The 72,089-nt window shown below is 39.4% G+C and overlaps 3 protein-coding genes across 7 annotated transcripts; all 3 read right to left on the minus strand.

Annotated features, from left to right (window-relative positions):
* Window positions 1-13,840: 13,840 nt before the first annotated feature.
* On the minus strand, window positions 13,841-30,761 carry LOC133555150 (zinc finger protein OZF-like). Of its 5 annotated transcripts, XM_061904694.1 has the most exons (9): window positions 30,598-30,761; window positions 24,591-25,076; window positions 21,602-21,772; window positions 19,191-19,241; window positions 19,037-19,102; window positions 18,814-18,885; window positions 18,705-18,755; window positions 18,455-18,625; window positions 13,841-18,213 (listed from the first exon to the last, which is right to left on the minus strand). In XM_061904694.1, exons 1-9 carry the CDS (start codon window positions 30,659-30,661, stop codon window positions 18,086-18,088), a joined length of 1,260 nt encoding a protein of 419 aa, XP_061760678.1. In that variant the 5' UTR covers window positions 30,662-30,761; the 3' UTR covers window positions 13,841-18,085. The 5 variants fall into 5 exon arrangements, with proteins under 5 accessions (XP_061760678.1, XP_061760686.1, XP_061760696.1 ...); XM_061904702.1 differs by lacking the exon at window positions 19,191-19,241 and having other exon boundaries at window positions 30,598-30,755; XM_061904712.1 differs by lacking the exons at window positions 19,037-19,102; window positions 19,191-19,241 and having other exon boundaries at window positions 30,598-30,750.
* Window positions 30,762-32,166: 1,405 nt separating this feature from the next.
* zgc:112294 (transmembrane protein 17A) lies at window positions 32,167-40,800 on the minus strand. The gene is made up of 4 exons (XM_061904724.1): window positions 36,574-40,800; window positions 34,789-34,895; window positions 34,616-34,729; window positions 32,167-34,559 (listed from the first exon to the last, which is right to left on the minus strand). Exons 1-4 carry the CDS (start codon window positions 36,695-36,697, stop codon window positions 34,242-34,244), a joined length of 663 nt encoding a protein of 220 aa, XP_061760708.1. The 5' UTR covers window positions 36,698-40,800; the 3' UTR covers window positions 32,167-34,241.
* Window positions 40,801-41,141: 341 nt separating this feature from the next.
* selenoe (selenoprotein e) lies at window positions 41,142-54,063 on the minus strand. The gene is made up of 5 exons (XM_061904770.1): window positions 54,021-54,063; window positions 46,429-46,676; window positions 46,271-46,347; window positions 42,401-42,479; window positions 41,142-41,448 (listed from the first exon to the last, which is right to left on the minus strand). The coding sequence occupies exons 1-5, from the start codon at window positions 54,046-54,048 to the stop codon at window positions 41,305-41,307; spliced, it is 576 nt and encodes a 191-aa protein (XP_061760754.1). The 5' UTR covers window positions 54,049-54,063; the 3' UTR covers window positions 41,142-41,304.
* Between the last annotated feature and the right edge of the window lie 18,026 nt (window positions 54,064-72,089).

Here is a 72,089-nt window from a genome sequence, read left to right on the forward strand (position 1 = left end):
TGACAGTTGACAGGTAAAAAACAAAGATGGTGTTCAGCGTTTTCCTGCTCAAATGAGCGGACTGTTGAAAAAAGGATTCGGGGGATTACCTTTCACAAGTAAGATTTAACATTACCGTATTATTTGTTGTATTTGTGAAAAGAATATTACCATATTGTATATAGTTCTCTGCAAACCTATGAAAGGTTCTATTTTGTCTTCATTATTTTGTCAGTGTAGTTGCTGACAGAAGCACATTGTATAAATGTTATATAATTTCATATTTGGTTATAATAAATAAATACAATGTATAAATATTCAGTTAATATTTAAATATAATGTGATTAAAAATATATTTTATTTGGTAATTTCATGCAAGTATATGTTAACTTTATTTTTGTTACAAAACCCATGTAAATTGGAGAGGAACATACTTATGTTTCCGGTTTTGTCACATTGTTGGGGGGACAATAAATATGTGACGGAATAAGGGAAGCATCATGAGACAGCAAACATTTGATGGAAGATCTTCATGGAGTCTCGGCTGGAAAAGAAACTTTATTCCCTTGGAGTTTGTGAGGCCAATGAGGTATGATTCTTTGTCATAATGCATGTGAAATCTATGTGTTTTTCTTTTATTGGATGTCGGACTAATTGTAAGTTCTGTTTTTCTTATTTATTAGTTCTGAAGGCATTATTTTGGCATTATTTTGGTGGAGAAGAAGGCGTGGCTGAAATAAATGTCTGTTTGAGAAAAACGAACAACTTGAGCCTTGATTAAGACCTCGGAGGGAGTAACAGTCAGAATGCACCAGAATGCTTCATTTGTATGTGAAAGTCAAAAGAAATCTTCTGGGGGAGGATAACCCCCCTACAGGGGTTTAGTTTACAAAATTTCAGCCCAACCAAAAACAAAATTCACCAGCCGCCCCTGATTGTGATGTGTTCTCATTTTAGGCAAAGTATAAGACAATACTTTCTCAACAGTACAATTGTCACTAGGAATAACTCTTCAAGTAACAATATTCAAATACTAACATTGTTGGGTAAGACAGACTTTGGTTTTATTCTGAATGCAGTGAAACAGATTGGTGGTTTTAGCTGATGTAAAGACTTCCAGCTGATTATATATGTTTATGTTGAAGTATTTGGCAGACGCTTTTATCCAAAGCGACACACATAAATAATACATTTGAAACAATCACTGTAAACATGATCATTCAAAGGCCTACTGAAACCCACTACTACCCACCTATCAATGATGAAATATTAACATTGCAACACATGCCAATATGGCCTTTTTAGTTTACTAAATTGCAATTTTAAATTTCCCGGGAGTTTTTTTTTTAAAACGTCGCGTAATGATGACGTGTACGCTTGACATTACGGGCTGTTATGAATATGAGCGCTGCGCACACACACAGCTAAAAGTTGTCTGCTTTAACGGCATAATTACACAGTATTTTGGACATCTGTGCTGCTGAATCTTTTGCAATTTGTTCAATTAATATTGGAGAAGTCAATCAATCAATCAATCAATCAATATTCGTTTATATAGCCCTAAATCACTAGTGTCTCAAAGGGCTGCATAAACCACAACACAAACCACTACGACATCCTCGGTAGGCCCACATAAGGGCAAGGAAAACTCACACCCAGTGGGACATCGGTGACAATAATGACCCAGTGGGACGTCGGTGACAATGAGGATTATGAGAACCTTGGAGAGGACCACATATGTGGGCAATCCCCCCCCCCCTCTAGGGGACTGAAAGCAATGGATGTCGAGCGTGTCTAACATGATACTGTGAAATGTTCAGTCCATAGTGGATCCAACACAGCCGCGAGAGTCCAGTCCAAAGCGGATCCAACACAGCAGCGTCAAAGTAGAAAGACGGAGTTGGGAAGCTTTAGCCTTTAGCCACACAAACACACTGTGATTCCTTGTTTAAAATTCACGGAGGTGAAACTTTACTATGGATCAGAGCGGACATGGATCCCAACTGAATGTCAACCAGCAGATTTCGGTGAGAAAATTGTGGTTAAAAAGTCGCTTCTTACTGGATATCAGCTGAGCTTGTGCTACCCATACAGCTACCGTCAACTTCCCTGAGACACTGCGCGTCAACACGCGGCCGTGGACGTACACTTCCGACTATCAGGTACTGTTAAACTCACTAAAACACTAGCAACACAATAGAAAGATAAGGGATTTCCCAGAATTATCCTAGTAAAAGGTCTCTAAAAACATATGAATCCGTCTCAATGCAATCGTGTTTTTTTTTCTAGTCCGTCGCTATCAATATCCTCAAACACGAATCTTTCATCCTCGCTCAAATTAATGGGGAAATTGTCGTTTTCTCGGTCCAAATAGCTGTTTTTGTTGGAGGCTCCCATTAAAATCAATGTGAATATGTGAGGAGCTATCAAAATGTGACCTCATCGTCTGCGACTTCCGGTAGAGGCAGGGCTTTTCTCCAGTTGCGAACTTTATCGTGAATGTTCTCTACTAAATCTTTTCAGCAAAAATATGGCAATATCGCGAAATGATCAAGTATGACACATAGAATGGACCTGCTATCCCCGTTTGAATAAGAAAATCTCATTTCAGTAGGCCTTTAAATGGTAAACGGGTTGTACTTGTATAGCGCTTTTTTACCCCTTTTTAAGGAGCCCAAAGCGCTTTGACAGTATTTCCACATTCACCCATTCACACACATATTCACACACTGACAGCGGGAGCTGCCATGCAAGGCGCTCACCAGGACCCATCAGGAGCAAGGGTGAAGTGTCTTGCCGAAGGACACAACGGACGTGACTAGGATGGTAGAAGGTGGGGATTGAACAAGTAACCCTAAGATTGCTGGCACAGCCACTCTACCAACTTCGCCATGCAATCCTCATTTAAGGTAAGAATGTAATACAAAATATCAATACAAAGTGTCAACACAGAATTTACTCAGCAACAGAGATACGATCTGTAAGATATATACTTATCTAATGTATTCATACATTGTTTATGTAGGATATACGCATGTATTTATAACCTAATCATATTCTTTCTTCAATTTAAAAATAGCTGACCGTTTTTTCCCCCCTTCGCTGGGATTATATTCCCAGTTTTTATCTCGGATGTCTGGTCACTTATGGTCAACCTTTTTTCAGTGATGTACCCCCTGTGAACATTTTTTTAATTCAAGTACCCCCTAATCAGAGCAAAGCATTTTTGGTTGAAAAAACAGATAAAGAAGTAAAATACAGCACTATGTCATCAGTTTCTGGTTTATTAAATTGTATAACAGTGCAAAATACTGCTAATTTGTAGTGGTATTTCTTGAACTATTTGGGAAAAAAAAGATATAAAAATAACAAAAAACCTGTTGAAAAATAAACAAGTGTGTGGCGAGGCGGAGCCGAAGGTCCGACAGAGCGGCTGGGCACGCTGGAGCCCGGCCCAAGATGGCGGCAAGGAGGTGGAGAATGCGGCCGAGCGGAGAGGCGGGGTGTGCCGGGAGCAACGCCGCAATCATGTGCAGGTGTGTGGATCGCGCACCACTACACAATTAACTTATCTCCTCACGATGTAAAAAAGGGGAGGAGGAGAGATCGGGCAGAAGGAGGAGGAGAGCCCGCAGCAGCGACCGAGGAACGGAAACAAACAGCAGACGAGGATGGCGGCTGTAAAGCGGACCGTGAGCGAGAAGAAGGAGAGGAGCAGCTGAAAACCTAAAGAGAAAGCTTTATTTGAAAAAATAAAAGTCAAACCTGCTCAAAAGCAATGTCCTTCCTGAGTGGTCCATGGAACCCGCACGACGACAGTGTGAGACGTTCACAAAGTGATTCAATTATAAATAAAGATTTCTACACATATAAGTAATCATCAACTTAAAGTGCCCTCTTTGGGGATTGTGATAGAGATCCATCTGGATTCATTAACTTAATTCCAAACATTTCTTCACAAAAAAAATAAATCTTTAACATCAATATTTATGGAACGTGTCCACAAAAAATCTAGCTGTCAACACTGAATATTGCATTGTTGTATTTTTTTTTCACAGTTTATGAACTTAAATTCATATTTTGTTGAAGTAATATTCAATAAATATATTTATAAAGGATTTTTGAATTGCTGCTATTTTTAGAATATTTAAAAAAATCTCATGTACCCCTTGGCATACCCTCAAGTACCCCAAGGGGTACGCTTACCCCCATTTGAGAACCACTGACTTATAGCATATAAGAATATCATATTACTGTTAAGCAAACTATGAATAATAAAACATGTATCCTTTATCATAGCTACATGTATGACGAAAAAGCGCGTGAAAATGAGTGGTACTCAGTGAGAAAAGATCATTGCTGACTAATGAATATCACTGAGTGGAGCAGATTACCACTGCAAGATGGCGGCCCGAGTCTCGTCAGCGCCAGTAGGCAGTAGCGCTCCATGCTGCCAACCCTTACAACATGTCTATGGATATTTTAATGTTTTATATAAAAAAAAACGCTTACTTAGGAATAAAAGTGAACAAGAATAAAAACATGAACATGGGGTGGATTTGAAAAAGAAAAATCTGAATTTTATCATCACATTTTTATCGTCATCCGTACAGAAAGACACGATCTTTCCACGCATGCGCGAAGGGAAACGTGACTTCCTGGATTTACAATTTTCACGACGGAGCCTTGTGACGTCATGTTCCGCTGATATTTGTATGTTTAGTATTTTAAAATATCGCTTACTTAGAAGGAAAAGGGAGCAAGAATATAAACATAAATATGGGGTGGATTAAAAAAAAAAATCAGAGTATTATCGCCACATTTTCTACCACTTGCACCGTTCTGTCATTGCAATAAAATAGGCACTGACACCCATAACTTCTTTTTTAAATATGTATTTTTTTCAAATGAGACACTTATCTTAAATCTGTTCATGCAGTCTAACAAAAATATACTGAGAGAAAAAAATATATATGATGTAGCTTTAGTCATTGTGGTCTAAACAATACACAAATATAATCACGGCTGAGGTGCGATGACAGAGAATTTAAGTCCCTACCTTTAGTCAAAAGTGATTTATGACCCCTCATAAATCAATGATTTATGACCCCTCAAGGTCAAAGGTCAATGATTTATGAGGGGTCAAGTTCAAAAGTTAATGATTTATGAGGGGTCAAGGTTAAAGGTCAAAGTCAAAGGTCAAAGTCAAAGGTCAGGTTCAAATGTCAAGGTCAAGTGGGTGTGGCTTACCCGGAAGAGGGTGGAGTTAAGACCTGCGGTGGGAGTGGTTAAACCAGGAAGAGGGTGGAGTTTTAAACAGAAAGAGGGCAGAGTTAAGACCTGCGGTGGGAGTGGTTAAACCAGGAAGAGGGTGGAGTTAAGACCTGACAGGGAACAAAGGAGGGTTCAGTTTTTTTAAGAAAGCAATGTCATCTGAGCAGCATGTGACCATATATTTGATAGTTTAAATGTTTACGATCGTTTGAAACAACTTCCAGATTTCGATGTATTGATGGCTGGGAATGTTACGTGTGGAGATGTGGACACGCACGCACTTCACACACACACACACACACACACACACACACACACACACACACACACACACACACACACACACACCACACACACACACACACACACGCAGAGGAGGGGTACAAAAGGCGGTGTAAGGCTTAGTCATTATTTGGAGCTTTATACGTTAGCGTAAAGACTTTGTTGGATTCGGTCATGATTAGTGAAACGCCTGTGTCGATTTATAAAAATAATAAAACTTACATTGACGCTCCGCAAAAAAGTCGAGTGTTTCTAAATCGTATTCAGATGCCGCCGACCGAATCTTTGCGTGAGAAATGGGACTTGGAAGCGTACGGGATGGAGGGATCTTTTGGATTTGTATTCAGATACGAAATGGGTGATATCTGCTTATTTCAGCTAAAAGAAAGAAGAGACGGAAGCCCTTTCTCGATATTTTCATCGTTATCTACCGTGGATTGGGAAGTTTTAAGACTGGCAATGCCCGATTTCCTGTGGCGTGATCCTTCACCGGTGGATAAACGCGTAAAAGGAAGCTTGTTTACTTACCCGACGATGGATGAGTTGAATGAGAGAAGAATTCTGTTCAGCGCTACCTGGGAGACGAAATCTTCAGCCTCGGGTCGTTGGTTTTTACGTGCCAGTCTCCGTGCTCCAAAAATCACCGGTACCTATCCGGCTCAGTGGACCGAGCCCGATGTCTTTTCCCTGGAGTCTTTCAACGATGAATGCGGGGTGTTTACACCGTTGGTGGTCGTACCCATCGTGGCATGGCGAGAGCGAATGGCGTCGATGAAGGAGAAAATAAACGACTTGTTCCGAAGCAGTCGACAATGGAAAAGCATGCTGACGACGAGAAGAAAGTTGTCCTTTGAGACCACACCCCCGACGGAGGACAAAAGGACCTCCCCCGCTTCAGTTTCAACCAATAACCTTCAAGGAAACACCCCCTCCTCCGACTCGTCCAATACCCTTTGAAAATCATAGCGTTAGTTTGATTGGTCGAGACTTTTTTTTCCGACCCTCCCTATAAAAACAACACCACCCTGCAATTTTTTTTTTCGACCAGACCATATTGGCTCCCTTTTTTGAACGCACGGATCTCAAACAAGAAAATGGCAAACAAGACCATCAGACGCGTAAAGACCCGTCTTATACCACAGGACGATTTCAAACCATCCGTAAACACGACTGATGAAGCAAACATGGCCGAGATCTTTAACCCTCCTGAAACGACGGCTGGATCGGAGGTGGTGAGCGACGATGAGACGTGTCGCTTCGGCAGATGTTTCTGCAGATGGGGGGTGAAAACCGACAACGCTACGCAGTCTTTGCCAGATGACGATAGGAAGGAGGAGGAAAAGGAGAATGACCTGATCATCATAACACCTCCGCCGTCCCCGCCACCACCCCCGTCACCATCCCTGTCACTCTTGGACCCCCCGTTGCACATCGATGATGAAACCGATGGGGGGAAGTGGTTGCTTTTCACCAGCACGGTGAAAACGGCCGTGTTTCATCTCCTCAACGAGGCCATCCGCCAGTTCAGGCAGAGCGAATGTTACGGTTGTCGGGTGAACCATCCGAGCCAGAGAAACCACCCGTGCCTGGAACCCTATGAAGAGGACTTTCTCCTGTACAACTACGACGGACTCATCAAGACTCTGCGTACGTCTAAATTCATTCAAGCCATTCAACGCTTGCTGATGCTTCGTCGCATCGAGGCTGAGGATTCAAGGGTTGAATCCTACGCCGACTCTCTGCTGTCTCAACTGAAATCTGAGAGAAATGTCTGGTGGGCCATAGATGACGTGTACAACGAGTTGGTACGGGGTGATGAAACGATTTTGAGACATCTGGATATGGTGACAGAGTGTTGGAATAATTACAAAAAAGATGGGTAATTATTGGAGAAAACTTGTAAACTCTATCGAGAACCACGCTGTTATTTACCCGTTGATTGACGCGATGGAAGCGTATGTTCTAAAACGAGACAAACCTCAAAAACTACAAATTATTCTTGATTATGCCCGCTCTAAGCCTACCTGGGAAGCTACCTGGAAATCCGTTGTCTCTCATGCTTTTGACTTTGACATTTTTGAAACAATTTTGAAGGAATGGTCTAAAGAAAAGTCTTTTCAACCTTCTCCTTATCACGTGTTCATTTTATATGCTCTGTTTGTTGATATGTCGATGTATCGTCTACGATGCGACATCCCCGTCAACGTTTTGTTTGAACTACAAAAACTGCACGAAGCGATTAAATTCACCTACGGTATACCTGTTTTACATCAAACCTTGATTATAGTTTATAGTTTATAGAAAAATTGTTTTAGATTCGCTGTGTGGTGTCCATGAATGAATAAAAACAAACTGTTTTAGATTCATTGTGTTGTTTCCATGAATGAATAAAAGAAATGTGTACCAAGCAACACGAGTTCATTTCTCTTTGTCTTTCCACAATGGAGAAAGCTATGGAAAAAGCATACTATACACCCGCACACCCGGGTAGTTTTGGAGGGGTAGATCGACTCCGTCGAGCTGTGCAGGATGAAACGGGGCAACGTGTCACAAAAGAAAAAGTTCAAGAATATTTAACGGGACAGGACGCCTATACACTCCATAAACCGGTTCGCATTCATTTTCCAAGAAACAGAGTCTTTGTCCCGCGACCTTTAACCCAGTTTCAAGCCGACCTCTGTGACATGCAAGCCTTGGCTGAATATAACGACGGTTATAATTATTTATTAACGGTCATAGATGTATTTTCCAAGAAGGCCTATGTGAGGGTTTTGAGGAGAAAGACGTCCGTGGAGGTGGTTGAATCGTTTCAATCGGTGTTGGGGGAAAGTCAGATTCCTCGCAAACTCCAAACCGACGCGGGAAAAGAATTTTTTAACAAGAGTTTTCAAGCTCTGATGAAGAAACACAATATTGTACATTTTTCTACGGCCAGCGATCTCAAAGCTTCGGTGGTTGAAAGATTTAATCGTACTCTGAAAGGGAGAATGTGGAGATATTTTACAGCCAACAACACCAGGCGCTACCTAGACGTCTTACAAGACTTGGTAAAAAGCTACAATCACGGATATCACAGCAGTATTAAAATGAAACCGGTGGATGTGACTTTGGAAAATACCCCTCAAGTGTTTGAGAATCTCTACGGCTCATTCACAGCATTCAAACGCAAATACAAATTTGCCACGGGAGATATGGTGAGAATATCCAAAGTGAGAGGAGTGTTTGATAAAAAATATGAACAGAGTTTTACAGACGAGGTGTTTACAATAACACGACGTCTCCCTCGATCTCCACCGGCATACAGACTGAAAGATTTTGACGGTGAAATAATAGAGGGTTCTTTTTACGAAGCCGAGTTGCAGAAAGTAAAAGAGAGCGAGGACAAGCGCTATCATGTGGAGGAAATTCTAAAACGACGTACGGTCGGTGGCAAAAAACAAGTTCTAGTGCACTGGAAAAACTGGCCCGAAAAATTCAACAGTTGGGTGGACGCTGACCTCCTTACAAATGTATAAAACAATCTGATGCCTTTGATGAGCCTCACAGTCTAAAGATCATCGAGCATTATGGATCATTCCTGCAACGAGGGTTTTTACCTCACCTTACCCTCCAACGCCAGCCTCAACGTATTTAAAGAAAACAAAAGTTCCCATTACCAGATAGATTTAAGTCAACATATAGATTTAGCAGGCTCATGGGAGGTGGCCTTAACAGAGATTTCATACCCTCGCTCATGGTATAATGTTTCTAACGGAGCATTTTATGAATGGCTAAAGAGACCTCCACCGGTGGGACCTGAAAGCAATCCTGGAATGGGGATAGTTTACCGTCAAGAATTGAGAGGGGGATGTTATGAGAACATTACACGATTCATAAATGAACTGAATGAATCTTTACAAAAAATTGACAACGATGTGAGGATAGCCTTTGACGATGTTAAAAAGCGAATCTCCTATCAATCAGGGGGTCAAACTCATTTTCGTTTTTCCCCTTCCCTGGCTTACATCATGGGAGTGAAACCTGGAAAGTGGATCAACTTTGACCGTGGGTCGGCCCCCTATCCCGCGGATATAAACGCCGGTTTCTACCATCTCTACTGTTACAGTGACGTGGTGCGACCTCAGATAGTAGGCGACGCTTATGCTCCTCTTTTGAGAATCGTGAGTGTAGAGGGAGCTTACGGTGAGATTGTCACCAAGTGTTTTAACCCCGCCTACTATTTACCCGTCTCGAAAAATCACATTGAAAACATCAGGGTGGAGATTAAATCTGATCAGAACAAACACGTCGACTTCACCTTTGGAAAGACCATCGCGAAGCTCCACTTTAGACCCGTTAGAAAGTAAAACCAACAACAATGAGAATGAGTCAACCCATGCACGACCCTCTACGTTTAGTGGGTTATTACGAAAGCCAAGTGGGGGGTTCCCTCCCCGGTTTCACAGGTTCACCTGTGATGTACGGGCGTGGGATAGGCTCCGTGTTTTCCAGGTTGTTTCGTTTTGTATCACCTCTGGTGAAAAGAGGTTTTGCCCTAGTCAAACCTCATCTTAAAACAGCGGCAAAAAATATCGCTTCCGACGTATTCAGTCATGCCGTTGGAAAAATGGGTAGTGGGGTACAAGACGGATCAGGAGGAATAATGGTCCTGGCTAGACAACCCCGAAAGAGACCCCCGGGACGACGTCTCTCAACGAGTGGTAAAAAACGCCGTCATCTGGGGAGAAGAAAATCAGTCGGTAAAAGGTTTTCAAAGAGAAGGACCGTCGTTCCCTCACACGATATATTTTTAAAAAAAAAGAAAAAAGATGGCTCTTTTACATCAAAATTCGGCCGAATGCACGATGGCCGAGCTGGATTTATTTTCAGCTCCTATGACTCAGATGTCTATCGATGATAAATCCTACACAGAAGTCCTACCGCTATCCGCCATCACTGACGGGGGTCCTATTGAATTTTTCATCCCGGGAGAAGGTGAAAAGTACTTGGATCTGAATGACACATTACTTTACCTGCGGGTTAAAATTACCCGCGCCGATGGATCAAATATCCCAAACGACGCCAATGTGGGTCTCATCAATTATCCTCTAAACACCATCTTCAGCCAATGCGACATTATGCTCGGGGAAAGACTGATTTCTCAATCCAGCGCCACACACCCATACAGGGCGATAATTGAAACGCTACTAAACTATTCTGAAGCCACACTCAGAAGTCAATTCTCAGCCGGGTTATTCCACAAAGACACCGGCGGCTCAATAGACTCTATAGAAACAGCGAACGGACCAAACAAAGGACTCAACATCAGAGCCGGTTACACGGCTGAATCTAAAGAGGTTCAGCTACTAGGACCCCTCCACGCAGACATTCTTTTCAGCGAGAGACTCCTTCTCAACTCGGTGGATCTGAGGATCAAACTCACGCGTGCCAGCGACGCCTTTTGTCTCACAGGGGCTGCGGACGGTACTTTCCGTCTGAAAGTGCTGGGTGCCTCTCTCTTCACAAAAAAGGTCACCGTTTCGCCGGCCGTACGATTGGGGCACGCCTCGGCCTTACTCAAAGGAAACGCACTCTACCCTTTGTCACGGGTCAGCGTGAAAACCTACTCTATCCCTGAAAATTCCAGAGTATGCACCCAAGAAAATTTGTTTTTGGGCACGATGCCTAAATACATTGTTTTGGGTATGGTAAATCATGAAGCTTTCACAGGAAGAAGAGATCTCTCACCCTTTAATTTCCAGCATTTTAACGCAGAATACATCACCCTCTGTCACGCGGGAAAACAAATTCCCTCCAAAGCTTTCCAACCACAATTTAACCAGGGGGCTTCGGTCAGAGAGTTTTACAACATGTTTACCGCTACAGGGAGGCATATGAAAGATTTACCTCTGTGCATCAACAGACAAGATTTTGAACGGGGTTATTCGCTGTTTGTGTTCAATCTCAATCCGGGAGAGGACAGCGACGCATTATCTCGGGTTTCTAATGGCACTTTGAGGTTGGAAATGAGATTCAGAGTACCCTTACCCAACACGGTCACTCTTGTGGTTTACGCATGTTACGATTCTATTTTGGAAATTGATTCCAAACGACAAGTGCTGGTGGATTATTATTGACGACGGAGATGAATAACCATCAACTGGAGAAGCTTCTGCGACGAGTGTTGGGGAATGTTTTCTGTGGTGTATGGGCCTCCGACCAACTCCCCTCACTGACTCGCTCCTTTACCCCACCCTCCTACTTTATCGTCAACACCCACGAAGGACATCGACCGGGGGAGCACTGGTTATCGATGACTCTGGAGGAAGATGGGACCGCCACTTTTTTTGATTCTTATGGATTTTCTCCCGATTTTGATTACTACCCTCGGAGCATCTTGAACTTTTTGGAAAATCGTTCTGACCGTATATTGTACCACAACCTACAGCTTCAACACCCTTTGTCCACAGTGTGCGGTCAACACTGCGTTTATTATCTGCACCATCGATTTTGCGGACTGTCTTTTGAACAAGTTTTGTCTTTATACACAGATGATGTAGTAAAAAATGATCTTGAAGCATATACCCTGGTTAAAAAAATTCAATGTTGTACTAGCACGAATAAGAATAATAGTAGTCGTTGTGGCGTACAAGACGTCTGTTGTTTAGAAACTTTTTTGAACCGTTGAAATGAAAATGCTGTACACACTGCGTTTGATGAATAAAAAAACATTTTATTGAAACAAGAGTTTTGTCATCATTCATTCAAGGTTTAACCAATGTGGGGACAATGTCACTTTTCTACCTCTTCTTTTCCTCTCGGGGGATAGAAATGTTTCTTTTTCCACCCATTCTGATTCAAACTCTCCATCCGCTTTCAGACGTCTGTATTGATCTCGTGCTCTGGGGTTATGAATGGTCGATGTGGGGACATTTAGCTCCGTCAACGCTGTTAAAAATTTTCTCCAACCCTCAGGCGTGCGGGTCTGTGGATTTTTGGACCGTTGCATCAGGTGTTTCAGTAAATCGATCATATGAGATCCCTGCACCGGTGTACCGTTTTGAACAAACTCTCCTTTAGAGGTCCACCCCTTATCATTCTCGGATAATTTTTCCATAATGTACTCGGCGTTGTTACGGTCGCGTCGGGGGAGGATTTTCAGAACTTCGATCATCGTGACATCCTTTGACCCCCCGCCAGTATTCCGAGGTTTATCCTCCGGTTTATCCATCGGTTTATCCTCTGGTTTATCCTCAGAGTCATTCCATGGTTCACCCCGCAAATCCTTGTGTAAAGTCAGAGTCATCCTTTTCTCCTCCCGTTGCCCCTGCTTCAACAGGCCGAGATATCTCTGCAGCAGGGTATCGTATATTTTTATTCTTTCATGAGGATTCATTCCGGGTTCGTTTAAGACGGCTCTCATTTTAACATCTAGATCATCCTCCGCCGAGTCTCTGATGGTCGGCTCCGGGCGAGTCAGACGATTTAATTGTTGGGGGGATAGGAGAAACATTTTTTGAGCCTTTTTCATCTTCAACCTTTTCCGCTCAATCCACCGATAAGATTCCCTATAAACGGTACGACGGTGGCCAGTAAGGGTAGAAGAAAACCGCCCGACTGTTTCATCAGAGTCTGGCGTTTGCGTTTCAGTCCAGTCCTTTTATCAGCCAGCAGTCGGATGATTTTCTTTTGTTTTTTAAGATAAGCAAATTGAGACGGTGATAAGGGCACATTACCCTTCAGAATGTTTAAAGCAATTTCACACAGCGTCTGGATAAAGTCTGGTGAGCCGTGACTCAGAATATCTCGACGTTTTTGTGGTGTGGCATGGTACAGAGCTTTTAACATGGGACCGTTCCTCTTTACACGCTTTGACATTATGTTTTTGGCACGTAGACAACGGGCCACTGGTGCGGAAGCACGCCCGACCTCACTCTGTATTGTTCTGGACAGAAAGGTGTCAGGTCGACCAATAAATAGCCATGAGCATCCAAAGTAGCATCCGCAAAACTTTCCAAGAAAAAACTTTTTTGTGCGGGGAACATTTGCTGTGCCAACACGTTAATCTGCAATCTGTCCCGCGGATTCTTAAACAGTATCATATAATTACAGTTTAAGCTAATGGTGCGTGAAAATTTTCCCTGATGAAAAACATTCTGGGTCAGCATCATAACGCTCATATTTCTATGATGTCTATACTGCGTGAAAATTTTAACCACTTCGGGGTGATTTGAGGCTTGAAAAATAACATCGTCCAAAATCACCAAATGGGTCTGATCGTCCGGAAACAAGTTTTCATCTTCAAAGGAATCAGGCAGTCCTTCAACAAATTTTATTTTTTTATTCATCTTTTTTAATTCAGCATACATGGGTTGGAAAGATGTATAAATCCACACAATGTTGTCGGGTACAGAATTCATGACGTGTTCACAATTTTCCAATACACATTTTACAAAAAAAGTCTTTCCGCAACCACTAGGTCCTACAACCAGGCATGAAAAAGGTGTATGAAATCTGGGATCAAAGTCTACTCGTTCCATTTTTTCCATTTCCTCTCTAATACCCGAAAGGTAAAGTTTTCCCGTCGGGAAAGAGACGTCTTTTGTCATACACCACTCGAAACTTTTTTTCGAAAGACGAGTTATTTAAAAGGAACCCCCTTTTATCACGAACAATTTGGTGATGAGGGGTGTAGATCGCACCTGTTTTGTCTTCCTCCAGATAGCCCTCCACCAAATCTTTAACGCTGTCAAAGTTGACCCTCTCACAACACTCGCGGGTTTGAGTGATTCCTTTGGCACGCAGCACAGTTTTTTTACCCTGCAGGGTTTGGTAGGCATAACTCTTTGGACCGGCGGAGACGAATTCGTGAATGCTGTCTCCTCCCAACTCATCCGTCAAATCGCCTAGATAGGACCCCGTCTCCAGAGAAACTTCCCCCTCGTTTACCGTGTAGATTAAACTATCGGTGTCTGTGTAAAGAACTCTCTCTTGCAACCCCTCTAGGTAACCGTACATTTTCAAACGTGCGTAAGCGGTGGTAAAAGCAGCGACAAATACATTATTTGTGTTACCGGGAAGCACCACGCTGTTTTTACTGTATTGCCATTGCACCATAGCAATTTGCTCGTTGAGAAAGGAAAAATATTCAACCTGATATTTTCCTGAAAATACAAAGTCGAAAAATACTTCACTTTTTCTCACCAAGGTGGTCTGAGTTCTATTGCACCTCTCCGCAAACTTTCCCCAAAGGCTGTTTAAACAGAGTTTTGACATTTGTCTCTTGGCAGGGTTGGGTTCGATTTTTTCAGCATCCAGCTGTATTCCCTGATTTTCACGATATTCACGAATGTACTTTTCCCTGCTTTCTGCATCGACGGCTTCTTTGGGATACCCTGAAGCTTCTTGCTTACCCTTTAGGAAAGTTTGAACATAACCCGTAAAAACGGTTTCGCTCCGTTCTTCAAAGTGCCACACCTCCGTAATCTTACCGACTCTGTATCCCAACTGTAAAGCTTTGTTGAATTCGAGCGTGACCCAGACTCCCGTCAATGCCCTTCCTTCCTCATCATGTTCGCAGGGTTCCTGCTGGTTATTGTTTTCTGCGCATGTGCGGCAAAGTGTAAACACTAGTTTACCCTTGACCGTTCTGTAGGGTAGCACAGGGAAATAGAGACCTCGAGGAGGGTGAACAACGGCTCTGACCAGACCGAAATAGTTTCCAACATCGTCAAAATCCGTGTGGATGATGACAGGATGACCCAGGGGGTAAGGAAATGCGCTGTTGACGTACGGGTAGAGAGAGGTGACATCCTCATACAATACACGCTGGTTCTCACCCGCCGTGTGCCTCAAGCAAAAGGCGCTTGTCCTACCTCCATAAAGAGCGTCTCGAGGCATGAGAGGTGCGGGGTAATTGCGTGTTTTGAGAAAGTCTATTACCCTAGGGTTTGATTTTTTCATTTCATTCCACTCGTGCTCTCTGATGACGATGATGTTGACCTTGTGGTCACGCTTTAACGCTTTCATTTTTTTCTCGGTAGCCTTGTGCAACTCCTCGAACGGTGTGTTTGTCAAAGGGCATACAGCACCGGGTTCGAAACACGTCGGGCATCCGTGATAAAAACACCCCTGAAATTCCCAGACGAATGGTTTGCCACCGATTATAGCAAACCCATCCACAAAGTATGCCCCCATCTGTTTTTCGCCTTTGTTTAAAGCATGCTGAATGAAAATACCACGACGATGCGACTCCCATTCTAACCATTGGATGCTGGTGTGTGAGTATTTTTTACACAACCCTCGGTAGTTATCCGGGGAAGGTATGGCTAGAGAACGCGGCTCGAGGAAATTAGTCACAAACACCTTCATGCAGGCCGAGGCTATGGTGATACGGGAGAAGGGGTCAACACCCGTCTCGCTCGTAAACTCGGCTCTAAATTTGATGCAACCCTCACGAAGAACATTGACGTCGTTTTTACAGTAGTGTACCGCTTGTTTTTGAAAATCAAAGACCTCGCTTTTCTCATTTTGATACCACGTCTCAAACTTGGTGCGTTCAACAGGTGTCATGCGTTCTACACCGTAATTGCTGATTGCGGGGTATTTTCCGACATAATTTAAATGTTCCTCCGAACTAAATTTGTGAGGAAAATACCCCTTGGACCAGCAATCACCGAGTCCTAACGCTTTTGGCATAGCGCTAAGCGGCATGGTAAGGAAGGAAAGCGAGTCAATGTATTTTTGCAAAAAATCAGGGTCTTTAAAACAGAGAACTTTACTCCCCTGCATGATAATTAAGGGTGCTATACCCAGCCGTACCATGCCTCTCAGAATCAAGTAACCGTCAAATCCTCTCGAATTGTGGGCTATAAATGTAGATTTAAGATAACGAGGTTTCCTGAAATGATTGAGGAAAACTGTAACACAATCCAGTCCAAAAGCACACCACTCTTCTCCTTGCAGCGTCTTGGTACAGACTAGAAAGGGAATGTGAGTGTGATTGTCATCGACAAACGTCTCAAAATCATAGAATATGATATTATCATTGTGGTTTACTTCACGTGGTTGGGGTTGTATATAGCAAAGATGTCGTGTTTCAGGTGTCTCTGAGTCACTGCGAGGTAGCTCTTCTTTACATATTTGACATTTTAACTTAGGGCACTTGTGTTTAGCGATACCTGTAGCCACAGGTACATCGTAAAATAGGTTGCATTTAAGGCATTTCTTTCGCCGATCGCAGTTGCTGACGAGTTTTTCCATAACCCGGTGTTTTACCCTGTGTCTGAGGAGACATGCAGGAGAACGACACCACATGTTGCAATCCCTGCAAAGCACAGTTTTCCCCTCTATTTTTACACACCCGTTTTGTGTACAGACCAAGCAATAGCCGTCGCATTTGTGTCTGTCGGGTTTGTCGTACCCTTGGTAACAGTAGTGACAAACGTGCGGTTTTGACAAAAAACCTTTAATGTTAATGATACCGCTGTAATGATTCTGAGATAAATACAGATACAACGGATTTTCTGATTTGGGGTAATCCGTCTCGAACCGTGAGAGGGGTCGTTGGCCCTCTTCTCTGTACAGTATGACAATTTTACGACGTACCACTTTTTCAAATTCACGAATATGACTGAAAGTGACGGAAGTCTGTTCGTCTAAGCCCGCTTTTCTCTGTATTTTTTCAGCCTCCGCCACAGCCTGGCTATCTGTAAATTCAGGATGTAATAGACTTGCTAGGCTAATGGCAAAACATAGTTGATTATTCGAGTTTAATGGATTGTAAAGATAACGAGCTTTTTTTCTGCGGATTTCATGTTCCAAAAGGGTTTCGATTTTTCTTCTTACACCACCTCGAGGGTTATGTATCACCTGGACCATCACCTGTATTTCTTCATCGTTCAATATTTCAACGTTTGATTGTACCAACAGATCTAACACATCTTGAAAAGCATTCATCACAGCCCCGGCATCGTTTCGAAATGTAAATGAAGTGTGTTGATTTGCACTTTCACCGGATAACTCCAATTGAATGATATCGTCGGGTCTAGCTTCCTTAGTTACCATCTGTGTCAGCTTTTTAAGGCTCCCCAAGACTCCGCGGTAAAATGTGGCGTAATCTGTTACATCGTTGTTTTGAGGAAAAGTTAAAACGCTGGATGGTTGTATATTGTTGAATGTTTCCCTCCTCAAGACATTTACCCCATCACCCCTCTGGGTCTCATTTGAAATTGATTGGTCAGCCGTTGACGGTTGGTTCTGCATGACCCCCACCACCTCCGAAAAATCCAAACATTCCCCCGAGGGTGTCGCCCCTCCCAACACCTCGTGATGCTGTGTAGAGGCTTGTGTGTTTGTGTTTGAATTTAACACATTAATATCATCTTGCAAAGACGGATCATCGTTTGGTTCCCATTCTATCTGGTTGTTTGGATCTAAATGATGATTACAAACGTCTTCATCTTCTACAATAACTACATCTAATTCAGATGGAACTACACCCATTATATTTCTCTAAAGAAAAAAAAGAAAAAATAATTCGAATGGAACAGATATAACAAACCAGTATGTATCAAATCATGTCTGCCATCTTCATGAGAGTGCGAGCCAGTATACGATAGTACTGTTTCAGCCTTCTTCTGTTTCTATCATGTTTGTCGAGCTGGCGGGCGCATCTACGCTTCCTCCTGCGTTTGTTGCCTGTGGAAAAAAAAAAAAAAAAAAAAAAAAAAAAATTAATATATACCGGCTTTAACCACATGTGGCGCTGTCATCTCCACTCATGCAAGCATAGCCGGAAACAACCGCCCACCTCCGGAATCAGTCCCCGCCCATTCCCCTTAGGCGCGAAATTCATTTGAGCGAAAGACATTGGAATGAGAGGAGCTCTTTAAAGCTCCTGAGAATCTTAAAAAGCTTACAGAAAACGAGAAAAACTTACAGCGGGTGCCTGTTGGACATTCACCGTCGTTTTCGATGATTTCCCCACGGAGCAAGGATTCGATGTCTGGAGTCTTTGGCGCAATCAAGCCTTCTCCTCTGCCTGGAATGGCCGTTGACGGACCCTCCAGCGTTAAGGGAGACCAGTGAGCAAGAGATGTAAACGGAAAATCTGTAAGTAAATATATGTATATATGTATCGTATACCGCATGTTTTTTTTTCTTGTAAAAATGAGAATTATTTGACTCACCAGACTGCGATTGGGTTAAAGGGATCGCGTTGGTCTCTTCCGGCGAATCCTCTATAAAACAAAATAATGAATACACACAATATTAAATAATTCGAAGGTTTAAACACACCTCGATAATCATCTTCCAACTTTGTAAGATCGATCAAACAAAGTTCTTCGTCTTTCACTTCGTCGTCATCGGCTGTTAAAAAAAAAAAGGTATTACATCGTCGTACACGTGCAATGCTTTTAACGTTTAAATGCTTAAACGGAGTTAAACCATTGTCTAATAATGTGGTAAAAACGGAGGTAATGAAATGAATACAGTAAAAAAAAAAAAAATCGGTACTTACACAAAAGGATTGGAGACTCTGTTAGGAGATCCCTTGGTGGTGGGTGAATTTCAACTCGATGTTCGACTGTTTTTAGTTCGAATAAATACTTATTATAGTAACATTAAACAGACGTGTTACAAGGAATGAAAAAAAAAAAAAAAAAAGAAATTACCTTTCATTTTGCAAATCGCGGTTACACTGTGTTCTGCTCTAGTTTCTCCATCTGTTTAAATATGTTTTCGTGAGGTATGGAAGTTGTTTCAGACGATCGTAAACATTTAAACTGTCAAATGGGTGGCCAGTTGCTATTCATACGACATTCTCAAGCTTCCATAAAAACTGAACCCTCCTTTGTACCCCAAACTGACCTGTTGTTTCAGACGATCATAAACATTTAAACTGTCAGATGGGAAGTCAGTAAAAACTGAACCCTGCTTTGTCCCCCAAACTGACCTGTTGTTTCAAACGACCGTAAAGACCAGTTGCTACGTGACACTGTGTTCTGCGATAGTTTTTTCCATCTGTTTAAATATGTTTTCGTGAGGTATGGAAGTTGTTTCAGACGATCGTAAACATTTAAACTGTCAGATGGGTGGTCACATGCTGCTCAGATGACATTGCTTTCTTAAAAAACTGAACCCTGCTTTGTTCCCTCGTCAGGTCTTAACGATGTGTGCGTACGAATGTGTGTGTGTGTGTGTGTGTGTGTGTGTGTGTGTGTGTGTGTGTGTGCGTGTGTGTGCGTGTGTGTGTGTGTGTGTGCGTGTGTGCGTGTGTGTGCGTGTGTGTGTGTGTGTGTGCGTGTCCACCAATAACTTCCCAATCCACGGTAGATAACGATGAAAATATCGAGAAAGGGCTTCCGTCTCTTCTTTCTTTTAGCTGAAATAAGCAGATATCCCCCATTTCGTATCTGAATACAAATCCAAAAGATCCCTCCATCCCTAACCCTTCCAAGTCCCATTTCTCACGCAAAGACTCGGTCGGCGGCATCTGAATACGATTTAGAAACACTCGACTTTTTTGCGGAGCGTCAATGTAAGTTTTATTATTTTTATAAATCGACACAGGCGTTTCACTAATCATGACCGAATCGAACAAAGTCTTTACGCTAACGTATAAAGCTCCAAATAATGACTAAGCCTTACACCGCCCTTTTGTACCCCTCCTCTACGTGTGCGTGTGTGTGTGTGTGTGTGTGCGTGTGTGTGTGTGTGCGTGCGTGTGTGCGTGTGTGTGCGTGTCCACCAAAAACTTCCCAATCCACGGTAGATAACGATGAAAATATCGAGAAAGGGCTTCCGTCTCTTCTTTCTTTTAGCTGAAATAAGCAGATATCACCCATTTCGTATCTGAATACAAATCCAAAAGATCCCTCCATCCCGTACGCTTCCAAGTCCCATTTCTCACGCAAAGATTCGGTCGGCGGCATCTGAATACGATTTAGAAACACTCGACTTTTTTGCAGAGCGTCAATGTAAGTTTTATTATTTTTATAAATCGACACAGGCGTTTCACTAATCATGACCGAATCGAACAAAGTCTTTACGCTAACGTATAAAGCTCCAAATAATGACTAAGCCTTACACCGCCCTTTTGTACCCCTCCTCTGCGTGTGTGTGTGTGTGTGTGTGTGTGTGTGTGTGTGTGTGTGTGTGTGTGAAGTGCGTGCGTGTCCACATCTCCACACGTAACATTCCCAGCCATCAATACATCGAAATCTGGAAGTTGTTTCAAACGATCGTAAACATTTAAACTATCAAATATATGGTCACATGCTGCTCAGATGACATTGCTTTCTTAAAAAAACTGAACCCTCCTTTGTTCCCTGTCAGGTCTTAACTCCACCCTCTTCCTGGTTTAACCACTCCCACCGCAGGTCTTAACTCTGCCCTCTTTCTGTTTAAAACTCCACCCTCTCCCTGGTTTAACCACTCCCACCGCAGGTCTTAACTCCACCCTCTTCCGGGTAAGCCACACCCACTTGACCTTGACATTTGAACCTGACCTTTGACTTTGACCTTTAACCTTGACCCCTCATAAATCATTAACCTTTGAACTTGACCCCTCATAAATCATTGACCTTTGACCTTGAGGGGTCATAAATCATTGATTTATGAGGGGTCATAAATCACTTTTGACTAAAGGTAGGGACTTAAATTCTCTGATGACATCATTCATGAAGTAAACAATGTTAGATTTGGACAAGAGATTAAAAATGTTCTCAGGTACACAAGATGCATTAAAAGCATGTGATTAAACTTAAATATTCCAATTATGTACATGGTTAGAAAATATTACATTTTCATTTTGACAATTTTTATGTTAAATATCAGTAATATACAATATAATGTACGTGTACATTATTGTAACAACTCTGCTAACCCAATCCATAGTTTATTCTGAATAGTTCTGCTTAGTGATTACTAAAACATTCATGTTTTTTTCATGTTACCTTTTAAATCGATTTTTGTCCTCAAAATTCTACATACAATACCCCCTGATGATAATGTGACAATTTTTAGATATTTGTTTTTCAAATATATTATAACTAAAATTGAGTCAGAAATGACATGCACGTACATGTTTTCATCCAGCATGCCTCATTCATCTTTCTCTCCATCCAGGCGAATCTCCCGGTTCCTGCCGCTGATAACCATCCCCACAGCATGATGCTGCCACCACCATGCTTCCCTGTAGGGATGGTATTGGCCCGGTGATGAGTGGTTCCTGGCTTCCCTCCAAACATGACACCTGGCATTCAAAAAGTTTGATCTTTTATCTCATCACACCAGAGAATTTGGTTTTTCATGTTCTGAGAGTCTTTCAGGTGCATTTGGCGACATTTTTTTTAACTAAGAAATGGCTTCAGTCTGGCCACTCTACCATACAGGCCTGATTGGTGCATTGTCCTTCTGGAAGATTCTCCTCTCTCCACAGAAGAACGTTATAGTGACCATGAGGGTTTCCTGGCATTCAACATTTACTTTCAGATTTAAAATTTAGATTTAGATGTGACAAATGCCGCTGACATTTAGATTGAAGATTCACACTCAACATTTAGATTTGCATTTAAGATTTAGACAATTACCTTTACATCTGACAGAGTTGGCATTTAATTTAACTGAAATGTGAGAATTATATCTGCTAGAAAAGTGTGACTGACCTGATCAAGACCACATCGTCTTTGAAGAGCTGCACAAGTTCTACCTGACATTTATCACTTTTTTTGTACTTATCCACAATTGAGGACACACTTGTGTTTAAACAGCGATATTGTGTCTAACTAATTGTAATATTTTAGAGACTTTCGTAGAGTCAGCACTTTTAAAGACAGTAAATGATCTCAGGTTGGTTCTCAAACATGTGTCAGTCTAGATTCTACCAGATCTTAGTCCTGCCTTTGATCCAGTAGATCATTCTTTGAAATACCGTATTTCCTTGAATTGTCGCCGGGGCGCTAATTAATTTAAAACCTCTTCTCACTCCGGCGTTTACCAAAGGCATGCGGTAAAGGCAAGCATGCGCTAATTATTTTAAAACCTCTTCTCACTCCGTCGCTTACCAAAGGCATGCGGTAAATTTAGGCCTGCGCTTATAAATTTGAGTGTGATGTAAGGCTACCATCATGAAAAGCACATTTAATAAAATAAACGTTATTATGGTCTTACCTTTACTTATAAATTAAGTCCATGCGCAGCTCCTTCTGATCAAAAGCATCGATAACTTGTTTATAGAAGTCGTCCTTATCGTTCTTCAGTTTTAAAAGTCTCTCTGTCTCGATGGAGAGCTTCCTCTATTACCTCCTGCTTCGATTGAAAGTCCAGTTTAGAAAACTGTTTTATTTTAGATATGTAATGCCCCCATGTTAAAAGTGCAAGCGAGAGGAAAAAATAAACGATCGCTGCTCACTCTTACTGCTTGTTGTCACTTCTTCTGCAGCCGAGTAGTCGCAAGAAGGATCACTAATGCCCTCTACCACCAGGAGGCGGGAGTCATTTAATGACTCATATTTGACACACGCAGGTACGGTATATTAATAAAACATAGCTGCTTACTGTTCTTTTTAGCATATTCAAAAGCTTGGACCTTAAATCCTACTGAATAGCTCTTAATCTTCTTTCCTTTATGCGATTTCAAATGATTGAAATCAGCCTCCTCCATTTTTAAAATGATGACAGGTGAAGTGTCACTCGTGACGTGACGAGTTTGACCCGGCGGAAATTCTAGGCATATGCTAATTATTTGGCGAAACGAGTTCGACCCGGCGGAAATTGCAGACATGCGCTAATAAAAATATTTTGCGAAACAAGTTTGATCCGGCGGTAATGCTTAGCATGCGCTAATTATTTTGCGAAACGAGTTTGACCCGGCAGTAATTCTAGGCAGGCGCATACTATATACCTGGCGGCAATTCAAGGAAATACGGTAGCCACAAACACCTGCTGGTACTGTTCACAAGTGGTGCACTTCCTATCACTCAGACACAAAATTCAAAGTATGGATACAAGCAAATCACAAATAGTACCTCAAGGAACTATTTTAGTTCCACTTATTCTTTATATACTCATGCTTCCACTTGGTAGTGTCATCAAGAGACATATTAACTTAGTTAAGCTTTTCAAAGACAAATTTTTAATGACATTTGGACACAATGTTGTATATTAATGCACATGCTTGCCTGAAATAAAACCACTAGTCTTGATGTTAGCAAGTCAAAGTTTTGCCCATGCATTTGGACTCCTGCTGTTGCCACCATCACACCTGTGTTTCTTAAACTGGTACTTACTGGCGAACCTTTCGTCACACCCGCTGCAACTCAGCACTTTCTCACCAGTGTGTATTCTCGTGTGCACTTTCAAATCACAGTTTTGTGCAAAACCTTTGCCGCAGAATGAGCATGTAAATGGTTTCTCCCCGGTGTGCATTCTGGCGTGCGCCATCAAATTTCCTTTCTGGGAGAACCTTTTACCGCAAATGGAGCAGGCGAAAGGTTTGTCTCCAGTGTGCGTCCTCATGTGTAATTTCAGATCGCCTTTTTGTACAAAACCTTTAGCACAGACGAGACATTTGAAAGGTTTGTCCCCGGTGTGTGTTTTCATGTGCTTTTTCAAGTCACACTTTTGGACGTAGCCCTTACCACAGAGCGAACATGTAAACGTTTTTTCCCCACTGTGAATACTGGAGTGTTTGACCAAACCTGCTTTCTGTGAGAAATTTTTACTACAAACAGAGCACGTGAATGGTTGGTCTCTGGTGTGTATTTTCATGTGCGCTTTCAAAACGCCACTTTGTACGAAACCTTTGCCACAGACTGAACAGATATAGGGTTTTTCACCGGTGTGTATTTTGGTGTGGGTCATCAAATTTGCTTTTTGGGAGAAGCCTTTACTGCAAATTGGGCACACAAAGGGTTTCTCTCCCGTGTGCGTTCTCAGGTGTATTTTGAGATGACTGGGCTTATTGAAAGGTTTGTGACAGTAAGAACATGTCAAGCATGTGTGACATGACTTATCTTTAGAGTCTTCATCATCATCAGTGTCAGGAGAGTGTGAGGTAGTGTCCTCACTACCTGAGAGTGGAGCTAAGAGCTTGTGGTCTCCATCAGCTTCTGTTGTCATGTGTGGAGTTGGAGGCTCCGCCTCTCCCTTCTCCTCACTTCCGCCTTTGTGGCTCTTCCTCTTTAATGTGCAGGGGCTGTGGCTCATCCTCTTCTTTGTTAACTCTTTCTCTTTAAAGCTAGGGGGCTCTGCTTTCTCCTCTTCTACTTTGATCTGAGGGGCCTGTGAGCCCTCCTCTTCTTTAATTTGGTGGGAACGGTGCTTCTCGTCGTCCCTTTTAAATTCTGGGGTGAGTTCCTCGTCTTTTTCCTTTTTAAAGTGAGAGAATTGTGGCCCGTACTCTCTATTGATATGGCAGTGCTGTGGCTCCTCTTCTGCTTTAATTTGAGGGGTCTGTAGCTCCTCCTCTTCCTTTTTAATGTGGGGTGGGTGTGGCTCTTGCTCCATCCTGGAGTACCACTCCTGCTGCTCAGGGAGAAAATGTTTTTCACAAACGTCTGCAGGACACAAGAAAACAAACAAATGCTTTAGAAAAGTCGGCAGTGGTTCTTAACCTTTTTTCAGTGATGTACCCCCTGTGAACATTTTTTGAATTCAAGTACCCCCTAATGAGAGCAAAGCATTTTTGGTTGAAAAAAGGAGATAAAGAAGTAAAATACAGCACTGTGTCATCAGTTTCTGGCTTATTCAATTGTATAACAGTGCAAAATATTGCTCATTTGTAGTGGTCTTTCTTGAACCATTTTGGAAAAAAAAGATATAAAAATAACTCAAAACTTGTTGAAAAATAAACAAGTCATTCAATTATAAATAAAGATTTCTACACAGAGAAGTGATCATCAACTTAGAGTGGTAATAGAGATCCATCTGGATTCATGAACTTAATTCTAAACATTTCTTCACAAAAAAAAGACATCTTTAACATCAATATGGAACATGTTCACAAAAAATCTAGCTGTCAACACTGAATATTGCATTGTTGTATTTCTTTTCACAGTTTATGAACTTACATTCATATTTTGTTGAAGTATTATTCAATAAATATATTTATAAAGGATTTTAGAATTGTTGATATTTTTCAAATATTTAAAAAAAATCTCACATACCCCTTGGCATACCGTCAAGTACCCCCAGGGGTACGCGTACCCCCATTTGAGAACCACTGAAATACGGTATACAGTACTAGTATAATATCGCGGTACTAATGAATCAAAAACGGTATTATACTCTGTTTGAAAAGTCACATAACGACATTGCTGGTTTTACTAGCAGAGGAGCATATTCGGCAGCGCGCACACACACAGTGTACTCGCAAGCAGACACAATGCGTGGATAGAAAAGGGAGAACGGACGCCTTTGGGCCGAAAAACTGACACTAAAGGTGAAGTTATAACACTGAAAAGCCCTCAGGAAGAGGTGATTTAAGACATGGCTAGCTAACTAGCAGCTAACGTCCATCCGCAGTCGACAGTGTTCTAGCTACTGAGATCGATAGGTTGTGAGTTCAAACCCCGACCGAGTCATACCAAAGACTATAAAAATTTGGAGCCATGACCTCCCTGCTTGGCACGAAGCATCAAGGGTTGGAATTGGGGTTAAATCACCAACATGATTCCTGAGCGCAGCCGCCGCTGCTGCTCACTGCTCCCTTCACCTCCCAGGGGGCGAACAAGGGGATGAGTCAAATGCAGAGGACACATTTCACCACACCCCTTGTGTGTTTGTGACTATCATTGGTACTTTAACTTTAAAGGCCTACTGAAATGAGATTTTCTTATTTAAACAGGGATAGCAGGTCCATTCTATGTGTCATACTTGATCATTTCGCGATATTGCCATATTTTTGCTGAAACGATTTAGTAGAGAACATCCACGATAAAGTTCGCAACTTTTGGTCGCTAATAAAAAAGCCTTGCCTGTACCGGAAGTAGCAGACGATGTGCGCGTGACGTCACTGGTTGTGGAGCTCCTCACATCTGAACATTGTTTACAATCATGGCCACCAGCAGCGAGAGCGATTCGGACCGAGAAAGCGGCGATTTCCCCATTAATTTGAGCGAGGATGAAAGATTCGTGGATGAGGATAGTGAGAGTGAAGGACTAGAAAAAAAAGAAAAAAGGCGAGGGCAGTGGGAGCGATTCATGTTATTAGACACATTTACTAGGATTATTCTGGAAAATCCCTTATCCGCTTATTGTGTTACTAGTGTTTTAGTGAGATTATATAGTCGTACCTGAAAGTTGGAGGGGTGTGGCCACGGGTGTGTTGACCACCAGTGTCTCTGAGGGAAGCCCGGTTTCTCGACGAGGCGAAGCGAAGGCAGCCGGTCGGGCCGGGCTGAGCTTTTTTCCCCCTCCTCGACGGTGGAAGCATCCCACGTTCGGGGGCGGCCGGCCGGAGGAGGCAAGAGAGTCGCAGCTGCCTCTTTGACAGCTGCACGAGGAACGACGCAAGCTCCGCTCATGTCTATGGAAAGAGCCGACTTATTACCACAATTTTCTTACCGAAACCTGCCGGTTGACATGTGGCAGAGAACCATGTTCGCTTGACCGCTCTGTTCCATTGTAAAGGTTCACCTTCGGGAATGTAAACAAAGAAACACCGGGTGTGTTTGTGTTGCTACGGCCGGCGACAATACACCGCTTTACACCAACCGCTTTCTTCTTTATAGTCTCCATTATTAATAGAACAAATTGCAAAAGATTCAGCAACACAGATGTCCGGAAATCTGTGTAATTATGCGATTAAAGCAGACTACTTATAGCTTGAATCGGGCTGGAAGAACATGTCCGCTACAACCGGTGACGTCACGTGCACGCGTCATCATACCGCAGCGTTTTCAACAGGATACTTTGCGGGAAATTTAAAATTGCAATTTAGTAAACTAAACCGGCCGTATCGGCATGTGTTGCAATGTTAAGATTTCATCATTGATTTATAAACTATCAGACTTCGTGGTCGGTAGTAGTGGGTTTCAGTAGGCCTTTAAATCACTAATCCTGGCCTGCATGGTGACAAATAAAGTGAGTTTCTTACATGTGTCTTTATCACTGGAGGACGAGGAATGGTAAAATGGGTTATACTTGTATAGGGCTTTTCTACCTTTTTAAGGAACTCAAAGCGCTTTGACACTATTTCCACGTTCACCCATTCACACACACATTCACACACAGATTGCGGGAGCTGCCATGCAAGGTGCTAACCAGAACCCATCAGGAGCCAGGGTGAAGTGTCTTCTTCAAGGACACAACGGACATGACTAGGATGGTAGAAGGTGGGGATTGAACCAGTAACCCTCAGATTGCTGGCACGGCCACTCTCCCAACTTCGCCACGCCGTCCCCGTAGAATAGCTAAACATGCTTCACTACACACCGTAGGATACAATAGCTCACCGGCGTCCCCACTAACAAAATCTAGCGCGCATTAATGTAAACGAATGCCATGGGTGGATCTACACTTGACATCCACTGCAATGATACCAAGTACTATAGTGTATCAAGTCCATATAACTATGATTACTTTGTTATTTTTTTTATCGAATTGCACTGAGTGGAGCGGATCACCACTCCAAAATGGCGGCTCCGCGTCTCGTCAGCGCCAGTGGGCAGTAGCCTCCATGCTGCATACCCTAATAAGATGTCCATGCTTGCATGTATGGAGGAACCGGAAGTGAAATATATTTGAAGTGTGCAAATAAAAATATTGTTAAAATCCATAGTCAGCTATCTTACTTTCACTTCTTGACAATTTTAGTCCACTCGCTAAAGTTATTCCATGAGATCTTATACGTTAAAGGCCTACTGAAACCCACTACTACCGACCACGCAGTCTGATAGTTTATATATCAATGATGAAATATTAACATTGCAACACATGCCAATACGGCCGGGTTAGTCTACTAAATTTCAATTGTTAATTTTGCGCGAAAACGTCGCGGTATGATGACGTGTGCGCGTGACGTCACAAATGTAGTGGACATTTTGATCCAGCATCGATCCCATCTATAAGGCGTCTGCTTTAATCGCATAATTCCACAGTATTCTGGACGTCTGTGTTGCTGAATCTTTTGCAATTTGTCCAATTAATAACGGAGATGTCAAAGAAGAAAGATGTAGGTGGGAAGCGGTGTATTGTGGCCGCCTTTAGCAACACAAACACAGCCAGTGTTTCATTGTTACATTCCCGAAAGATGACGGTGAAGCTTTACTATGGAACAGAGTGGTCAAGAAAACATGGTTCCCTACCAGATGTCAACCGGCAGGTTTCGGTGAGAAAATGGTGGTATTAAGTCGGCTCTTACCGTAGTTATGAGAGGAGAGCTTGCGCCGTGCCTCCTGCAGCTGCGGACTCTCTTGCCTCCTCCCACCGGCCGCCCCCGACCGTCGGATGCTTACACCGTGGAGGGGGGGGGGGGGGGGGGGGGGGGGGGGATTACTCTCAGCCCGGATGCCTTGCCTCGTCGAGAAACGTGGCTTCCATCGAAGACACTGGCGGTCACCACACCCCTCCGACTTTCAGGTACGACCATATAATCTCACTAAAACACTAGTAACACAATAAGCAGATAATTGATTTTCCAGAATTATCCTAGTAAATGTGTGTAATAACATCTGAATCGCTCCCACTGCCCTCGTCATTTTTTTTCTAGTCCTTCACTCTCAATTTCCTCATCCATGAATCTTTAATTCTCGCTCAAATTAATGGAGAAATTGTCGCTTTCTCGGCCTGAATCGCTCTCGCTGCTGGTGGCCATGATTGTAAACAATGTTCAGATGTGAGGAGCTCCACAACCCGTGACATCACGCGCACATCATCTGCTACTTCCGGTACAGGCAAAGCTTTTTTATTAGCGACCAAAAGTTGCGAACTTTATCGTGGATGTTCTCTACTAAATCCTTTCAGCAAAAATATGGCAATATCGTGAAATGATCAAGTATGACACATAGAATGGACCTGCTATCCCTGTTTAATATAGAAAATCTCATTTCAGGAGGCCTTTAATGATGAAATAAGAAGTTCGTACATATCATGTTCAGATTGCAGGTCGTCTGTTATGTCCTGGCAGAGTTCCCGTAGCATGTGCGCACACACGTTGTGCACAATAATAAAGCGAGCTTCGACGCAAGCAGAGTACATTATATTTGTAATATTTGTACATTATATGTTTTTTTACAGGACCTTCGTATTGTGAGGCAGACGCACTAAGGACTTTCGTATTGTGAGGCAAACACACTAACCCCTCTGCCACCGTGAAGCCCCTGATGGATGTCAATGAATTAAATGTAGGGGTAAGTGAGACCTACATAGGACATGAAACAAAAACCTCTATGTAGGTCTCACTTAGACCTACATTTAATTCATTGACATCCATCACGGTGGAAGAGGGGTTAGTGTGTTTGCCTCACAATACGAAAGTCCTGCAGTCCTGGGTTCAAACCCAGGCTTGGGATCTTTCTGTGTGGAGTTTGCATGTTCTCCCCGTGAATGCGTGGGTTCCCTCCGGGTACTCCGGCTTCCTCCCACTTCCAAAGACATGCACCTGGGGATAGGTTGATTGGCAACACTAAATTGGCCCTAGTGTGTGAATGTGAGTGTGAATGTTGCCTGTCTATCTGTGTTGGCCCTGCGATGAGATAGCGACTTGTCCAGGGTGTACACCCCCTTCCGCCCGATTGTAGCTGAGATAGGCGCCAGCGCCCCCCCCCCCCCCCCCCCGCGGCCCCAAAAGGGAATAAGCGGTAGAAATGGATGGATGGATGTTTTTTTACAGTAAAAATGAGAGAGTAGGAAGTAAACAAACCTGCTCTGTTTCTGTTTAGCGATGTTTGTTAAAAACTTCCGCGTCTCATTGTCAGCAGCTAGCCAGCTAAGCTAACTAACAAGCTAACCTAGCTTTCGACGCTTCAAAATGAACTGAGACGCGTCGAGTTCATTCCAACGCGAGTAATCGATAACGTGTAGTTTGTGAAGGTATAAACAAAATAAAGACAATGCAGGAATTACTGCGAACTTAACACTGATATGTTCGGCGTCTCTCCAGGAGTAGTCGGCCTATCAGAAGACTGATCAATACGCGCATGTGCAAAGACTACATACCTCTTTTTTGTGTTTTATAGCGTCCAGCTTAATGGTACATTACTGCCACCTTCCGCTCCGGAGTGTAGGTCATACATTACAATCTAATCCCCACTGCACAACAACTTGAAACAATATTTATAAATAAAAATAATTAGTTTCAACATTAACATCTTATAAATTGATTAACGTGGACCCCTGCTCAAACAAGTTGAACAACTTATTGGGGTGTTACCATTTAGTGGTCAATTGTAAGGAATATGTACTGTACTGTGCAATCTACTAATAACAGTTTCAATCAATCAGTTATATATTACCAGGATAGTCAACTGTATTTCTGCCATTCGCTCATGTTTTTTTATGTATCTATATTTTTATCAATTATTTTCCAAAAATACCACCAGCCAAAACATATAACAAACAGAGGAAAAACCAAACACACAAGACAAAGCAAATAAAACCAAACAAAACAAAACAAGCCCCCCCACCTCCATTCACACACAAAGTCACACATCCATTGAGAGAAGCTTACATGAACTAGAAAAAATCCAAAATGAAAATGAATTATAATAATAATAGCAAAAAAAAAAATAATAATAATGTTGGCCCTGCGATGAGTTGGCGACTTGTCCAGGGTGTACCCCGCCTTCCGCCCGATTGTAGCTGAGATAGGCGCCAGCGCCCCCCGCAACCCCAAAAGGGAAGAAGCGGTAGAAAATGGAAATAATATATATATATATATATATATATATATATATATATATATATATATATATATATATATATATATATAAATATATATGTATCCGTCCATCTTCTTCCGCTTATCCGAAGTCAGGTCGCAGGGGCAGCAGCCTAAGTAGGGAAGCCCAGACCCTCCTCTCCACAGCCACTTCGTCCAGCTCTTCCCGTGGAATCCTGAGGCGTTCCCAGGCCAGCCGGGAGACATAGTCTTTCCAACGTGTCCTGGGTCTTCCCTGTGGCCATACATATACATATATATATATATATATATATATATATATATATATATATATATATATATATATATATATATATATATATATATATATATATATATATATATATATCTATATATATATATATATATATATATATATATATATATATATATATATATATATATATATATATATAGATATATAGATATATAGATATATAGATATATATATATATATATACATATATATATATATATACATATATATATATATATATATATATATATATATATATAGAAAAAAGGGAAGGCGTGGCGCAGTGGAAGAGTGGCCGTGCGCAACCCGAGGGTCCCTGGTTCAAATCCCACCTAGTACCAACTTCGTCACGTCCGTTGTGTCCTGAACAAGACACTTCACCCTTGCTCCTGATGGGTGCTGGTTGGCGCCTTGCATGGCAGCTCCCTCCATCAGTGTGTGAATGTGGAAGTAGTGTCAAAGCGCTTCGAGTACCTTGAAGGTAGAAAAGCGCTATACAAGTACAACCCATTTATTTATTTATATATATACATACATACATTCCACGCTTTCAGCCATCAAGGAAATGTTTTAAGCCCAATGCGGCCTCCGGAACAAAATGTCGCCTGTCCTAAGGCGTAGCCAAAATTCCTTCGCAATTCATCATCTAGTATCCGTTATTTTAACCACAACTCATTCGGTCAAAGCCCCTCAGATGATTTGGTTAAAGTACGACCTGTTTTTGGCCTAAACATGGCCTAAGGAAATCAAGACGACCGACTTCTTGTTTGTTTTCAGATATGGGTTCTTGAGACTATAACGTGCGTCTTGTCACGATAAACGCCACTGGTGGGTTTTCCGGATGACACAATAATTTATGGCCAGGGGCTCAATTTTTCGCAGTTTGAAGTTGGGAAATTGTGTTAGATGTAAATATAAACAGAATACAATGATTTGCTAATCATTTTCAACCCATATTCAGTTGAATATGCTACAAAGACAACATATTTGATGTTCAAACTAATAAACGTTTTTTTTTTTCAAATAATCATTAACTTTAGAATTTGATGCCAGCAACACGTGACAAAGAAGTTGGGAAAGGTGGCAATAAATACTGATAAAATTGAGGAATGCTCATCAAACACTTATTTGGAACATCCCACAGGTGTGCAGGCTAACTGGTAACAGGTGCCATGATTGGATATAAAAACAGCTTCCATGAAATGCTTAGTAATTCAGAAACAAGGATGGAGCGAGGGTCACCAATTTGTAAGCAAATTGTCGAACAGTTTTAGAACAACATTTCTCAACGAGCTATTGCAAGGAATTTAGGAATTTTACCATCTATGGTACATAAAATCATCAAAAGGTTCAGAGAATCCGGAGAAATCACTGCACGTAAGCGATGATATTACGGACCTTTGATCCCTCAGGCGGTACTGCATCAAAAACCGACATCAGTGTATAAAGGATATCACCACACAGGGTCAGGAACACTTCATAAAACCACTGTCAGTAACTACAGTTGGTCGCTACATCTGTAAGTGCAAGTTAAAACTCTACTATGCAAAGCAAAACCCATTCATCAACAACACCCAGAAACGCCGCAGGCTTCGCTGGGCCCGAGCTCATCTAAGATGGACTGATGCAAAGTGGAAAAGTGTTCTGTGGTCTGACGAGTCCACATTTCAAATTATATTTGGAAACTGTAGACGTGGTGTCCTCCGGAACAAAAAGGAAAATAACCATCCGGATTGTTATAGGCGCAAAGTTGAAAAGCCAGCATCTGTGATGGTATGGGGGTGTATTTGTGCCCAACGCATGGGTAATTTACACATCTGTGAAGGCACCATTAATGCTGAAAGGTACATACAGGTTTTGGAGCAACATATGTTGTCACCCAAGCAACGTTATCATGGACGCCCCTGCTTATTTCAGCAAGACAATGCCAAGCCACGTGTTACAACAGCATGGCTTCGTAGTAAAAGAGTGCTGGTACTTTCCTGGCCCGCCTGCAGTTCAGACCTGTCTCCCATGGAAAATGTGTGGAGCATTATGAAGCGTAAAATACAACAGCGGAGACCCCGGACTGTTGAACGACTGAAGCTCTACATAAAACAAGAATGAGAAAGAATTCCACTTTCAAAGCTTCAACAATTAGTTTCCTCAGTTCCCAAACGTTTATTGAGCGTTGTTAATAGAAAAGGTGATGTAACACAGTGGTGAACATGCCCTTTCCCAACTACTTTGGCACGTGTTGCAGCCATGAAATTCTAAGTTAACTATTATTTGCAAAAAAATAAAAAATAAAGTTTATGAGTTTGAACATCAAATATGTTTATCTTTGTTGTGCATTCAACTGAATATGGGTTGAAAAATATTTGCAAATCATTGTATTCCGTTTATATTTACATCTAACACAATTTCCCAACTCATATGGACACAGGGTTTGTATAAAGTACGGGTTCATGCATTTTCCTGCCCTCAAAAATGGAGAATAATAATAAATAGTGTCATTTCAATAGCAGGGCTTTGGCAGCTTTTTGTTGCTTAGGCCCTGATGAAATTGTGTTGTAGGTTAAAAAAAATAAAATATATATGCATAGTTCAGGGGTAAGCGGCACAGGTGGGCGACACAGGCAACACGCTGCGGCGGTACGTCAGGCTGAACACGGGCGTGGAGCGCTGGCCCAAGCTGTCCACTTTGCCCAGCTGGCGCAGGTGGAAGAGCAAGGTGAGCTTCCGGGTCATCCTCCGCAGCGCCAAGGTGGCGACCAGGATCTGGGCCAGCAGGAAGGTCAGGTAGAGGGCGTGCACGGCCCGCTCCAGAGGCAGGATGAGGATCTCCTCGTCCGTCAGGAAGAAGAGAATCACCGGCAGCTGGAACAGGAACGTCAGCAGCCAAAAGGCTGACAGTTCCGGGACCTGAGGACAAATGCCACATCAACGCAACGTTCACGCACGGCAGTGGAAATACTCACCTTCTCACTCAGGTTGCCAAGGTAACCCAGGTAGAGTCTGAGCCCCTCCACCAGCGTCAGGAGGACCACGCCTGTGATGAGAAGACCCTGGTAGTACGCCGGGAGGTACTGGTACTGGAAGTCAAGACCGGGTCAGTCAGATCCTTCAAAATTAAGCAAAGTGCTGAACTGACCTTAGACTGCAGCATGAAGACGGAGGAGAACCACCAGCAGGGGAAGTAGAACATGTTGAAGTAGAGCAACATCTGCAGAGGAAGGTGAGACACCAGCTCGTTGACCTCTGCAACAGCAAGGACACTCGTGTAAGAAACAAGTTGTCAAAAAGCATCAAAAGTCACATGTTCTTTTTTCTTAAATATTCGACTTTATAAAAAGTTGTCAAAGAGAATCAATCACATTCTTTTTTTTCTTAAAATTATTTAACTTTTTCAAAAGTTCCCAAAAAGCATCAAAAGTCACATATTCTTTTTTTCTTCAATTTATTAAATTTTTTAAAAAGTTGGCAAAAAGCATCAAAAGTCACATTCTTTTTTTTCCTAAAATTATTCGACTTTATAAAAAGTTGTCAAAACGCATCAAAAGTCACATTCTTTTTTTTTTCTTAAAATTATTTAACTTTTTTAAAAGTTGGCAAAGAGCATCAAAAGTCACATTCTTTTTTTTTTAATTATTCGACTTTTTAAAAAGTCGTCAAAAACATCAAGTCACATATTCTTTTTTTCTCTTAAAACTATTTAACTTTTTGAAAAGTTGGCAAAAAGCATCAAAAGTCACATATTCTTTTTTCTTCAAATGTTTAACTTTTTAAAAAGTTGGCAAAAAGCATCAAAAGTCACTTATACGTTTTACTTCAAATTATTAAACTTTAAAAAGATTGCAAAAAGCATCAAAAGTCACATTCTGTTTTTTAATTATTCAACTTTTTAAAAAGTTGTCCAAAACCATCAAAAGTCACATATTATTTATTTTCTTAAACAAATGAACTTTTTGAAAAGTTGCCAAAAAGCATCCAAAGTCACGTATTCTTTTTTCTTCAAATGTTAAACGTTTTCAAAAGTTGGCAAAATGCATCCAAAAGTCACATATCGTTATTTTCTTCAAATATTCAAGTTTTTGAAAAGTTGGCAAAAATAATCAAAAGTTACATAATCTTTTTTTTTTTTTTTTCAAATTATTAGACTTTTTTCAAAGTTTGCAATGAGCATCAAAAGTCATATGTTTTCTTGTTTTCTTCAAATTATTCAACTTTTTAAAAAGTTGGCAAAAAGCATCAAAGGTCACATTCTTTTCCCCCCCCAATTCATTCAACTTGTTAAAACGTTGGTAAAAACCATAAAAAGTCACTTTTTTCCCTTCAAAATATTAAACTTTTAAAAAAGTTGGCAAAAAGCATCAAAAGTCACATACTAGACAGGCTACAATTAGCATTAGTGATTTGACATGGCAATTTCAACACCTTTAAATTTGGTAATGTTAACTACAAAGAAGATGACAGGCATCTTTAAACAGCTGTGTGATATGTACAATACTTACAGCACAAACACTTTTTAGGACTCTACATGACACATCCGGCGTCCTGGAAAAAGCTACTTACTAGTTGAGATAGACTATGCAGTACTGCCATCTAATGGTTTGGAAGATGCTAATCATATATTTTTCATAAAAAAATTAAATTTTCACTGAAAATTGCTTTCGTTGAGTACCAGTATCCATTTCCAGGTATCCTGGGAATTGGTACCGTATTGGTTTAAATGTGAAAATATACAACATTCTAATGTTTTTTTGATATACAAGTTTTGTTTTTCTCTCTGAAATATGCAACATTTTTGACATTTTCTCAACAATCTTTTTTATCTATTTTACAATCTATTTTTCTCTTGCATTTCTTTGATTGTCAGCAGAAAACACAAACTGCGGGGTGAGTGTTTTGTTGTGTGGAGGCGAATGACAGAACCTACCAGAGTGGTCATCGTGGTCATTGCCCAAGTGTTCCGCCGTCCTGTTGCTGGTCCAAACAGAACTCCCCACGTGGGCCAGGGCGACGCGCAGGTTTTCTGACAGAGGCGAGTAAAAGACCGGCATGGTGAAAGACCAAGACCAGACCAGGACGAGCGTGAAGACAACAAGCAGGCCGCTAATCGGATTAGCGAACCAGGAGGCGCACGCGGGATTAAAGTGCGTCAACAAAGACAATGCTAACGCTCCAATGCTGAAGTTGAAGTGAAATGCTGACAGAATGTAGAATGACTGTAAGAACAGTTTGAATGTTGGAACGGTTTGAATGTTGAAGAGTTTCAATTTCCAGGAAAACCGAAATTTGGTTTGGAACTTGGGTAAGAGTTAGTTTCAATGTCCAGGATGAGTAGTATGTGTTGATGTTGGAATGCTTTGAATAGCTTGAAAAATGTGGGAATTGTGCAACTTGGAAAAATGTCCCATTCATTTCAATGGGAACTTCCTGGAAATTTGGGAATTTTGGGAAAAGCAGCATTTTTGGAAAATGATTAGGACTATGAATGTCCTGAATGAGCTGAATTTAAAATCGCGTAAGAAATGTTGAAGTATTAAATGGTAATAGGGAATTTCGGGAAAATCTGGCAATTTTTTAGAGCTTGGAAAGAGGGTAGTTTGAATTTCCAGAATAGTGGAATGTGTTAAAGGTGGAATGGTTTGAATGGGTTGAGGAATGTGTGAATTGTGGAAGTTTGAAAAATAGGCAATTAATCTTTAAAGGGAAAAATGCAAAAATAAAAAAGGAATTATGGGAAATCCGGGATTTTTTTTTTTAATTGTTGAAGTAGGGCACACAATTCCTGAACAGGCTGAATATTTAGGAGTTGGAAGAGTTTGAATCAGAAGATAAATGTGGAAGTTGTGGAACTTTGAAGAATGTCCCATTGATTTCAATGGGAATTCAGAAAGAAATGGGAATTTCGGGAAAAGTGGGAATTTTATTGAAAATGCTAAAAACAAAACAAAAAACTTGATTGTTCTGAACGAGTAGAAATGGTTTGTGTTTATATTTTTCAAATTGGTCAAGAAATATAGAAGTAGTAACATGCTGAATTGAGAAATGGTATTCCGGAATTCCTGGAATGTCGGGAAAACAGGGAATTTTTCCAGTTCAAAAAACACTTTGTTTTCTGTCCTGGTTAAGAGGAATGTTTTGACGGTGGAACGGTTGAAGTGGGTTAAAAAATGCGGAAAGAGTACTCGTCAGAAAAAAGGGTGGAAATAGGGCTTTGGAAAACCAGGAATTCTGTAAAATCCAATATTTTTATTTGTAACTTGGAAAAGAACAAGTTTAATTTTCCAAGATGGTGGAATGTGTTCAATATGGAATGGTTTGACAGGATGAAAAATGTGGAAATGGTGGAAGTTTGAAAAATGGCCAATTCATTTTGATTGGGGAAAAGTGTCCCGGAAAACCTGAAATTCTGGGAAATCTGGGAGTTTGGGGAATTTGTCAATAGAAAGCCTGTGATTCCCGAAAAGGCTGAACAGTTTGAAGTTGGAGCGGTTTGAATGGGATGAAAAATGTGGAAGGTAGAACGCGCCAAAATCTGGAGATGAAGAATAACGATATGTGAATGTGTGAATGTTACAATGCTGAAGTTGAACTGAAATCCTGGAATTTTTCTAGAATTGTTGAAGTAAAGCACACATTTCCTAAACAGGCTGAATATTTTCAAGTTGGAACGGTTTGAATCAGAGGGAAAATGTGGGAGTTGTGGAACTTTGAAGAATGTCACATTGATTTAAATATGAATTTCCCCAAAAATTGGAAATTCCAGGAAATAGGGATTTTTTTTTTAAATGGTAAAAAACTTGAATGGGCTGAATGAGTTGAAATGGTTGGTGTTGAAATTTTTCAAATTGGTCAATAAATGTAGAAGTAGTAACATGTTGACTTGAGAAATGGTATTACGGAATTCCTGGAATTTTGGGAAAACAGGGAGTTTTTCCAGTTCAAAAAACAACTTTATTTTTTTTCTTGATCAAGAAGAATGTTTTGACGGTGGAACGGTTGAAATGTGTTGAAAAAGTGGAAGGAGTAGTCGCCAGAAAATGGTGAAAATAGGCCTTTGGAAAAGCAGGAATTCTGGAAAATCCAATAATTAATTTTTAACTTGGAAAAGAAGTTTACATTTCCGGGATGGTGGAATGTGGAGAAGGTGGAATGGTTTGAATAGGTTGAAAAATGTGAAAATGGTGAACATTTTGAATGGGGAAAAATGTCCTGGAAAATCTGGAATTCTGGGATATCTGGGAATTTTGGAAATTTGTCAAAGGAAAGCACGTGATTCCTGAATTGGCTGAACAGTTTGAAGTTGGAACGGTTTGAATGGGATGAACATTTTTGAAGGTAGAACGCGCCAAAATCTGGAGATGAAGAATAACGAGATGTGAATGTGTGAATGTTACAATGCCGAAGTTGAACTGAAATCCTGGAATTTTTCAAGAATTATTGAAGTAGAGCACACAATTCCTGAGCAGACTGAATATTTTGAAGCTAGAACGTTTGAATCAGAGGAAAAATGTGTGAGTTGTGTAACTTTGAAGAATTTTACATTGATTTCAATGGGAATTGCCCCAAAATTTGGAAATTTCGGGAAATAGGGATTTTTTTAAATGGTAAAAAACTTAAATGGGCTGAATGAGTTGAAAAGGTTGGTGTTGAAATGTTTCAAATTGGTCAAGAAATGTAGAAGAAGAAACATTTTGAATTGAGAAATGGTATTACGGAATTCCTGGAATTTCAGGAAAACAGGGAATTTTTTCAGTTCAAAAAACAACTTTTTTTTTTCCTGATCAAGAGGAATGTTTTGACGATGGAACGGTTGAAATGCGTTGAAAATGTAGAAGGAGTAGTCGCCAGAAAATGGTGGAAATGGGGCTTTGGAAAACCAGGAATTCTGGATAATCCAGGAATTTTTTTAACTTGGAAAAGAAGAAATTGACTTTTCTGAAGGGTGGAATGTGTTGAAAGTGGAATGGTTTGAACAGGTTGAAAAATGTGGAAATGGTGGAAATTTGAAAAATGGCCAATTCATTTTGAATCGGCAAACATGTCCCGGAAAACCTGGAATTCTGGGAAATCTGGGAATGTTTGGTAATTGTCAAGGACAAATCTGGAGAAGAAGAAGGAGAATAGGTTTATAAAGATCAGAGGTCACCAACGCGGTGCCCGCGGGCACCAGGTTCCCCGTAAGGACCAGATGAGTCGCCCGCTGGCCTGTTCTAAAAATAGCTCAAATAGCAGCACTTACCAGTGAGCTGCCTCTATTTTTTTTTAATTTCATTTATTTATTAGCAAGCTGGTCTCGCTTTGCTCGACATTTTTAATTCTAAGAGAGACAAAACTCAAATAGAATTTGAAAATCAAGGGAAAATATTTTAAAGACTTGGTCTTCACTTGTTTAAATAAATTCATTTATTTTTTTTCTTTGATTCTTTTAGCTTTCAGAAATACAATTTTAGAGAAAAAATAAAACCTTAAAAATAATTTTAGGATTTTTAAACACATATACCTTTTTACCTTTTAAATTCCTTCCTCTTCTTTCCTGACAATTTAAATCAAGTATATTTTTTTTTTATTGTAAAGAATAATAAATACATTTCAATTTAATTCTTCATTTTAGCTTCTGTTTTTTCGACGAAGAATATTTGTGAAATATTTCTTCAAACTTGTTATGATTAACATTCAAAAAAATTATTCTGGAAAATCTAGAACATCTTTAGAATCAAGTTTGAATCTTATTTCAAAGTCTTTAGAATTTCATTTCAAATTTTTGTTCTGGAAAATCTAGAAGAAATAATTGTTTGTCTTTGTTAGAAATACAGCTTGGTCCAATTTGTTATATATTATAACAACGTGCAGATTGGATTTTAACCTATTTAAAACATGTCATCAAAATTCTAAAATTAATCTTAATCAGGCAAAATTACTAATGATGTTCCATAAATTATTTTTTTAAATTTTTTCAAAAAGATTCAAATTAGCTAGTGTTTCTCTTCATTTTTTCCGGTTGAATTTTGAATTTTAAAGAGTCGAAATTGAAGATAAACTATGTTTCAAAATTAAATTTTCCTTTTCTTCCTGTTTTCTCTACCTTTAAACTGTTCAATTAAGTATTATTATCTTCATTTATTCTCTACAAAAAAAATTCCGTAAAAGGAAAAAAAATGTACGACAGACAGAAGTACCCTTATATATATATATATATATATATATATATATATATATATATATATATATATATATATATATATATATATATATATATATATATATATATATATATATATATATATATATATATATATATATAAGGTAAATTGAGCAAATTGGCTATTTCTGGCAATTTATTTAATTGTGTATCAAACTGGTAGCCCTTCACATTAATCAGTACCCAAGAAGTAGCTCTTGGTTTCAAAAGGGTTGGTGACCCCTGATATGGATGATTTGTGGTGTATAAAACCACGTGTGTGAATGCTAGCACAAAGCACAGTTGGGACAAGAGTCTGGTTGTTGTGTAACATTTATATTCAGAAGGCGGACTTTCCAAGCGGCAAAGTGCATCGGGCCCAGCGGGTCTTCAGGACAGGACCGGGTCTTTTTGGGAGCCTTGAGGTCTCGTCCGTCATGAATGCTGAGGGCGGGACGCGCTCGCAAGCGTTTGTCCAGGTCAGAGCTCGTCCCTGGGGACTGGTAAGGGCAAGTGCTGGAACTGGTCCGGGACTTCCTCCCCCTTCTGGGTCCGCTTGTAGAAGCCCAGAGAGTCCAACAGGCCGCTCATCTCGTCCGCCGTCATGTCCTTCACGGGAACACTCTAACACACAAACGTGCAGGTGTGACTATTTGGGGACCTAACGAATGGATCCGAATCTTATTCCTAGGGTGACCATTCGATTTGGAACTGATTTTTGATTCAAACCTTTTTCAAAACCGGTTAGAAACTTCTGGTGCACAGAGAGGCATCAAACATCTTATTAAGAACTGATCCTTACAACAAATATTTTCCTGAATATTTTTTTTAATCGAGTTTTAATATTTTTTTATTTTTTAAATCATATTATATTGTGTTGTCAAGCTTATGAGATGAATTAGGACCGTATTGGTTTAAGTTTGAAAATGTACAACTTTTTAATGTTTTTTAATATACAAGTATATTTTTTTTCTCTGAAATATGCAACATTTTGGAGGATATACATTTTCCTTTTCGCTACAGACTTTTTCTCACCAATTTTTTTTTTTAAAACATATTTTTTAAACAGAACATTTTTCCAAACCGGTTAGAAACATCTTATTAAAAATTGATCCTTACAATAAAAATGTTCCTAAATATATATGTATATATTTTAATCAAGTTTTTATTTCCATCCATCCATTTTCTACCGCTTATTCCCTTTTTTGGGGTCGCGGGGGGCGCCGGCGCCTATCTCAGCTACAATCGAGCGAAGGCGGGGTACACCCTGGACAAGTCGCCACCTCATCGCAAGTTTTTATTTTATATATATATATATATATATTTTATCATATTAAATTGTGTTGCCAAGCTCATGAGACGTGATGCAAGTGTAACCACTCTGACCCTCAGTGGCGAAAGTTTGGACACCCCTGCATCAAACAGCCAATAATCAACAGAGGAAGAAGAATCAATAAGTTGCTAATAAATCCAAACATGTTGTGATTCAGGACAAACTGAAAGGTAAAAAAACACCTTGCTTTCTGTTTTTCCACACTTATTATTCACGTATTATTTCCTCACATTATGGACTCACCTTCACCATCTCGTCCTTCTCGTTGTAAAACATCAACCTGGGACTGGTCTCCTCCGAGGAGTCGTATTCCAGGTTGTGACTGTGAGGGGGAAACAGGATCAAGGAAAGCAATAACAGTGTTGGAAGGAGACTAAACCACCAGAGGGCGCTGTTTGTTGACTAATAAGTCTGTTTGTTGACTAATGCACATCACTACTACTAAGTACACCACTACTACTACTAAGTACTATCACTAAGTACACCACTACTACTAAGTAATATCACTAAGTACACTACTACTACTAAGCACTACCACTACGTAAACCACTACTACTAAGTACTACCACTATGTAAACCACTACTACTAAGTACTCCCACTAAGTAAACCACTACTAAGTACTACCACAAAGCACACCACTACTACTAAGTACTACCAAAAAGTACACCACTACTACTAAGTACTACCACTAAATACACCCCTACCACAGAGTACTACCACTAAGTAAACCACTACTACTAACTATTACCACTAAGTACATCACTACCACTAAATACACCACTACTACTAAGTACAACATTACTAAGTACCACCACTAAGTTCACTGTTACCACTAAGTACAACCACTAAGTACATCACTACTACTAAGTACTATCACTAAGTACACTACTACTAAGTACTACCACTAAGTACACCACTACAACTAAGTAGTACCACTAAGTACACCACTACAACTAAGTAGTTGCACTAATTACACCACTACTATGTACTACTACTAAATACAACATCACTACTAAGTACTACCACTAAATACAACACTACTACTAAGTACTACCACTAAGTGTGCCGTTACAGTTGTTTTTGTTATTCTAAACTACATTTTCTGATCAGTGACATCATCCAGTTGGTAACATAAGCACTATAAAAGATTAATACAAACCCCGTTTCCATATGAGTTGGGAAATTGTGTTAAATGTAAATATAAACGGAATACAATGATTTGCAAATCATTTTCAACCCATTTCAGTTGAATATGCTACAAAGACAACATATTTGATGTTCAAACTGATAAACATTTTTTTTTTCTGCACATAATCATTAACTTTAGAATTTGATGCCAGCAACACGTGACAAAGAAGTTGGGAAAGGTGGCCATAAATACTGATGAAGAGAAATGCTCATCAAACATTTTTGGAACATCCCACAGGTGTGCAGGCTAATTGGGAACAGGTGGGTGCCATTATTGGGTATAAAAGAAGCTTCCATGAAATGCTACTGTAAGTAATTCACAAACAAGTTAGACACAACATAGCACAATAGTTAGACACTACATAGCACAATAGTTAGACACAACATAGACAACAGTTATAGACAACATAGGACAATAGTTAGACACAACATAGTACAATAGTTAAACACAACATAGAACAACAGTTAGACACACCATAGACAATAGTTAGACACAACATAGTACAACAGTTAGACACAACATAGCAAAATAGTTAGACACAACATAGAAACAGTTATAGACAACATAGGACAATAGTTAGACACAACATAGTACAATAGTTAAACACAACATAGAACAACAGTTAGACACACCATAGACAATAGTTAGACACAACATAGTACAACAGTTAGACACAAAATAGTACAACAGTTGCACACAACATAGGCCAACAGTTAGACACAACATAGAACAATAGTTAGACACAACATAGGCAAGAGTTAGACACAACATAGCACAATAGTTAGACACAACATAGAAAATAGTTAAACGCAACATTGACAATAGTTTGGCACAACATAGTACAATAGTTAGACACAACATAGGCAATAGTTAGACACAACATAGGACAATAGTTAGACACAACATAGAACAACAGTTAGACACAACAGAGGACAATAGTTAAACACAACATAGGCCAATAGTTAAACACAACATGGTACAACAGTTAGACACAACATAGTACAATAGTTAGACACAACATAAAACAATAGTTAAACACAACATAGAAAAATAGTTAGACACATCATAGTACAACAGTTGGACACAACAGGGAACAATAGTTAAACACAACATAGACCAATAGTTAAACACAAAATAGTACAACCGTTAGACACAACATAGGACAACGGTTAGACACAACATAGAGCAACAGTTAGACTCAACATAGAAAACAGCTAGACACAACATAGACCAATAGTTAGGCATAACATAGGACAACATCTAGACACAACATAACAGAATAACAGCTAGACACAACATAGAACAACAGTTAGACACAACATAGGACAATAGTTGGACACAACATAGAACAATAGTTAAACACAACATAGGACAATAGTTAAACACAACATAGTAAAATAGTTAGACACAACATAGACCAATAGTTGGACACAACATAGTACAATAGTTAGACACAACATAGAACACTAGTTAAACACAACATTGAACAATAGTTAGACACAACATAGCCAAACAGTTAGACACAACAAAGAACAACAGTTAGACACAACATAGCAAAATAGTTAGACACAACATAGACAACAGTTACAGACAACATAGGACAATAGTTAGACACAACATAGTACAATAGTTAAACACAACAGGGAACAATAGTTAAACACAACATAGACCAATAGTTAAACACAAAATAATACAACAGTTAGACACAACATAGGACAACAGTTAGACACAACATAGAGCAACAGTTAGACTCAACATAGTAAACAGTTAGACACAACATAGAACAATAGTTAGGCACAACATAGGACAACATCTAGACACAACATAACATAATAACAGCTAGACACAACATAGAACAACAGTTAGACACAACATAGAACAATATTTAGACACAACATAGGACAATAGTTAAACACAACATAGAAAAATAGTTAGACACAACGTAGAACAATAGTTAAACAGAACATAGGACAATAGTTAGACACAACATAGTAAAACAGTTAGACAAAACATAGCACAATAGTTAGACACAACACAGGACAATAGTTAGACACAACACTGAACAATAGTTAGACACAACATAGACAATAGTTAGACACAACAGAGAAAAATAGTTAAACACAACATGGACAATAGTTAGGCACAACATTCAACAATAGTTAGACACAACATAGAACAATAGTTAGACACAACATAGCACAATAGTTAAACACAACATAAAAACAATACTTAGACACATTATAGAACAATAGTTAGACACACCATAGCACAATAGTTAAACACAACATAAAAACAATACTTAGACACATTATAGAACAATAGTTACAGACCACATAGGACAACAGCTAGACACAACATAGTACAACAGTTAGAAAGAACATAAAACAATAGTTAGACACAACATAGCACAATGTTAGACACAACATAGTACAATAGTTAGACACAACATAGAACAACAGTTAAACACAACATAGAAGAACAGTTAGACACAACATAAAAGAATAGTTAGACACAACATAGTACAATAGTTAGACACAACATAGACCCACAGTTAGACACAACATTAGAACAACAGTTAGACACAACATAGAAAAACAGTTAGACACAACATATTACATCAGTTAGACCCAACATTTTTAGCACAAATGAACAGGACAAGTTAGGGGACATTTTAACAAAGTTATGAGCAATAACACGTTAATAACATAAAAACTACCATAGTTTAACAAAGATATTTTGCGGCACGAATAACAAATTGTATTTTATTATTTACCATGATGTCACTTTTTCCACCTTTTTGTATTTCAAACAAAGTACTTTCTGATGCAAAACGTGACCACTGGTGAAATCTGCCTAGCAGCAAAGGACACAGTCAGTCAAGAAATGATTTTCTGAGCTGGCCCGTGCTGCCGAGGAAGGATACTACAGCGCCCAGCGCTCCATCAGGAAGTGATGCAGCTCGGGCATCTTCTTGATGCCTCACCCGACCACGCTGGGGGCCTGCAGACCAGACCAGACACCACCAGACCCACAGTCACCTGATGGCAAGACATGGAACCCCAGTCCCCAAAGTAGACTCACCAGCAGTTTCCCTCTCGCGATGACCGTCTCCTGGTTCACTTCTGACGCCGCCGCCGCCACCACTGCCACGAGGGCAAGCGCCAGGAAGGCCCACATGTCTCCGAGCGGTCTGATCCAATCCACCTGGAGGACTCCCACGCAGGACCATACCGCTCGCTGGTTTTGTGCAGGTCTGATGACCTCACGGCTCACACCTGTGCCCTTATCGTCTTTTCCCACGCGACACCTGCTCCACGCCACACACTCACCTATAAGTCCACAGTTTAAAAGTCCAACAAAAAGTGTGTCAGGACAATCTGCAAACATTTTGGCCTAATCCCTCATTTGAGTAAAGAATGCATGATAAATGGCATTTCTTTGACTTGAAGACCTGTCAAGGTGGAAAAGGAAAGGGATGATACAGTATTATCTGCCCACGGATGCTATAAACCCCATTTCCAAATGAGTTGGGAAATTGTGTTAGATGTAAATATAAACTGAATACAATGATTTGAAAATCATTTTCAACCCATATTCAATTGAATGCACTACAAAGAAAAGATATGTGATGTTCAAACTCATAAACTTTTTTTATTTGTTTTGCAAATAATAATTAACTTAGAATTTCATGGCTGCAACACGTGCCAAAGTAGTTGGGAAAGGGCATGTTCACGACTGTGTTACATCACCTTTTCTTTTAACAACACTCAAAAAACGTTTGGGAACTGAAGAAACTAATTGTTGAAGCTTTGAAAGTGGAATTCTTTCCCATTCTTGTTTTATGTAGAGCTTCAGTCATTCAACAGTTCGGGGTCTCCGCTGTCGTATTTTACGCTTCATAATGCGCCACACGTTTTCGATGGGAGACAGGTCTGGAATGCAGGCGGGCCAGGAAAGTACCCGCACTCTTTTTTTACGAAGCCACGCTGTGTAACACGTGCTGAATGTGGCTTGGCATTGTCTTACTGAAATAAGCAGGGGTGTCCATCAAAAAGACAGCGCTTTGATGGCAGCATATGTTGTTCCAAAACCAGTAGGTACCTTTCAGCATTAATGGTGCCTTCACATATGTGTAAGTTACCCATGCCTTGGGCACTAATGCACCCCCATACCATCACAGATGCTGGCTTTTGAACTTTGCGTCGATAACAGTCTGGATGGTTCGCTTCCCCTTGGGTCCGGATGACACAATGTCAAATATTTCCCCAAAAAATTTGAAATGTGGACTCGTCAGACCACAGAACAGTTTTCCACTTTGCATCAGTCCATATTAGATGATCTTGGGCCCAGAGAAGCCGGCGGCGCTTCTGGATGTTGTTGATAAATGGCTTTCGCTTTGCATAGTAGAGCTTACAGATATAGCGACAAACTGTATTTAGTGACAGTGGTTTTCTGAAGTGTTCCTGGCCCATGTGGTGATATCCTTTGGATATTGATGGTGGTTTTTGATACAGTGCCGTCTGAGGGATCGACGGTCACGGTTATTCAATGGTTGGTTTCCGGCCATGCCGCTTACGTGGAGTGATTTATCCAAATTCTCTGAACCTTTTGATGATATTATGGAGCGTAGATGTTGAAATCCCTAAATGTCCTGCAATTGCACTTTGAGAAACGTTGTTCTTAAACTGTTTGACTATTTGCTCACGCAGTTGTGGACAAAGGGGTGTACCTCACCCCATCCTTTCTTGTGAAAGACTGAGCATTTTTTAGGAAGCTGTATTTATACCCAATCATGGTACCCACCTGTTCCCAATTAGCCTGCACATCTGTGGGATGTTCCAAATAAGTGTTTGATGAGCATTCCTCAACTTTATCAATATTTTTGCCACCTTTCCCAAATTCTTTGTCACGTGTTGCTGGCATCAAATTCTAAAGTTAATGATTATTTGCAAAAAAAAAATGTTTATCAGTTTGAACATCAAACATGTTGTCTTTGTAGCATATTCAACTGAATATGGGTTGAAAATTATTTGCAAATCATTGTATTCTGTTTATATTTACATCTAACATAATTTCCCAACTCATATGGAAACGGGGTTTGTACCTGCAGCTAAGCTAACCAGCCCCTACTCTTCAATGCTTCAGTCACATGCAGGATTCTCACAGGAATTGGGGCAAAACGTCATTCGGGAGTCGATTTTGTCCATATTTAGTTGTAATTAGTTGGGTTAACGTGTAGTTAATCATGATTAATCACATTGTCTACAGTTAACTTGCATATAAACATGAATAATTACATTTTGTTCATAGGTAAATTGTAAATAGTCGAGATTAATTGCATTGTTTATAGTTAACTGACAGTTAATCGGGCTGGATTGCATTTTGTCCATAATTAACTTGTAATTGATCAAAATGAATCACAATTAGACAACAGTTAACTTGCAATTAATCTTGATTGTTGCATTTTGCCCATATTTAGTTGCAATTAGTTAGGTTAGCATGTAGTTAATCATGATTAATCATGTTCTCTATAGTGAACTTGTCTATAAACATAATTAATCGCATTTTGTTCATAGTTAACTTGCAATTAATGGAAAATAGCAAAAAAAAAATTCCCATGTAATAAGTGTAACTAATCAAGATGTACACCCAACATTGCACTGGAAAATTTGTTTGTTTTGTGCACCTACTATTGCTAAAATTAATCAAAATCAATTCACAAGACCAATTAATCACATTGTTTTCCATTGTTAACTACTAATTAATTGTGAACAATTGCATTTTGTCCGCAAGTAAATTGTAATTAAATTAGATTAATTGCATTGTCTACAGTTAACTCACAGTTAATCGTCCTTGATCGCATTGTCCATAATTAACTTGTAATTGATCAAAATTAATCACAATTAGACAACAGTTAACTTGTAATTAATCTTGATTGTTGCATTTTGTCCATATTTAGTTGTGATTATTTATGTGAACTTGTAGTTAATCATGATTAATCGCATTGTCTACAGTTAACTTGTATATAAACATGATTAATTGCATTTTGTTCATAGGTAAATTGTAAATAGTCGGGATTAATCACATTGTCTATAGTTAACCTCACAGTTAACTCTGTCATGTCTATGTGATCATGTTTTGTTTTAGTCATGTTCTGTTTGTTTTTTGGCCACTCAGTTCCTGTTTTTGCACTTCCTGGTTTGTTTTGCCACCATGACTACCCATTAGTTTTCACCTGTCCTCATGTCTCACACCTGTTTTCAATAATCACCACAATATTATTTAAGCCTGTCTGCTTCTGTTGTTCATTATGGCAACATAGAATAGAATAGAATAGAATAGAATAGAATAGATCTTTATTGTCATTGCACAAGTACAACGAAATTTCATTTTCGGCACAGTCCCGCTAACAGCAGACATACGTTAGGGAGGAGCACAAGACGAGACCGCCAACGGATCAGCCACTTACGGCGCTCCTTAAAAAGGTGAGAAAACGGTGACATTGGGAGAGGGGGGAGTAAAAAAAATATATCAGTCTAAGACTAGACCCTCAGGAGGGGTCCATCACCCTCCATCACCTGCTACGCACTTTGTAATCCATGCCAATGATCCATGTCCCGTTCTCGTTCCGTTCCAAGTAAGTTTTCTTGTTATTTATGCCACAGTGCAAGTTTTTGTTTTATGCCCATAGTTTTGCCTTAGTGCGAGTTTTGTTTTCACAGCCAAGTTTTTGTACCGCCATTGTGCGCGCCTTTGGTTTGCCTTTTTTGTGCAGTTATCGTGTTAAAATAAAGGATGTCTTTACCTTCATGCCATCTCGGGTCCAAGTTCACTTTCATCTCGGGAAAACAACCACCTCATAGTCCAAGTCCTGACAAACTCAAGCAGCAATTCGAATGAATTTAGGGATTTCACCATCTACGCTCTGTAATATCATCAAAAGGTTCAGAGAATCATAAGAAATCACTGCACGTAAGCCATGATATAAAGGACCCTTAGGGGGTACTGCATCAAAAACAGACATCGATGTGTAAATGATATCACCACACGGGCTCAGGAACACTTCAGAAAACCACTGTCAGTAATTAGTCTGTCGCCATCTTTGTAAGTGCAAAAGGTTCAGAGAATGTGGAGAAATCACCGCACGTAACATTGAACGCCCGTGACTTTCGACCCCTCAGGCAGTACTGCATCAAAAAGCCACGTCAATGTGTAAAGGATATCACCACATGGGCTCAGGAATTCTTCAGAAAACCACTGTCAGTAACTACAGTTGGTCGCTACATCTGTAAGTGCACGTTAAAACTCTACTATGCGAAGCCAAAGCCATTTATCAACAACACCCAGAAACGCTTCGCTGGGCCCTAGCTCATCTAAAACGGAATAATGCAAAGTGGAAAAGTGTTCTGTGGTTTGACGAGTCCACATTTCAAATTGTTTTTGAAAACTGTGGACGTCGTGTCCTCCGGATCAAAGAGGAAAAGAACCATCCGGATTGTTCTAGGGTGAAAGTGTAAAAGCTAGCATGTGTGATGGTGTGGGGTTGTATTAGTGCCCAAGGCATGGGTAACTTACACATCTGTGAAGGCACCATTAATACATACAGGTTTTGGAGCAACATATGTTGCCATCCAAGCAACATTATCATGGACACCCCTAATTATTTCAGCAAGACAATGCCAAGCCATGTGTTACAACAGCGTGACTTTATAGTAAAAGAGTGCTTGTACTAGACTGGCCTGCCTGTAGTCCAGATCTGTCTCCCGTTGAAAATGTATGGTGCAATATGAAGGCTAAAATATGAGGCAGGAGACTGTTGAAAAACTTAAGCTGTACATCAAGCAAGAATGGGAAAGAATTCCACTTCAAAAATGTGTCTCCTCAGTTCCCAAACCTTTACTGAGTGTTGTTAAAAGGAAAGGCAATGTAACACACTGGTAAAAACGCCTTTTTTGCATTGTGTTGCTGCCATTCAATTCTAAGTTCATGATTATTTACACAAAAAAATTAAGTATCTCAGTGTGAACATGAAATATCTTGTCTTTGCAGTCTATTCAATTGAATATAAGTTGAAAAGGATTTGCAAATCATTGTATTCTCTTTTTCTTTAGCATTTACACAAGGTGACAACTGTACTAATTGGCCAGCGTACGTTTTTCTGAAAATAATATTTGGCGCAGACACGTGGTCTCCAAGTAGGCCCAGTAGAAGTCATGAGTTTCGTGAGGAATCCGGACTGTTTCCAGTTTAATTTCAGGTATCTGACGCAAATTCAAATATGCTGCCATCCTGAGGACAACAGGTCAATGACCATGCAGTGCGTTGAAGGGAGTGAAGCACAGCATGTACCTGTACGACCCAATTCAAACAACCCTTCCCCACAGCCAAAAAAATGCAACTAACACAAGATGTCAACACAAATAGTCAAACATAACACAACATGCTCACTGAACACAAGAAATAAGACTTAAACAGTAGTCTTGCATGTGTGTTCGAAAACTAAGTTTCTAGGACACTCTATAGTTCCATTGTTTCATTGTGGAGCTAAATCAACCCGGTTAGTTTCAGGCGGCGACAAACGGGGAACCTTATTTGCACAGGTAACGGGTAAAGTTCCTGGAGTTGTTCCGTTTTAACTTGAGTGAACCCAATGCTAATGCTAACAGGCTAACATGAAATCTGAGGTTTTTATGTTGTTGCCATAAAATAAACAGACAATTATTATTGATATATTGCTATTTACAGGTAAACACTGACAATTATTATTGATATTTTGTTATTTACAAATAAACACTGACATTTATTATTGATATTTTGTTATTTACAGATAACACTGACATTATTTTTTATATATTTTTCTTTACACATAATCCCTGACATGTATTATTGATATATTGTTATTTACAGATAAACACTGACATTTATTTTTGATATTTTGTTATTTACAGATAACACTGACATTTCTTATTTATATATTGTTATTTAAACATAAACACTAACATTTATTGATATATTGTTATTTACAGATAACACTGACATTTGTTATTGATATATTGTTATTTACAGACAACACTGACATTTATTGTTGATTTATTGTTATTTACATTAAAACACTGACATTAATTGATATATTGTTATTTACAGATAACAATCAAATTGATCATTGATATGTTGTTATTTACAGATAAACACAGACATTTAGAATTGATATATTGTTATTTACAGATAAACACTGCCCTTTATTGATATATTGTTGTTTATAGATAACACTGACATTTATTATTTATATATTTTCTTTACACAATAACACTGACATGTATTATTGATATATTGTTATTTACAGATAATACTGACATTTATTTTTGATATATTGTTATTTACGGATAAACATTGACATGTATTATTGATATATTGTTATTTACAAATAAACACTGATATGTATTTTTGATGTTATTTATAGATGAACAGTGACATTTATTTATATATTATTATTTACAGATAACACTGACATGTATTATTAATATTTTGTTATTTACAGATAATACTGACATTTATTTTTGATATATTGTTATTGACGGATAAACATTAACATGTATTATTGATATATTGTTATTTACAAATAAACACTGATATGTATTTTTGATGTTATTTATAGATGAACACTGACATTTATTTATATATTATTATTTACAGATAACACTGACATGTACTATTAATATTTTGTTATTTACAGATAAACACCGACATTTTTTTATTGATATATTTTTATTTACACATAAACACCAACATGTATTATTCATATATTGTTATTTACAGATAAACACTGACATGTATTATTTATATATTGTTATTTACAGATAAACATTGACATTTATTATTGATAAATTATTATTTACAGATAAACATTGACATTTATTATTGATATATTGGACAACTTTCTGACTGTTGGACATTGCGGACAAAAACCTGATTTTGGATGTAAAATCCGCTTTAATTTGTTCTTACATCATATTGTTTTGTTTATTGTTGCTTTGTATTTATTTGACTTAATTTTTACTCAAATAACTTGCTTTTTTCCCCAGTTAACTTCTACCTATATTTTTCGAGATCCTACATTCTTCACAAATGTTTGTTTTTTTGTAGGCATCAAATAAATTGCAGGTCCATCGAGCTAACCAGCGACACGCTGGAAAACATTTAGCTCCTAATGCTAACTCGCTAATGGTGTCGTATTCATGGGAGCGTGAAGGAAATAAATAAATCCAAACTTATTTCCGAGAGGATGTGCAAGGGGAATGTCAGTGGGGGCTGGCGGGGGAGTGTCGGTGTTGGTGGGCTTTGGGGGTGAGGGGTGCTCTTTTATAAGGCACCGTCCTTCAGGCTCTGCCTCCTCCTTTAACTGCTCCTTCAACGCACCTCCTTCATCCTCCTCCTTCATCCTCCGTCAGCGTCAACATGCCCAGCAAGAAGAAGAAGAACCAGCGTCGCATGAGGAGGGCGGTGAGTCGCCACACCGCAACATAACACCGACACTCCACATGCTTCATCTTCTTGTGATGTCACAACGTGTCCCAGTACTTTTGACCGCCACCTTTTTGTAGGCAGTATTTGTCAACGCAGTATTTGTGTATAAAGTACTTTCTTAGGGGTTTGGAATCTTTGGGCGGCCTCACCTTTCCATCCGACTCCTGGGGTGACCATTCCATTCAGAATCCATTGTCCGAGTCCAACCAATTCTCGCAACGTCTTATTTTACTATAACAACTACAACTAGATGTGGGAATGCTGAAGTTGAAGTGAAATGCTGACAGAATGTAGTCTGAATGTAAGAATAGTTGGAATGTTGAAGAGTTTGAATTTCCAGGAAAACCGGAATTAGGTTTGGAACTTTGTAAAGTGTTAGTTTGAATGTCCAGGATGAGTGGAATGTGTTGATGTTGGAATGCTTTCAATATCTTGAAAAATGTGGAAATTGTGCAAGTTAGAAAAATTCCCAAACATTTCAATGGGAACTTCCTGGAAATTTGGGAATAACAGGATTTTTTTTTTTTTTCATGATTAGGAAAATGAATGTCTGGAATAAGCTGAATTGGTTGGTGTTGGAATTCTTCAAATCGGTCAAGAAATGTTGTAGTAGTCACATTTTAATTGATAAATTGTATAATGGAATTCCTGGAATTTCGGGAAAATTGGGAATTGTTCAAAAAATTGTTTCGTTCTTTGTCCTGATTAAGAGAAATGTTTTGGCAGTAGAACGGGTGGAAAAATGTTGAAGGAGTAGTGGATTGAAAAAAAGGGTTTGAAAAAACAGGATTTCTGAGAATTCCTGTATTTTTTTTTAACTTGGAAAACATGAATTGAATTTCCAGAATGATTAGAATATGTTGAAGGTGGAATGGTTTGAATAAGTTGAAAAATGTGGAATTGGTGGAAGTTTGAAAAATGGCCAATTCATTTTGAATGGAGAAAATGTCCCTGAAAACTGGGAAATCTTGGAAATCCGGGATTTTTTTTAATTGTTGAAGGAGAGCACATAATTTTGAACAAGCTGAAACTGTTTGAATCGGACAAATAATGTGGGAGTTGTGGAATTTTGAAAAATGTCCCATTCATTTCAATAAGAATTTCATGGAAATTTGGGAATAGCGGGAATTTTGGTGGAAAATGAAAAAAAAACTTGAATGTTCTGAATGAGTTAAAATGGTTGGTTTTGGAATTTTTTTCAAAATTGGTCCAAAAATGTGGAAGTAGCAACATTTTTAATTGAGAAATTGTATTAAGGAATTCCAGAAATTTCGGGAAACCCGGAAATTTTTCCAGTTCAAGTTCATCAGAGAAGAATGTTTTGATGGTGGAACAGTTCAAAATTGTGGAAGAAGTAGTCGCCGGAAAAAAGGGTGAAAAAAGGGTTTGAAAAAAACAGGAATTCTAAGAATTCCTGGAATTTTTTCAACCTTGGAAAAATGACAGTATGAATTTCCCGAATGAGTGAATGGTGGAAGTTTGAAGAATGTCTTATTCATTTCAATGGGAATTTCATGGACATGTGGGAATTTTGTGAAAAACGGGATTTTTTTTCAAAATTAAAAAAACAAAAAAACTCTAATGTTCTGAATGAGTTGAAATGGTTGGTGTTGGAATTTTTCAAATCGGTCTAGAAATGTTGAAGTAGGAAAACTTTTAATTGAGAAATTGTATTAAGGAATTCCACGAATGTCGGGAAAACCGGTAATTTTTCCAGTTAAAAAACAACAACGTTTTTTTGTCATCATTAAGAGGAATGTTTTGACAGTTTAACAGCCGAATTGGGTTGAAAAATGTGGAAGGAGTAGGCGCCAGAAAAAATGGGTTAAAAAAATTGTTAAAAAATGGTTTGAAAAAACGGGAAATCTGGGAATTCCTGGAATTTTTTTTAACTGGGAAAAATGATAGTTTGAATGTCCAGGATGAGTGGAATGTGTTGAAGGTGGAATGTTTTGAATAAGTTTAAAAATGTGGGAGTTGTGGAAGTTTGAAAAATGGCTAATTCATTTGGAATGGGGAAAATGTCCCTGAAAACTGGGAAATCTTGGAAATCCGGGATTTTTTTTTAATTGTTAAAGGAGAGCACATCATTTTAAACAAGCTGCAATGGATTGAACCGGACAAAAAATGTGGGAGTTGTGGACCTTAGAAAAATGTCAATGGGAAATTTATGGAAATTTGGAGAAAATTGGGAATTTTTGGGAAAATGTTAAAAAACCTGAATGTTCTGAATGAATTGAAATGATTGGTGTTGAACTTTGTCAAATTGGTCAAGAAATGTTGAAGTAGTAACATTTTTAATTTAGAAATTGTAATGGGGAATTCCAGCAATTTCTGGAAAACTGGAAATTTTTCCAGTTCCAAAAACAACTCAGTTTTTTTTTTCCTGATTAAGAGGAATGTTTTGACAGTGGAATGGTTGAAAAATGTAGAAGGAGTAGATGCCAGAAAAAAAGGGTAAAAAAAAAAGGGTTTGAAAAAACAGGAATTCTGTGAATTCCTGGAATTTTTTTGAACTGGGAAAAATAATAGTTTGAATGTTCAGGATGAGTGAAATGTGTTGAAGGTGCAATGGTTTGAATAGGTTGAAAAATGTAGGAATTGTGCAAGTTTGAAAAATGGCCAATTCATTTTGAATGGGAAAAATGTCCCTGAAAACTGGGAAATCTTGAAAATCTGGGATTTTTTTTTTTTTTTGGAAGGAGAGCATATCATTTTGAACGATCTGAAACGGTTTTAATCGGACAAAAAATGTGGGAGTTGTGGAACTTTGAAAAATGTCCCATTCACTTCAATAGGAATTTCATGAAAATAGCGGGAATTTTTGTGGAAAATGTTAAAACACTTGAATGTTCTGAATTGTTCTGAATGGGTTAAAATGGTTTGTGTTGGATTTTTTTTCAAATTGGTCAAAAAATGTGGAAGTAGCAACATTTTTAATTGAGAAATTGTATTAAGGAATTCCAGGAAATTTGGGAAAACCGGGAATTTTGAACTGGGAAAAATAATAGTTTGAATGTTCAGGATGAGTGAAATGTGTTGAAGGTGCAATGGTTTGAATAGGTTGAAAAATGTAGGAATTGTGCAAGTTTGAAAAATGGCCAATTCATTTTGAATGGGAAAAATGTCCATGAAAACTGGGAAATCTTGGAAATCCGGGTTTTTCTTTAAATTGTTGAAGGAGAGCACATCATTTTGAACAAGCTGAAACAGTTGTTCAACATCTTTATTGAAAAATTGTAATGCGGAATTCCAGAAATTTCTAGAAAACTGGAAATTTTTCCAGTTCAAAAAACAACTTAGTTTTTTGTCCTGATTAGGAGGAATGTTTTGACGGTGGGATGGTTGAAAAATGTAGAAGGAGTAGACACCAGAAAAAAAGGATGAAATAAGGGTTTGAAAAAACAGAAATTCTGTGAGTTCCTGGAATTTTTGGGAAGTTGGAAAAATTATAGTTTGAATGTCCAGGATGAGTGGAATGTGTTGAAGGTGGAATGGTTTGAATCGATTGAAAACGAAGAACGTCGCATTAATTTCAATGGCAATTTCATGGAAATTTGGGAATTTTGTTAAAAGCGGGACTTTTCTTGGAAAATGTACAAAAAAACAAACAAACCTTGAATGTTCTGAATGAGTTGAAATGGTTGGTGTTGGAATTTTAAAAAATCGGTTAAGAAATGTTGAAGTAGTAAAATTTTTGATTGAGAAATTGTATTAAGCAATTCCGGAAAATAGGGAATTTTTCCAATTCAAAAAACCACTTTGTTTTTGTCCTGATTAGGAGAAATGTTTTGACATTGAAACGGTTGAAGTGGGTTGAAAAATGTGCAAGGAATAGACGCCAGAAAAAAAGGGTAAAAAAAAAGGGGTTGAAAAAAAAAACAGGATTCTGTGAATTCCTGGATTTGTTTTGAACTGGGAAAAATAATAGTTTGAATGTCCAGGATGAGTGGAATGTGTTGAAGGTGCAATGGTTTGAATAGGTTGAAAAATGTGGGAATTGTGCAAGTTTGAAAAATAGCCAATTCATTTTGAATGGGGAAAATGTCCCGGAAAACCTGGAATTCTGGGCAATCTGGGAAATTTTGGAATTTTTCAAAGGAAATCCTGCGATTCCCGATCAGGCTGAACAGTTTGAAGTTGGAACGCTTTGAATCGGGTAAAAAATGTGGAAGGTAGAGGACGCCAAAATGTGGAGAATAATAATAATAATAAATAGATGAATTTTGGTGTGGAAAAGCATATGGAAGCAATGAAAAATTTTCCCAAAAATGTACAGGGTTTAAAACAAAACAAGTTTTTGGTTGCATGGAGACGACATAAAAACAATAAATTCCCCCCCCCCCCCAAAAATGAGTCTTTTAAAAGTGGATTTTTGAAAATTATAAATGAATTTAGAATCGGGGTAAATAATCACAATTCGGATGTGAATTGATTTGTTTATGCTTGTTTGCACTACACTCTCTTGCATTCTTTTCCATTCTAGATTTATCATACAACTTTTTCTTTTTATTAAAAGAGGTTTGCTTATTTTTACACTTGCATGACAATTAGCTGCAGGAATCTTTGGGCACCTAATTATTTGATTCGACTCGGATTCCTGGAGTGACGATTTGATTCGGGATCCATTCTCAATTCAAAGCGATTCTCGCAATGTATTACTTGCTTTAATAATTACAATGGAACTTTTTTTAAACAGGTTACAATAATAAAAAATAAAAAAATACATAAAATAAAATGAAAACAATAAAAAAATAGAAATGAAAATAAAAAAAATAATTATTTAATAAAATATAAAAACTTATAAAAAATAAGTCAAAAATTCCCTTGAAAATTTTAATGTGCCTGCCTGCTATCTGTGCCCTGGACCCCTGGCTTGGGGTCACCAGAAGCCAGCGTACTTATTAGATGGTGCCGAGTGTCTGTATCCAGGACTTTTCCGTTTAATATAAGAGAGCCACAGAGCTAGCCTAAAACAGTAGCATGTTTACACAAAAATGATAACATGTAGCATGTGTGCTAACGATAGCATGATAACAGTCAGCATGTTTCATATACCAAGTTATACAACCCAAAAAGTTAATGGTGGTGGAAATAGAAAAACATTTTTTAAAGTTAAATTAGCTTGCTAGCATGCAATCAGGTAACAAGTGTCACATACCAAGTTTTATGACTCTGGGTGAAACGGTTGCAAAGCTAGTTAAAAAAGTTAACATGCTAACATTAGCATGCTAGCAAGCTAACGTAAGCATAATAATAGTTAGCTTGTGTCACCTACCAAGTTGTATGACTCTAAAGGCGTATGGCTGGGATATTTGAGAAAAATGAGTACATTTGGCAAAGAAAGCTAGCACTTTAATGTTAGCATGCTTATGTCTGCATGTTAACAGTTTACACAAGTACCAAGTTACATGACATTAGGGTAAACGGTTGCAAAACTAGCGCAAAAAGTTTAGCCTGCAAGTTTTAGCATGCTTGCAAAGCTAACGTCAGCATGCTATCAGTTAGCATGTGTCACATGCCAAGTTATATGACTGTAGGGAATTAGCTAAAAAAGTAGCATGCTAGCTTTATCATGATAGCATGCTAACATTAGCATGTTAGCAAGCTAACGTGAGCATAATAATAGTTAGCTTGTGTCACCTACCAAGTTGTATGACTCTAAAAGCTTATGGCTGGGATATTTGAGAACAATAGATTACATTTTAGCAAAGAAAGTTAGCACTTTAACATTAACATGTTTACGTTTGCATGCGAACAGTTTACAAGTGCCAAGTCCCAAGTCACATGACATTAGGGTAAACGGTTGCAAAACTAGCGCAAAAAGTTAGTCTGCTAATTTTAGCATGCTAACCAAAGCTAGCATTAGCATGCTGTCAGTTAGCATTTGTCACATACCAAGTTATACGACTGTAGGGAATTAGCTAAAAAGGTAGCATGCTAGCTTTATTATGCTAGCATGCTAACATTAGCATGCTAGCAAGCTAACGTAAGCATGATAATAGTTAGCTTGTGTCACCTACCAAGTTGAATGACTTTAAAGGCGTATGGCTGGGATGAATGAGAAAAATAGATTACATTGAAAAAAGAAAGTTAGCACTTTAACATTAGCATGTTTATGTTTGCATGCGAACAGTTTACAAATGCTAAGTCCCAAGTTAGATGACTCCGCTGTAAACGGTTGCAAAACTAGCGCAAAAAGTTAGCCTGCTAATTTTACCATGCTAACCAAAGCTAACATTAGCATGCTGTCAATCAGCATGTGTCACATACCATGTTATATGACTGTAAGTAATTAGCTAAAAAGGTAACATGCTAGCATCAATATGCTAGCATGCTAATATTAGGATGCTAGCCGTTAATGCGGGGGTTCCCTCCGGGTACTCCGGCTTCCTCCCACTTCCAAAGACATGCACCTGGGGATAGGTTGATTGGCAACACTAAATTGGCCCTAGTGTGTGAATGTGAGTGTGAATGTTGTCTGTCTATCTGTGTTGGCCCTGCGATGAGGTGGCGACTTGTCCAGGGTGTACCCCGCCTTCCGCCCGATTGTAGCTGAGATAGGCGCCAGCGCCCCCCGCGACCCCGAAAGGGAATAAGCGGTAGAAAATGGATGGATGGATGGATGACTCAAATGGTGAATGAATTCAGAGTCTAGACCGGGGGTCGGCAACCCGCGGCTCTTTAGCGCCGCCCTAGTGGCTCTCTGGAGTTTTTTCAAAACTATATGAAAAATGGAAAAAGATGAGGGGGAAAAAAGATATTTTTTGTTTTAATTTGGTTTCTGTAAATGATAAATGATAAATGGGTTGTACTTGTATAGTGCTTTTCTACCTTTAAGGTATTCAAAGCGCTTTGACACTACTTCCACATTTACCCATTCACACACACATTCACACACTGATGGAGGGAGCTGCCATGCAAGGCGCTAACCAGCACCCATCAGGAGCAAGGGTGAAGTGTCTTGCTCAGGACACAACAGACGTGACGCGGTTGGTACTAGGTGGGGATTGAACCAGGGACCATCGGGTTGGGCACGGGCACTAGGAGGACAAACATGACACAAAACTCCCTAATTGCTATAAAGCACACTGTTTATATTAAACATGCTTCACTGATTCAAGTATTTGGCGAGCGCCGTTTTGTCCTACTAATTTTGGTGGTCCTTGAACTCACCCTAGTTTGTTTACATCAGTGGTCACCAACCTTTTTGAAACCAAAAGCTACTTCTTGGGTACCGATTAATGCGAAGGGCTACCAGTTTGATACACACTTAAATAAATTGCCAGAAATAACCAATTTGCTCAATTTACCTTTAATAAATAAATCTATAAAATGGGTATTTCTGTCTGTCATTGCGTCACACATTTTTTTTCCTTTTACGGAAGGTTTTTTATAGAGAATAAATGATGAAAAAAACACTTAATTGAACGGTTTAAAAGAGCAGTAAACACGCACAAAAAAAAAGAAAATTAAATTTTGAAACATAGTTTATCTTCAATTTCGAATCTTTAAAATTCAAAATTCAACCGAAAAATATGAAGAAAAAAACTAGCTAATTCGAATCTTTTAGAAAAAATTTAAATGAATAATTTATGGAATATCATTAGTAATTTTTCCTGATTAAGATTAATTTTAGAATTTTGATGACATGTTTTAAATAGGTTAAAATCCAATCTGCACTTTGTTAGAATATATAACAACTTTGACCAAGATATATTTCTAACGAAGACAAATCATTATTTCTTCTAGATTTTCCAGAACAAAAACTTTAAAAGAAATTCGAAAGACTTTGAAATAAGATTTAAATTTGATTCTACATTTGCCAGAATAATTTTTTTGAATTTTAATCATAATAAGTTTGAAGAAATATTTTACAAATATTCTTCGCCGAAAAAACAGAAGCTAAAATGAAGAATTAAATTAAAATGTATTTATTATTCTTTACAATAAAAAAAAATATTTGAACATTGATTTAAATTTTCAGGAAAGAAGAGGAAGGAATTTAAAAGGTAAAAAGGTATATGTGTTTAAAAATCCTAAAATCATTTTTAAGGTTGTATTTTTTCTCCAAAATTGTCTTTCTGAAAGTTATAAGAAGCAAAGTAAAAAAACAAATTAATTTATCTAAACAAGTGAAGACCAAGTCTTTAAAATATTTTCTTGGATTTTCAAATTCTATTTGAGTTTTGTCTCTCTTAGAATTAAAAATGTTGAGCAAGGCGAGACCAGCTAGCTAGTAAATAAATAAAATAAAAAAATAGAGGCAACTCACTGGTAAGTGCTGCTATTTGAGCTATTTTTAGAACAGGCCAGCGGGGGACTCATCTGGTCCTTACGGGCGACCCGGTGCCCGCGGGCACAGCGTTGGTGACCCCTGATCTAGAGATTTAATACTTGCATAATAATAAAAATTATAATACTGAATAATGACATTTTTTTTTTTTTTTTTTTACCAAAACCTTTTGGGGTCTCCGGGATCATAACTGAGTGGAGGCATAAATGTATATTTTTTTATACATATATTGTATTGGTTTTTAAAATAAAAACTATGAAAATGGCCCCCGCTTGCTCTGAGTTTTCAGTGTGCGGCCCTCAGTGGAAAAAGTTTGGACACCCCTGGTCTAGAGGAATAAGACTCACAATTCTTTGTGTGCGCCCCTAGTATTTGTGTCTCTACTGTATTTGTGTACGTACAGCAGCAAGTCAAAAGCATCAAGATAGTCTCTGCTGGCGTTTCATGTCAGACGCCATCTTTTCACCGGCCGGCTGCTGCGATGACGTCGTGGATGGATTAGGTGGAGTTAAGGGTGTGGTGAAAATAGCCTGACATTTAGGACAGGGGGGAAGGTGGGTGTCGGGGGTCGGATTTGGGAATATTTGTGGTGTAAACCCACAGCTCACATTCCTGCCGTCAATCCAGATACCCACAATGCACTGCCGGTGACGGATGGACCACCATTACAGCCCTCAGGGGCCCCGGCCCCAGGATCGTAGAAGTGACTCACGAGTGGGAGAAGGCAACCTCCGGGTAGTACTCAAGTATTTGATATTTAATGCGTCGTGATTTGGTCTCGCTTTAAAGCGATACGCCGACAAGATGCTGGACACTGGAATTGAAGCACAAATGCATTTGGGGCTCGCTCATGAACACATTTCTGTTTATCGTTGAGTAGAATGTTTCAACTTTGAGTTTTAATGCCAAAATCTCCTGTGAGAATGTGACATGTTTAAATGTTCTTCCCTAATCCAAAGTCATGTTTAAAGCAGCTATTCTCTAAAGGACCAGATGAGTCGCCCGCTGGCCTGTTCTAAAAATAGCTCAAATAGCAGCACTTACCAGTGAGCTGCCTCCATTTTTTAAATGTAATTTATTTACTAGCAAGCTGGTCTCGCTTTGCTTGACATTTTTAATTCTAAGAGGGACAAAACTCAAATACAATTTGAAAATTCAAGAAAATATTTTAAAGACTTGGTCTTCACTTGTTTAAATAAATTCTTTTTTTTTTTTTTTTACTTTGCTTCTTATAACTTTCAGAAAGACAATATTAGAGAAAAAATACAACCTTAAAAATGATTTTAGGATTTTTAAACATATCCCTTTTTACCTTTTAAATTCCTTCCTCTTTTTTCCTGACAATTTAAATAAATGTTAAAGTAAATTTATTTTTTTATTGTAAAGAATAATAAATACATTTTAATTTAATTCTTCATTTTAGCTTCTGTTTTTTCGACGAAGAATATTTGTAAAATGTTTCTTCAAACTTATTATTATTAAAATTCAAAAAAATTATTCTGGCATATATAGAAAATCTGTAGAATCAAATTTAAATTTTATTTCAAAGTCTTTTGAATTTCTTTTAAAATTTTTGTTCTGGAAAATCTAGAAGAAATAATAATTTGTCTTTGTTAGACATACAGCTTTGTCCAACTTGTTATATATTCTAACAAAGTACAGATTGGATTTGAACCTATTTAAAACATGTCATCAAAATTCAAAAATTAATCTTAATCAGGAAAAATTATTAATGATGTTCCATAAATTAATTTGTTATTTTTTTCAAAGAGATTCGAATTAGCTAGTTTTTCTCTTCCTTTTTTCGGTTGAATTTTAAATTTTAAAGAGTCGAAATTGAAGATGAACTATGTTTCAAAATTTTATTTTCATTTTTTTCCTGTTTTCTCCTCTTTTAAAATGTCAATTAAGTGTTTTTTTCATAATTTATTCTCTACAAAAAAATTCCGTAAAAGGAAAAAAATGTACGACGGAATACCCATTTTTTTTATATATATAGATTTATTTATTAAAGGTAAATTGAGCAAATTGGCTATTTCTGGCAATTTATTCAAGTGTGTATCAAACTGGTAGCCCTTCACATTAATCAGTACCCAAGAAGTAGCTCTTGGTTTCAAAAAGGTTTGTGACCCCTACTCTAAACAATTCTTATTTTTAATGATTCTTAATCGATTAAACAAATAATTTTTTAAAACATTTTTTGTGTTCTTTGTCCCGTTGAGCCACTATTGATTGTGCATCGAGAATCGATTCTGAATCGAACCATTATCTCTTAGGATAGAATTGAACCGTGTGGTGCCCAAAGACTCAGCCCTACCAGCTAGCCATCAAATTTTATATAAATATGTATAAATGTTATCATACATACAAACTTTTATTAAAAAATATTTCTTTATTTTCCCCCAAATTTTTTTAGTTATTCTGATATGTAACATTTCTCAATCTTTTTTTTTTTTTTAAACAGTTTTACATTCTTTGTGTACTTTGTCCTGAGGAATCATTATTATTTTGAATCGGGAATCGTTTTTGAATTAAATCGTCATCTCCAACAATCGAATAGAAGTGTTTTACCTTAAAAAAAAACAGTGGTATTGATTTTCCATTTACAAAAGGAACTGGAAAAACTACCGCAAATTTTACGGTAAAATTTTGTTATTGTAAAACCGTTTATGGTAACGCCGTAAAATCAGTTGTTTTTATGGTAAAAAAAACAAAAAATTTTTACTGTAAAACAGCAGTTTTCTTTTAACAGGAAAAAAACTAAAACATTTTTCTGTAAAATTCTGCCAACTGAGCTGCCAATTTTTTTTACCATTAAAAAAAAACAAACAAACAGTGGTACTGTTTTCCATTTACAAAATAAACTGGAAAAACTACCGCAAATTTTACGGTGAAATTTTGTTATTGTTAAACCGTTTATGGTAACACCGTAAAATCAGTAATTTTTCTGGTAAACAAGCAAACAAACAAACAAACAAACAGTTTTTACGGTAAAACAGCAGTTTTTTATTAACAGAAGTTTTTTTTGTGGAAAATTCTGCCAAGTGAGCTGCCAATTTTTTTTTAACCATAAAAAACAAACTAACAGTGGTACTGTTTTCCATTTACAAAATAAACTGGAAAAACAGCCGCAAATTTTAGGGTAAAATTCTGGCAACTGAGCTGGCAGTTTTTGACTATAAAAACTCTGGTACTGTTTTGCCATTTACGGTAACTCACCGTAAAATATGTTGTTGTTTTCATAGTAAAAAAACCCCAAGAGTTTTACTGTAAAAAAGCAATTATAAATTAACAGAATTTTTTTTTATTCTTTTGTGTAAAATTCTGGCAACTGAGCTGCCAGTTTTTTTTTTTTTACAAAATAAACTGGAAAAACTACCGCAAATTTTACGTTAAAATTTTGTTATTGTAAAATCGTTTATTGTAACACCGTAAAATCAGTAGTTTTTCTGGTAGGCAAACAAACTGTTTCTATTGTAAAACAGCAGTTTTCTATTAACATAATTTTTTTTGTGTGTAAAATTCTGCCAACTGAGCTGGCAATTTTTTTTTTTTTTAAATCAATTTTAAATTAACATTTTTTTTTATTTTATTCTTTTGTGTAAACGTCTGGAAACTGAGCTGCCAGTTTTTTTTTTTTTTTTTACAAAATAAACTGGAAAAACTACCGCAAATTTTAAGGTAAAGATTTTGGTATTGTAAAACCGTTATGGTAACGCCATAAAATCAGTTGTTTTTATGGTAAACAAACAAACAAACAAACAAACAGTTTTTACTGTAAAACAGCAGTTTTCTATTAACAGAAAACATGTTTGTGTAAAATTCTGCCACCTGAGCTGCCAATTTTTGTTACCATAAAAAAACAACAACAGTGGTACTGTTTTCCATTTACAAAATAAACTGGAAAAACAGCCGCAAATTTCAGGGGTAAAATTCTGGCAACTGAGCTGGCAGTTTTTGACTATAAAAACTCTGGTACTGTTTTGCCATTTACGGTAAGTCACTGTAAAATCCGTTGTTGTTTTCACAGTAAGAAAACAAGAGTTTAACTGTAAAAAAGCAATTTTAAATTAACATAATTTTTTTTTTTTTGCGTAAAATTCTGGCAACTGAGCTGCCAGGTTGTTCTTTTTTTACAAAATAAACTGGAAAAATGACCGCAAATTTTATGGTAAAATTGTTACGACTGAGCTGCCTTTTTTTTTTTTACTGTAAAATCGACAAATTGTATTTTTTTTACATTTTACGTATAACGAACTAATGTATAGAATTGAGTGTAATATTATCCTTCTCTGAGAGAAGCAGCCCTGGGGTCCAACACAACCGGTTGTAATTAATCACAAGGTAGATATGTCTAATTCGCTTAAAACTTTTTTCTACATTTTTTAATATCTCAAAACTATATATATATATATATATATATATATATATATATATATATATATATATATATATATATATATATATATAAAAGGTAATTTTCTGCAAGTTTTTGCCATTTCCAGGTGCTGATCCAGAACCACTTTGCCCACGGTTCTTTATCCCGTCCCTTCCAAACGTTAGCCACTCAGATACAACTAATGGAGGCAGACTAGGGCTTCTTAAATGCAAACACAAGTTAGCTATTTACATACTTTCACCTAAAAAACACTCATCTTGACTTGTATTTTTATTTTGTAGTAGTAGCAGCAACTTCTTCCCAGTCAACTTCCTTTGTTTTCACTTTATCGCTTTGCGCATGTATGTGACATCTAGGTCCCATTGAGGTCACATTGGGGCCACATTCCTACTTCCGTCCCAATACTTTTGTTCATGCAGAGAACTTCCTGACCAGTTGTCCGCGCCCTTATTTGGTGATGTTGTGGGACGTTGTGATATCAGTTGTGTTATCACCTGAAATCCCTCTGGATCGTCATGATATCAGTTACGTTATCGCCTGAAGTCACTCTGGATTGTTGTGGTATCAGTCGTGTTATGACCTAAAGTCACTCTGGATCGTTACGATATCACCTGAAGTCAGTCTGCATCGTCACGTTGTCACCTAAAGTCACTCTGGATCGTTATGATATCACCTGAAGTCAGTCTTGATCGTCATGTTGTCACCTTAAGTCACTCTGGATCGTCATAATATCAGTCGTGTCATCACCTCAAGTCACTCTGGATCGTCATGTTATCACCTAAAGTCCCTCTAGATCGTCGTGATATCACCCGAAGTCACTCCGAATCGTCGTGATATCCGTCATGTTATCACCTAAAGTCACTCTGGATCATCGTAATATCAGTCATGTTATCGCCTGGAGTCTTTCTGGATCATCGTATTATCACCCGAAGTCACTCTGGATCGTCGTGATATCGGTGGTGTTATCACCTCAAGTCACTCTGGATCATCATGACATCAGTTGTATTATCGCCTGAAGTCCCTCTGGATCGTCGTGATAGCAGTCGTGTTATCGCTTTACGTCACACTGGATCATCATGTTATCACCTGAAATCCCTCTGGGGCATTGTGATATCAGTTGTGTTATCACCTGAAATCCCTCTGGATCGTCATGATATCAGTCACGTTATCGCCTGAAATCACTCTGGATCGTCATGACATCAGTCGTGTTATTGCCTGAAGTCCCTTTGGATCGTCGTGATAGCAGTGGTGTTATCGCTTAATGTCACACTGGATCATCGTGTTATCACCTGAAATCCCTCTGTAGCGTTGTGATATCAGTTGTGTTATTACCAGAAATCCCTCTGGATCGTCATGATATCAGTCACGCTAACGCCTGAAGTCACTCTGGATTGTTGTGGTATCAGTTGTGTTATAACCTAAAGTCACTCTGGATCATTACGATATCACCTGAAGCCAGTCTACATCGTCATGTTGTCACCTGAAGTCACTCTGGATCGTTACGATATCACCTGAAGTCAGTCTGGATCGTCATGTTGTCACCTGAAGTCACTCTGGATCGTCATGATATCAGTCGTGTCATCACCTCAAGTCACTCTGTATTGTCATGTCATCACCTAAAGTCACTCTGGATTGTCGTAATATTAGTCATGTTATTACCTGAAGTCACTCTGGATCGTTGTGATATCAGTCATGTTATCACCTGAAGTCAGTCTAGATTGTTGTGATATCAGTCATGTTATCCCCAGAAGTCACTCTGGATCGTCATGTTATCACCTGAAGTCTGTCTAGATTTTTGTCATGTTATCACCTGAAGTCACTCTGGATCGTCGTGATTTTAGTCATGTTATGACCTGAAATCCTTCAGGATCATCGTGATATCAGTTGTGTTATCACCTGTAGTCACTCTGGATCATCGTGATATCAGTCATGTTATCAACTGAAGTCACTCTGGATCGTCATATTATCACTTGAAGTCAGTCCAGATTGTCGTGATATCAGTCATGTTATCACGTGAAATCTCTCTGGATCGTCATGATATCAGTCATGTTATCACCTAAAATCCCTCTGGATCGTCATGATATCAGCCGTGTTGTCACCTGAAGTCACATTGGATGGTTGTGATATCAGTCATGCAGATAACAGGAAGTGTCAGCCATGTTTGAACCACTTTTAGTGTGCCGGGGGCGGGAGGATTTGTTTTGTTAGCAAGTTATGCTAGCGAGCGAGCACACACACACACACACACACACACACACACACACACACACACACACACACACACACACACACACACACACACTGTGCCCTAACAAAAGCACATTTGGGCGAGTGCTAGGAACTGGACGATGATGCGATTAGTTGGTTGCCATGGTTTCTGCTGACTCGCACAGTTTTCAGGCCTCTTCACAGCCGTCAGGACGGTTCTGGTTCTGCCTGATCAGCTTCCTGGACTTGATTGACAAGTCCAGAACGTCCATGCTGGACCTTCGTTGCAGCGGGTAATGAATCATTGGACCCTTAAAGGGTGGCGTAGTTACGTCATGCACAGCATTCGTCACGGTTTACCCGACACGTGAAATGTGACGAATTCCAACTTTGACAACCGCGTCTGTTGTTATGTAGTGTGGCTGTTCCGTTTTCCCCACAGAAAGGGCAACCAAGTCTGCACAGATTATTACTCAAGATTTCCAGTTTGTATATTTTTCATTTATTTATTTTCCAAACAGGAGAACAGCAGCAGTAGTTGTTATTATTTGGTGGCTGGTTCTTAGTTGGTTAGTTAGTTTTGGTCAATCAGTTAGTTAGGTAATAAATCTGAAAGGAGGAATGCAGTCTATCATTTTCGTACCAAAATCAATGCCCTTAATAATAAATAATAATAATAATAATAAATATCTATAATAAATATCAACCATTTATAAACTCATGTTGATCATATACAATAAAATTCAAATAAGGTTATATATTTCATGAGCACGTTTCATCTATCAAACATTATATTTACCATTTACAAGCCTCTGTAAAGTGCATTTTAGTAAATCACTACAACTCCCAAAATGCCCCACGGCAAACCAGGAAGTAGCGATACCTACGCTAAGACAGGTGCCGCGATAAACAAACATTTATCTAAGCGCCCGGATCTACAAGAGCGCTATAGCGGAGTTTAAAAAGCAGCGGACACAACACAATACAGATGAGCATGGTGACAGCGTACAACATAAAACAAGGCAAACGGGAACTTACCAAGTGGCTGCACACCGGGTTGAGCATGAGTACAGACTGAATGAACTGCTACGCCATTTAACAGTCCTAACGCCGATCAGCTGGGCTAACGGTACACGCCTCTCTTAAGGAGACACTTCGGTTTTAGACTGCTGAGTTTTACTTAAATTTAGCATCCGATCTAAAACACATAAACAAACCCACTAACACAACAGTGGCGCTTTCCCTCATTTCCAGCAGACTGCATTGCAAAATGATGAAAGCCCTCATCCTCTCACAGCAACATGATTTACTCTGTCTGGATGGTCTCCCCCTGGTGGGATAAATAAGTCTATCAGTCGCACAATGGAAACTTCTTTTCAAATCATTCTCTTTTTCAACCCTGACCACATGCACTTAGAACAGGGTGTCAAACATACGGCTTGTGGGCCCGGTCAGGCCCGCCGACAGCTTTTATGTTTGCCAAGTCTGAAATTCTGAATGTGTCCACTTGATGTCGCAATAACAATTCTGCCAGGCAAGCAAACAGTTTGTCCAAGCAAGATGGACACAATTAAGCGCAGGCAGCTACGGTAGCGCCTGGCTGTGGCTCCGCCCCTTCCATAGCACCTGGCCGTGGGTCCATCCCCTCCATATTGCCTGGCTGTGGCACCGCCCCTTCCATTGCGCCTGGCCGTGGCTCTGCCCCTTCCATAGTGCCTGGCCGTGGCTCCTCCCCCTCCATAGTGCCCGGCCGTGGCTCCGCCCCCTCCATAACACCTGGCCGTGGCACCGCCACCTCTATAGCACCTGGCCGTGGCTCCGCCCCTTCCATAGCGCCTGGCCATGGCTCCGCCCCTTCCAAAGCACCTGGCCGTGGCTCCACTCGCCCCATATCGCCTGGCCGTGGCACCTCCTCTTCCATAGCGCCTGGCCGTGGCTCCTCCCCGTGCATAGCGCCTGGCTGTGGCTCCGCTCCCTCCATAGCGCCTGGCCATGGCTCCGCCCCCTCGATAGCGCCAGGCTGTGGCGGTAACCCCTCCATAACGCCTGGGCGTGGCGCCGCCACCTCCAAAGCGCCTGGCCGTGGCTCCGCCCCTTCCATAGTGCTTGGCCGTGGCTCCTTCCCCTCCATAGCACCTGGCCGTGGCTCCGCCCCTTCCATAGCGCCTGGCCGTGGGTCCGCCCCTTTAATAGTGCCTGGCTGTGGCCCCTGCCCCTCCACAGCGCCTTGTTGTGGCTCCGCCCCTTCCATAGCGCCTAGCCGTGGCTCCGCCCCTTCCTTATTGTCTGCCTGTGGCTCCTCCCCCTCCATAGCACCTGGCCATGGCTCCTCCCCCTCCATAGCACCTGGCCATGGCTCCTCCCCCTCCATAGCGCCTGGCCGTGGCGCCGCCACCTCCATAGCGCCTGGCTCTGGCGCCACCCCTTCCATCGCACCTGGCCGTGGCTCCGCCTCTTCCATTGCGCCTGGCCGTGGCGTTGCCCCTCCATAGCGCCTTGCTCTGGCTACACAACCTCCACAGCGCCTGGCTGTGGCTCCGCCCCTCCATTGCGTCTGGCTACGGCTCCGCCCCCTCCATAGCACCTGGCCATGGCTCCGCCCCTTCATAGCTCCTGCCCGTGGCTCCGTCCTCTCCATCCAAAGGAAACCTGCCGATTTTACGTCTCCCGCTTGTTGTTCGGACGCAGAGTGTGAGTCAACAGTTTCTACCTCCGTTTGTCTGCTTGGTTGACAACTTTTTATCCGTTTATTATTTGTTTTGTTTCATGTTTTTGTAGAAACACGAAGACAAAGTCTCATTTTTCAAGTTGACAATCTGAGGTGTTTTGTCAAGCAGATTATTTCTGGCCAATGTAGAAGAAAAAAGACAATCTGAAGTTCTCTTTATTTTTATGTTATCATGCCGTGATTGGAACAGACATTCCTCCATGATGACCCTGAGCTGAGACGCTCTTAAATTATAAGTTGTGTGACATCTGTAAAATGTGTCCTACGCTGTTAGTTGCCGTGCCACAACTCTCGCCTCATCTTCCTCACTGAAAGAGGAAAACAAAGGCCACCTCTCTTTGAGGGGTGGACCCTTTGGTAAGAACCTTGGACTAAGTCCTTCCCATCCAAGAATGCTCTCGACGTGACTCTTACATTAGTCTGACTGTGAAGGTTCTTGTGGTCTTGCAGCACACCCAGAGAAGAGTCCTGGAGGAGCAGCGAGAGTCCAGCTCGCCTGTCAAAGCCACGCCCGCTGCCGCCGCTAGCAAGACGCTCGCCGTCACAGACCCAAAGAATCTGGAGAAGAAGGCCACTCAAGACAGGGT

Source organism: Nerophis ophidion, linkage group LG01, assembly GCF_033978795.1.
Source record: "Nerophis ophidion isolate RoL-2023_Sa linkage group LG01, RoL_Noph_v1.0, whole genome shotgun sequence".
In the NCBI taxonomy this organism is placed as follows: domain Eukaryota; kingdom Metazoa; phylum Chordata; class Actinopteri; order Syngnathiformes; family Syngnathidae; genus Nerophis; species Nerophis ophidion.

Bases quoted from the DNA above. Each gene is read 5' to 3' on its own strand.
- LOC133555150 (XM_061904675.1), bottom strand. From the start codon at position 30,661: ATGCGCGTATTGATCAGTCTTCTGATAGGCCGACTACTCCTGGAGAGA. The intron at 25,077-30,597 runs GTTAAGTTCGCA...TGTGTCCTGCAG, and splicing joins GAGACGCCGAACATATCAGT to ACGTTTGTGAAAAACATTTT.
- zgc:112294 (XM_061904724.1), bottom strand. From the start codon at position 36,697: ATGCCGGTCTTTTACTCGCCTCTGTCAGAAAACCTGCGCGTCGCCCTG. The intron at 34,896-36,573 runs GTAGGTTCTGTC...TTGCTGTTGCAG, and splicing joins TGACCACGATGACCACTCTG to AGGTCAACGAGCTGGTGTCT. The intron at 34,560-34,615 runs GTGAGTATTTCC...ATTTGTCCTCAG, and splicing joins TTGGCAACCTGAGTGAGAAG to GTCCCGGAACTGTCAGCCTT.